Source organism: Hylobates moloch, unplaced genomic scaffold (assembly GCF_009828535.3).
Source record: "Hylobates moloch isolate HMO894 unplaced genomic scaffold, HMol_V3 SCAFFOLD_21, whole genome shotgun sequence".
Classification (NCBI taxonomy): domain Eukaryota; kingdom Metazoa; phylum Chordata; class Mammalia; order Primates; family Hylobatidae; genus Hylobates; species Hylobates moloch.
Genome location: NW_026652296.1, coordinates 39214486 through 39286574, shown reverse-complemented (window position 1 = coordinate 39286574; position 72089 = coordinate 39214486). Strand labels below are relative to the sequence as shown.

The window sequence follows — 72089 nt, the reverse complement described above, 5'->3', positions numbered from 1 at the left end:
CGCCCAGGCTGGAGTGCAGTGGTGCAATCTTGGCTCACTGCAAGCTCCAACTCCTGGGTTCACGCCATTCTCATGCCTCAGCCTCCCTAGTAGCTGGGAGTACAGGCACCCGCCACCACGCCCAGCTAATTCTTTGTATTTTTAGTAGCGACAGGGTTTCACCGTATTAGCCAGGATGGTCTCAATCTCCTGACCTCGTGATCCGCAGGTGGGCTGTTTCTAAGACTGATGTGGCTTAACAAGGAATTTTCCCAGACCATCTCTATTCTCTATGATTTTCAAACAGGATTATTACTTTGCCTTTCACCTCAGTGCCCATGTGTTCGTGGATACCTCTAGATACTTGCTTTGCTATTTCTTACATCTCTAATGTGAAGAATTAATGTCCCAGTCATAAGAACTTTCTGTCCTGTACATAGATGTTCTCTAGTCACACCCCTGACATGTGTGAGGCCTGGGAAGAAGCCCACATCCCATGGGCACAATATTTAAAAGTTGTAAATCAAGTTGCCAAGCTGTTAAATAAAACAGATTCTATTCTTCTACATTGACAGATACTCTATCTTCATCATGGTAAAATAGAAAAATATGTGCAAACAGGTTTTTATGTGATGGAAAATCAGCAAAATATCAAATATGACTGAATTTAATTATTATTGTGCACATATCAGTGATGTTTAGAATATCAAAACACATTTATTGATATGTTTTGATATTTGATATCATATGTTTCTTTGATTTTTTTTTTTTTTTTTTTGTGACAGTGTCTCAGTCTGTTGCCTGGCCTGGAGTGCAGTGGTATGATCTGGGCTCACTGCAAACTCCGCCTCCCTGATTCAAGTGATTCTCCTGCCTCAGCCTCCTGAGTAGCTGGGATTACAGGTGCCTGCCACCACACCTGGCTAATTTTTGTATTTTTACTAGAGACATGGTTTCACCATGTTAGCCAGGATGGTCTCAAACTCCTGACCTCAAGTGATCCGCTTGCCTTGTCCTCCCAAAGTGCTGAGATTCCAGGCGTGAGCCACTGTACTTGGCCTGATATCATATGTTTTGATATTTGATCTTTAGAATATCAAAACATATGAATAATAACACATGCACAATTCATAAATTATTATTTTTCCTAAAATTTTCTTGCCTTCATTTCAGCAACATCACAAATTCTATTTAAGAGTCAAGATTTTTAGATCATTTGTGTTTTATAGAAAATGATGCTAACTTGGTAAACTTGCTCCAGTCACTGTCCTTCAACAGGCTCCTAAAATTAATTTCAATTTTGAGAGATTTTCCTCTGCTAAGGCCAAGCAAATAAATTTTCAATACAATTCTTTAAGTGAAATTTAGAAGAGAAATGGTGAAATTTGCATGTCATGTTCAAATGTTGTAATTCTGTCGTACCTGATATGCTATTATCATGGAAATTATAAAAATATTTTAACTGCATTATATAGATCATTATGACACATACAAATTATCACTTTTTTTACAATAATATCAGGATCCATGCAGGGAAGATATATAGTTCTTGGATTCTTCTTTCAAATTTCTTTCAAATTTTTCTGTGCTAGGATATTATCAAGAAAACACAAAATATCATGTCTTGTTTAATTTATTTAAATCTCTCTTCAAGCAGCACTATAGTATCCATAAAATACTCTCTGTATTTATTTTGGAATTATTTGTATTTGAATTTTCCCCTTTGTAATAGAAATGATTTGTGTTATTCTAATTTTTTTTTTCCTGGAAGATTTCTTTGTTACATAGTTCACATGCACTTTTGATTTAAAAAAACCCCACATTTTATCTAAAGTTAAAAAATTAATCCTTTATAGAGAAAAATAGCCAAACTTGGATCTGTTTCTGAAAGCTATTGCTGACATTAATGGCAACCATGATTCCTACAAAATAATGTGAATAGTGCAAATTCAAAATTAATTTGATTTTCTTCCAAAGAGTGTGATTCACTATTTATTTGAGCATCTTAACACATCACTTAACTCTTCTGATACATTTTGTATCTTGTCTAAATTAAATCTGATTTCTTTATCAGCATTCAGCCAGCATTCTCTGTGGACCAAGAGAAGTCGTAAAGTCAAAATTGATAGTGTTTCATCAAGATGTTCCATTTTGGGGCAAGTCCAGAAAATGTCATATACAATTTTGAATCATTCCAAAGACTGTCATTGCTATTGGCCCAGCTGAGGCCATGGCTCATAGTAACAAATTCAAAACATGTGCCATGCAGGGCTCAAGGAATGCTTCTGGTTTTCAGCCAAATTTATGGCCTCACATCTTTTTCTTTACCAACCATGTCAGCACCATTATCATAGGTTTGCCCTGTACAATCTTGTAAACTCTTTAAATAAAGCTGACATTTAAAATTTAATTTTATAAAAATGTAGTCAGTTCCTTTGAAGATATTTTTATAAACAGTAAGTAGTCACAATTCTAGCATCTAATACAAGGCCCATCTAATAGCATTCTTTTGGATGTACAACTTTAAGGGTCATGTGATTTTTTTTAACACTTGCAAAATGTTCCTCAGCTGCCACACAACTGTTGTGAAGACTTAACTGTTGTGAAGAGTTAATTCGTGCACACCTCTGCAAGCAGTGCTTGGACCACAAAGAAAGCAAGGAAGTGGATGCTCACGCTATCTCATTCTATCCGAGGAAGGGTTCCACAGATTAATTGATTGATGTGTTTTCTCTAGTCAAGTGCTTCTGCTACTCGAATTCTCTTCACTTCTGAGCAGTGTATGTTTCTGACTTTGGCAGTCATAAGATCCAAAAGACTTCATGGCATTTTGGGGCAGCCTCTTTTTGTTTCAAGTACTTAGGGCAAGAGTTGCTAGGTCTTTGATTGTACTATCTGGGTCCAATCTGATCGCCAGAATTGTTCTGCCTGGGCCAGCTGGCTAAATGATGGCCCTTGAGTTTCCCTGCTGATTTACAAATTTAGTCCAAAATGTAACTTTCTCTGAAAGAGGTCCTCAGGTTATTCCTATAGACCATGTATTGGAATCTTGTGATAATATGTGTGTGTGTGTGTGTGTGTGTGTGTGTGTGTGTGTGTTTACTTTTCCTTGTATTTACTGGGAATTGTGCTTGATACATACTATTTACTTCATAAACACTTGTTTAATAGATAATAATAATTTGAGTAAGAATATCTACTTCCAGATATTTTTTGTAGGAGTGTTTGGCAGCTGACATCAGAATGTATTGGTTGAATGGCATAGAAAAAACGTTTTGATAAAACAAGTGATAATGGAAGATAAATATATTTTATTTAGAGAATGATGATTTAATGGTAAATTATAGACCTGTATCCTCTAAGCAGTGTCTTCTATTTGATTGCAAATAGCATAGGTGAAAATGCCTGCCACTGTAATGACTGTTGATTATGATGTGCACAGCCGTGGATTCATATTTAAGCTCTCTCACCTTTCCTCTTTCATACTGCCGCATTAGACTATGTCCATGAATTTTAACTGCCATTCACGGATGTAATGATGAAGGGCAGTGAGAGACTGTTATAAGCCCGAGGGAAATGAAACACAATGACTGGGAGGGGAGAAAAGAGAAAGTGCAGAATCCTGTAATAGATGCTGGAGCAAGACTGTTGACTTGGCTAAGATAAGGGTGTCCTATGGTGTCTGGGTTGGGTGATACAGAACACCTAGAAAACAAAAGGTTAAGAAAAAAAGCATTTGGATGAGAGTAACCTTTGTCACTGCTCATGAAAGCTGTGTATGTCAGACAGTCTTGCTTAAGATCTTGCCAAAAGGATGTACTAAAAGAAACTTGTGTTTCTGTTTCAAAGGTGCTTGAGTAGCAGCAGCTATAGCAAAAACAGCAGCAACAACAAAAAATTAGTAGAGCTTGGATAGAGCTTTGCCAAGGGTGTTGACTTTTTTCTTTTTATGTCTGCTGTCAATTTTTTTAAATTTTTTATTTGCACAATTTTTGGGGAACAGGTGGCATTTGGTTACATGAGTAAGCTCTTTAGCGGTGCTTTGTGAGATTTTGGTGCACCCAGAACCCGAGAAGTATACACTGAACACAATTTGTAGTCTTTTATCACTCAGCATCCCCTACCCTTTCCCAAAAGTCCATTGTATAATTCTTATGCCTTTGCCTCCTCATAGCTTAGCTCCCACTTATGAGTGAGAACATACGATGTTTGGTTTTCCATTCCCGAGTTACTTCACTTATGTTAAACCATCCCTGCATCCCTAGTATGAAACCCACTTGATTATGGTGGATTATCTTTCTGATAGGCTATTGGATTTGGTTAGCTAGTATTTTAAGGATATTTGCATCTATGTTCATCGGGATATTGGTTTGAAGTTTTCTTTTTTTGTTATGTCCTTCCCTGGTTTTGGTATTAGGGTGATACTGGCTTCATAGAATGATTTAAGGAGGATTCCCTCTTTCTCTATCTTGTGGAATAGCATCAATAGGATCGGTTCCAATTCTTCCTTGAATGCCTGATAGAATTCAGCTGTGAAGCAGTCTGGTTCTGGACATTTTTGTTGGTAATTTTTTTATTACTATTTCAATCTCGCTGCTAGTTATTGGTCTGTTCAGGGTTTCTAATTCTTTCTGAATTAAGCCAGGAGGGTTGTGTATTCTTAGGAATTTACCTATCTCCTCTAGGTTTTCTAGTTTATGCATGTAAAGTTGTTCATAGCAGTCTTGAATGATCTTTTGTATTTCTATGGTATCGGTTTTAATATTTCCCATTTCATTTCTGTTTGACCTTATTTGGATCTTCTCTATTCTTTTCTTGGTTAATCTCACTAATGGTCTATCAATTTTATTTACCTTTTCAAAGAACCAACTTTTTGTTTCATTTTTCTTCTGTATTTTTTTTGTTTCAATTTTAGTTCTGATCTGATCCTGGTTATTTATTTTCTTCTGCTGGGTTTGATTTGTCCTCGTTTCCCGAGTCCCTTGAGGTGTGACCTTAGATTGTCTATTTGTGCTCTTTCAGACTTTTTGATGTAGGTGTTTAAGGCTATGAACTATACCTTTAGCACCACCTTTGCTGTATCCCAGAGGTTTTGATAGGTTGTGTCATTATTATTGTTCAGTTCAAAGAATTTTTAAATGTCCATCCTGATTTCATTGTTGACCCAATGATCATTCAGGAGCAGGTTATTTAATTACCATGTATTTGTATGGTTTTGAGGGTTCCTTTGGGAGTTAATTTTCAATTTTATTCCACTGTGGTCTGAGAGAGTATTTGATATAATTTCAATATTCTTAAATTTATTGAGACTTGTTTTGTGGCCTATCATATGGTCTATCTTGAAGAAAGTTCCATATACTGATGAATAGAATGTATATTCTGCAGTTGTTGGATAGAATGTTCTGTATATATCTGTGAAGACCATTTGTTCTAGGGTATAGTTTAAATCCATTGTTTCTTTGTTTACTTTTTGTCTTGATAACCTGTCTAGTGCTGTCAGTGGAGTACGGAAGTCCCCCACTGTTGTTGTGTTTCTGTCTATCTCATTTCTTAGGCCTATTAGTAATTGTTTTATAAATTTGCAAGTTCCAGTGTTAGGTGCATATAAGTTTAGGATTGTGATATTTTCCTGTTGGACAAGGCTTTTTATGAATATATAATGTCCCTCTTTTTCTTTTTTAACTGCTGTTGCTTTAAAGTTTGTTTTGTCTGATGTACTCCTGCTCGCTTTTGGTGTCCATTTGCATGAATGTCTTTTTTCAACCCTTTACCTTAAGTTTATGTGAGTCCTTATGCGTTAGGTGAGTCTCTTGAAGGCAGTAGATACTTGGTTGGTAAATTCTTATTCATTCTGCCATTCTCTATCTTTTAAGTGAAGCATTTAGGCCATTTGCATTCAACATTAGTATTGAGATGTGAGGTACTATTCCATTCATTAAGCTATTTGTTTCCCAAATACCTTGGGTTATTTATTTATTGTATTTTTGTTTTATAGGTCTTGTGTGATTTACGCTTTAAAGAGGTTCTGTTTTGATGTGTTTCCAGGATTTGTTTAAAGATTTAGAGCTCCTTTTAGCAGTTCTTGTAGTGCTGGTTTGGTAGTGGTGAATTCTCTCTGCATTTGTTTGTCTGAAAAAGACTGTGTCTTTCCTTTATTTATAAAGCTTAGTTTCTCTGGATATGAAATTCTTGGCTAATAATTGTTTTGTTTAAGGAGGTTGAAGATAGGGCCCCAATCCTTTTCAGCTTGTAGGGTTTCTGCTGAGAAATCTGCTATTAACCTGATAGATTTTCTTTTATAGGTTACCTGGTGCTTTTGTCCCACAGCTCTTAAGATTCTTTTCTTTGCCTTGACTTTAGATAACTTGATGACTGTATGCCTAGGCAAAGATTATTTTGTGATGAATTTCCCAGTTGTTCATTGAGCTTCTTGTATTTGGATGTCTAGATCTCTAGCAAGATCAGGGAAGATTTCCTTGCTTATTTCCCCAAATATGTTTTCCAAACTTTTGGATTTCTCTCCTTTCTCAGGAATGCCAATTATTTTTGTTTGGTTATTTAACATAACCCCAAACTTCTTGGAGCCTTTGTTCATTTTTTTAAAATTATTTTTTGTTTGTCTTTGTTGGATAGGGTTATTTTGAAAACCTTTTCTTTGAGCTCTGAAGTTCTTTCTGCTGCTTGTTCATTTCTATTGCTGAGACTTTCCAGTACATTTTACATTTTTGTTCATTTCTATTGCTGAGACTTTCCAGTACATTTTACATTTCTCTAAATGTGTCCTTTATTTCGTTAAGTTGTGATTGTTTTTTATTTATGCTATCTATTTCACTGAATATTTTCCCCCTCATATCTTGTATTATTCTTAAAAAAGTTTCTTAAGTTGCATTTCACCTTTCTCTGGTGACTGCCTGATTAGCTTAATAATTGATTTTTTGAATTCATTTTCTGGCAATTCAGGAATTTCTTCTTGGTTTGGATCCATTGTTGGTGAGACAGTGTGATTTTTTGGGGATGTTAAAGAACCTTGTTTTGTCAAATTACTATCATTGTTTCCTGGTTCCTTCTTACTTGGGTAGACTACGTGGGAGGGAAGATCTGGGTCTCAAGGCTGCTGTTCAGATTCTTTTGTTCCACAGAGTGCTCCCTTGATGTAGCACTCTCCCCCTTTTACTAGGGATGTGGCTTCCTGAGAGCTGACTATAGTGATTGTTATTTCTCTTCTGGATCTACACATGGCTACCAGGCTTTGGGCTGGTACTGGAGGTGTCTGCACAGAGTCCTGTAATGTGGACTGTCTTCAGGTCTCAGCCATGAATTCCAGCACCTGCTCCAGTGGAGGAGGCAGGAGAATGAAACGGACTCTGTAAGGGTCCTTAGTTGTAGTTGTTTAATGCACTAGTTTTGTGCTGGTTGGTCTCCTGCTAGGAGATGACACTTTCAAGAGAGCATCAGCTGTGGCAGTATAGGGAAGATCAGGCAGTGGGCAGGGCCCTAGAATTCCCAAGAGAATATGACCTTTGTCTTCAGCTACCAGGGGCGCGTAGGGAAGGACCATCAGGTTGGTGTAGGGTTAGCTGAGTCTGAGCTCAGACTCTCCATGGGTGGGGCTGGCTGTGGCTGCTGTGGGGAATGGGGTTGTGGTTCCTAGGTCAATGGAGTTATGTTGCCAGGAGGATATGGCTGCCTCTTCTCTGTCATGCAGGTTGTCAGGGAAGTGAGGGAAAGCTAGCAGTTACAGGCCTCACCCAGCTCCCATGCAACCAAAAAGGCCAGTCTTACTCCCACTGTGCACCTGCCAACAGCACCGAGTTTATTTCCAGGCAGTGGGTAAGCAGTGCTGAGAACTTGCCCCAGGCTACCAGCCTCCCAGCTGAGAGAGCAGGCAAGGCTTTTGCGCCTCCCTGCCTGTTGAGTCTGCTCACAAGATTCATGCCATCCCCTGAGTTCTGGTCAGGAAACTTCATGTTCAGTTGGAATTATTACCGAGTTTGTCTAGAGGTTTCTTTCTCCCTGTGGTCTTTTCCAAGTTCCCCTGGTAGCCCTCCCCAAGGACCCCTCTGAGACAAGTCAGAAATGGCTTCCCTGGGGACCCAGAAAGCCCACAGGGCTTTTCCTGCTGCTTCCTCTACCCCTGTATTTTGCTCAGCTCTCTAAATTGTCTCAGCTCCAGGTGAGGTCAAATCCTTTGCCTGTGATCTGGCCTTTCAGGTTTCCCAGTGAGGGTGTGTGTTTGGGGATGGACAATCCCCCTTTCCCACTTGCACAGTTTGGGCACTCACAGTATTTGGGCTGTCTCTCAGGTCCCGCAGAAGTAATCTGCTTTCTTCAGAGGGTTTGTAGATTTTCTTGGCTTTCCTGGTATATTCCTGCAGTAGTTCTTGGAGCAAAACTTCATGATGGGAGTCTCCACACTCTGCTCTGCAATTTAGGGAGCTGCAATTTAGTCCTGCCTCCTATTCACCACTTTTTCCTCTGCTGTCCAAGAATGTGGATTTTACCACTTTCAATGCCTCATCAATTTTGTCTGACTAGTGTTTGACTGATAGCTGCATAAATTTCATCCTATCTCCACGACACCAACAGAAAAATGGTGGTGAAAACTACAGAGTAGACAAAAACAAAAATAAAACAAAACAAAAAACTATTGTAAAGCCATTAAATCATTTACAAAGCTTGCAGTAGTTTTACTCCTGTAGATTTTTCTAATACCAAAAAGACTACATGCTTATTTCTTTGTTGGGTTGTTGCTTTGACACTTCTGGTAGCTTATTAGGTGGGGATGGAAGATAGTCAAAGGTCAAGACCACAGTGTTGACACTCATGAAGGCTGGTGAGCAATGCTCTGTGGCTGGGTCGGTCAAATAGTGCAGCAAACGGAGAAAACCAGGTTAACCCTGGGGCCATGATACCAGAGGCCCATCAGTGAAATTTTTAAATAGAATTTTTAAAGGAAAAGTACACAAATCACTAGTTTACAGCTCAATGCATTTTCACAAGTTGAATACTCTTGCATAACCAGCACCTAAATTAAGAGACAGAATCTCGTCAATTCCCAGAAGCACCCTCACCTCTGCTGCCTTCCAGACAGAGCCCTCCAAATAGTAACCACTATCCTGACTTCTAATATGTGGAATAGCTTTGCTGTTTATACAGTATATATCCTTCGTATAAGGCTCTTACGCAACAGGATGTGAGTTTCATCCACTTTGTTGTAGGTAGTTGGAGTTCATTCATGCTCACGGCCATATAGTATTCAATTTTATTACTATAGCACAATATCTTTATTCATTTTACTGTTGATCAACTTTTGGGTATTTTCTAGTTTGCAGTCATTTGAAATAAGTCCTCTTACGTTTGTTTTTTTTTGTTGGAACATACCTATTTTGTTGTGCTGAGATATAGGGTACGTGTATGTTTTGCTTTAATCAATACTGACAAATAGTTTAGTTTTTCAAAATGTTTTGGATTCATTTTTACTCCCACTTTGGGCAAATAATTTATTCACGAACAATGCAAATGAAATTTTTTTCTCAGTTGAGCTGTTGTGAAATTATTACACAAAACATTTTGAAGGTTATCAATTGTAATGTGAGAGCCAAAACCACGTGTGTGCAGGCCCATCTTTCTGGTTAGGGATTATACTATTGGATATAAATCACCTCGAGAAATAGCTGCAGATGAGAGAAATAAACATTTTAACTGTTCTTATAATGAATGATAAGTGAAGGGAACTATAACCTCAATTGTAAATATTAACATTTACAAGATGACCTGTTTATAAACTTAGCTCTGCCTTATACATGTGCTCACATCCATTTTGAAGTATCCAACCAGAGCATGGATAGATTAGTAGTTTCATGAGCTCTAGCTGACAATCCCTGAGCGAATCTGGTGAATTTATCAGCAGCCTCGCAGGACACAAAGAAGGAAAAAAGATAATAGATGACTGTGCTAAACAGACGTAATCCATACCAAGGGTGGTAGTCTCTTGGGCAGACATCTTTGTGATTACTTACCATGTCCACTTCCATCACAAAGTTCTGTTATCCAGATGTAGTTGGAAACAACCTCCTCCATGGCTAAAGAGTAGCTGTCCTTCTCTTGTGTATAATGAAATGGTGGTTGATAACAGTAACATTACATTTATTAGGTGCTTACCAGGTACCTGGCTTGTGCTAAGTGCCTTACCTATGTGTGCTTAGGAACTAGCATTATCCTCATTGTGCAGGGAAGCAAGTAGTGGGCTAATAGTGAAGTTCAGCAAATTTTCTGAAGATCCTGCAGCCATTTGAAAGAAAGATGATACCAGAAACGAGGCCAGTGTAACTCCATAGTTCAAGTTTTACGGCCACAGACTGTATGTGGATGCAGGAGGGCTTAAGGGTAGACTGAGAGGTGGGAGGGAGGAGTGCAGCCTGGAAATTATTTCAGAAAGCAAGCTAACATTAAAAGGTTAAAAACGAAATTTTGATTGAGTACATTATGAAATGGAAAAACTTTCGGGATTCTTAAAGTTTGACAAAGCTTCATAAAAAAGATATTAACAAATAAAGAGCTTTGATACAATAATTTGATAAAAGAATTTATATCTTATAAGTAAGATATAAAAGTGAATTTGAGGCTGGGTGCAGTGGCCCATGCCTGTAACCCCACCACTTTGGGAGGCTGAGGCGGGCGGATCACTTGAGGTCAGGAGTTCGAGACCAGCCTGAACAGCACGGAGAAACACCATCTCTACTAAAAAATGCAAAATTAGCCGAGTGTGATGGCACATGCCTGTAATCCCAGCTGTTCGGGAGACTGAGGTAGGAGAATCACTTGAACCTGGGAGGCAGAGATTGTGGTGAGCCAAGATTGCACCACTGCACTCCAGCCTGGGAGACAGAGTGAGACTCTGTCTCAAGAAACAAAACAAAACAAAACAAAAACAAAACAAAACAAAACAAATTTGAGAGAAGCACATTCATAGAACTTGCCTTGACATTGTCCTGTCATAAATAACAAATAAGGCAAGCCCAAGGGAGGCAGCAAATAGAGATGACACTGCCAAGAAGGCCTCTTATTTTCAATGCTCATTTACAGCAATCACCTATTCAGTTTTGCAACATTATATTATTGAATATTATTGAACATTATATCTTTTTCTGCCTCAATAAAGTTAAATATTTCCAGCTTTCCTTAGCAAACTCCATACATATATATATATGTGGACATACTTTTTAGCAATTACTTTTAATTGCAAAAACTGCAATTACTTTTGCACCAACCTAATACACACATATGTATATATGTACATTTGTGTATATATGTGTGTTTATATACATATACATATATATACACATATGTATATGTATATCTGTGAATATATATACAAATTCTCTCTATAAAACAAATTCTATCGGAAAAAACATATATATGAATTAAAACATACATACATATATATGTGTGTTTTATATATATATATATATGTTTGTTTTTTATAAAGGTGGTGTTTTGCTATGTTGCCCAGGTGGAGTGCAATGGCTATTCACAGGCATGATCATAATGCACTACAGCCTCAATCAAGCTCCTGGGCTCAAGCAATCCTCTCACCTCAGCCTTCTGAGTAGCTGGAGCTGGAACTACAAGGAGGCACCATGTGATTGGCTTATATTATTTAAACTATTCACTTCCAAGTTTCTAAGAGCCACATATTTTATCATATTTTAGTCAAGGATGAGGAATGAAGAAGTCTGTGTCTGTACCAGCTCTATAGTTCTATTAGATCTTTGATACTCAAAGTGCACTCTGTGGATCAGCAGCATCAGCACCCCTGGGAGCTGGTTACAAACACAGAACTTTAAGACCCATCCCAGACCTACCAGTGGATTAATTTGCAAATTTCATTGTTAAGAAAACATATATTTTTTAGAGTTTTAGTTCACAGCAAAATTGAAAGGAAGATGCAGAGATTTCCCACACACACTGCTCCCGTGCATGCACAGCCTCCACCTTATCAACATCCCCAACCTGGGTAGTTTATTTGTTGTAGCTGATGAGCTTACATTGACACCTCATTGTCACCAATCATCCACATTTTACATTAGGATTCATTCTTGGTGTTGTACATTCTATGGGTCTGGACAAATGTATAGTGATATGTACCCATCACTATAGTATCATGCAGTGAATTGCATTTTGAAAAGCTCTGTATTAGCTATACCATTCCAGAGATTGGGGACCTCCCCTTTGTGCCTTTGAAGTTTTCCACACAATCATAATGGCATCAATAATTGATTAACCTGGAACAAGGTGAGGAAGCAGTCCGTAAAAGGCAGGTGGTACCCCTGCTTTCAGAAGTTTCCACTGAACTAGGTGTTGCCCGTCATTCAGGCTAATGGCTTGCCATAATAAAATTCCATTCAGTTACTGAGGAAAGATTTCTTCTGGGCACAAATTTCCCACCTGAAAGTATTACAAGAAAGCTGTGTGTGCTTATCCTGAAATGGGGAGCACAGCTACTCAGGCCCCAGTGGTATAATAATGGGTGACTGTGGCTGAATCCTCGAGGATAAGCCCTGCCCAAGCTTCTGGGGGATTAATTTGGTCCATCTGGGTTGAGCCATATCTGGTTTGTATTACCTGAATATAACTCAGATCTTTGAAAGCAAAGGAATTAATTTAGAAGGACCGTTGCGATACTGTAACTGAACTTTACTTATTAATTTATGTAATTATATCACTAGTTACAATATTTAGCTATGATTTTATTTGATCTCTTGTCTTCTCTTATCGAAGCAGTGATTCCCAAGCCTTAACAGGCACAAGATCTCCTGGGGGGCTTGTTAGCATGCAAATTCCTGTGCTTCATCCCCAGAGTTTCTGCTCAGTAGGTCTGGGCTGGAACCCGAGAATGTGCATTTTGAAGAAGCCCCCAGATGAGGCTGATGCTGCTGGATCAGGACCACTGCCCTAAAGAATTTGCAAACAAGGGACCAATCATGGTAGTGAGTAACTTCTTCATCTCTTGCTCCTTTTGTACAAAATATCTGATTTTTCTCCTGCACTTGTCTGTATCTGACTCACTGGTGGTCTTCTTCTTTAGTTTAAGGCCTCTGGAAGCCCAGAGATAGGAGGCAGGGACGAGTGGAGGGCAGTTTTCTCTCGACTCTTTCTGAAGTTATTTAACTTCTGTTTCTAATTTATAAGGCTTTCTTGGCATATGTAAGCCTATGCAGTCAAACTGAGGTGTGGTCCAGGAGAGGTCATGGACCGGTGTCAGTCATGTGCCACATCACAGAGTGATGTGAGACTCGGAGATGAGAAAAATGTAAAAAGGCCCTACTTTTTCTTCCTGGCTTATCCCAATAAAATACTTCTGCTCTTAAAGCCTGGTCTCATGAATATTTATTTGGTTTGGCCCCCTACTTTGTGTTTACTCCTAAAATGGTTTGGGTTTTCCAGTGAGCCTGCTGCCTAGACTGGGACTCTAGGCTAAGTCAAGACATGCCAACATGGTCAACTGAGCAGAATCCCATGCTGAAACTCTGGGAAGTGTTTGAAATTTATTCTCTCTCCAGGTGAGGGAGCTGAGGTGATGGGCCACATCTCTGAAGGTCAACCTGAAACCAGGACCACACTGTAACACTGCCACCTCTGCAACATACATATTAGTGCAAATTGGGGTAAAGGGTGGGGCTAATAGAATGTAGAGTGTAATTTAGGAACCAGCCTATGGTGAGATCTTGCAACTGCTGGCAAAGTCCGAGCCACTATCATTTGAGTAATCCATTCACAATGGAACCAGGAAAACAATGTCTATTTATTCAGAAAAAATTTGAATGGACAAGAGTGATGTCTCTTTACCAATACAAGAGAGATAAGATTACTAGGAATAGAAGAGTTACATGGTTTCTCTGACTGCCTTCACAAAGTTCAGGGTGGCTGGAGGTCTCTGAAGAAAAGCCTGGACATCAGTGATGAATCAATCTCTCAAAGCCTCCTGTAGCAAACACTGCCAAGGGCCTACTGGTAACCTGTCAGCATTGACCTTTTCAGTGCACTCAGTTGCAATCCGAAACTGCCAGCAGCTCCTTGCTTTGCCTGGAGCTTTCTCTCACTGCCAGATCCAGATGTGGCAAGCTGGAAGTGCTGGGATGTAGCAGCTCCACTCCCGTTCCCACTCACAGCAGCCTCAGTCATGACAGAAAGGTATACACACCTCAGCTCCCTCACCTGGAGAGAGAATAAATTTCAAACACTTCCCAGAGTTTCAGCATGGGATTCAGCTCAGTTGACCACTGGCTGTCCTATCTTTCCTCTTTCACTTCCTCACACCATTATCAGCATCTGAGACCCCTCTCTTCCTGATCTTTATTCCCAGCTATGCTGAGCTAAGATTGTTGTTGCTGCTGCCACATGATTATTACTGTTTTCTGTCTTGACAGGGGAGACAACAAGGTAGGAGCGGCCATGAACCTAAGGTCGGATGACCTTTCTGGAACTCAGAGTTGTTCCAGCGGTAAGCTCTTCATCAAAGCCAATGCTTACGAAATTTACATGGCTCAGGATTGTCTGCTGCTAGTGATCTAGAACACAGTTTTAAAGACAAAGAAGCGAGGGCATCGCAATTCTTCCTCCCAGTGACTTGCTGGATAGCTCACTTATGCTTGAAGTTTTCTATCAGGTACAAAAAACAAGTTAACATCTACCTAGTAATCATGATGCATTTTAAAGGTATTGAGTGAAAAAAGTGATGAGACATTTTCAAAAATTTCAAAATCCAATTACTTTTTCAATAAATATCTTCTAAAATGAAATCTTTATCATTTCTAATATCTTTCTTAAGAGAATGTGAATCTTTTTTTACCAAAGATCAAAACTCTCAAAACATTTTCAGAGGCTTCATAAAATCGTTATTTGTGTTGGAATTTTATATACCACCCAAAGCTGGATGAAATCAAAGAGCTGATGTTTAGGCTTGGAGGTCATTTTAAAAACTACAATTTTTCACCATTATAATATTTATTGCAATGGGCTAGGCCCTACGCATCAGATTGGTGATATTATTAAGGCATCAGAAGGCCAAGAAGATCGGAAAATAAAATGGTTTCCCAGGTAAAGCCATGGTAAGGGTAGGCAAAACTGGCATCAGGCCAACCGTTTCAAACCATGCATCAAACTTTCGAGGTCAGGCAAAATTGAAAACACATTTGGAGAAGTTAATTCCCCTTAATTTTGAAACCCATGTGTATTTCAAGGGAAATTTAATCTGTGTGTTTCTAATTCATTTACACTCAATTCATCAAAATGTTATTTTGAAAGACTTATTTCATTTTTTTATCCAGGAAATATTACGACTCTCTTTAACAAGATTCTTGAAGGCTTGAATAAAATGCCCTTAAGAAATTGTGTTTGGCTATCCCTAAACAGGACTAATTAACAGAGGTTAAGGGAAAGCAGTCCAGTTCTAAAACTTGGCCCCCCAAGATTCAAGGGGTTGTGCTCTTTGCTGTGTTAACACCATTGAAATGGTGGTGTCACTCTCTTCAGCGCTAGGTACCTAGTGATTCCATCCACCCATCCACCACTTTTAATTCCTCAGTGAATGGTTATACTCAATGTAGATTGAGCTGACCCTTCACTTTCTTCAGGGCATGGAGATCTATCTAATCTAATCTAATCTAATCTAATCTAATCTAATCTAATCTAATCTAATCTAATCTACTCCAATCCATCATCTATCTATCTAATCTATCATCTATCTATCTATGCATCTATCTAATCTATCATCTATATCTATATATTTCTCAAGTGTTTACATGAAGACAGATATTATGGGTTGGAATTAATGGGACAGCTGAGACTATGGTTTGATTCTTTGAATCAGAAGAGCTTGGATGCTAAATCTTGCTAGGTAAGAGAAACCCTGAGAAAGAAGGGTAAAAGGAAGTGGGCAAAGTTACATAATTTATTTAATTTGTACTGAAACAAACTGGATAGTATTAATTATAATTTTACATACAATTTCTGGGATAAGAAACAAAAGCAGTTTTATTAGATAAAATATTAGTCTGAAACATGGAAGGAAGAAAAACAGATTCGTTTTCAATGTTTGTATTTCTAATATGACAATAATAGGGCTCAAAATCAAAATACATATGCAACTCTTTTTTTTTTTTTTTTTTTTTTTTGAGACGGAGTCTTGCTCTTTCGCCCAGGCCAGAATGCAGTGGCTCGATCTCGGCTCACTGCAAGCTCTGCCTCCCAGGTTCACGCCATTCTCCTGCCTCAGCCTCCCGAGTAGCTGGGACTACAGTCGCCTGCCACCGCATCAGGCTAATTTTTTGTATTTTTAGTGGAGACGGGATTTCACTGTGTTAGCCAGGATGGTCTCGATCTCCTGACCTCATGATCCGCCCGCCTTGGCCTCCCAAAGTGCTGGGATTACAGGCGTGAGCCCATATGCAACTCTTGATGAGGTTAGTGTGTGGTGAGAAAAGTTTCTTCAGTTTCCGCAAGTGAAGGAATAAAGCCCAGCCTTGCTGGAGTTTTTGATTTATAACCAGCAGGGGAAAATAAACTTGCTGAGCTTCTCTTTTTGGGCAGCTTCCATGTGAGGGTGGGGACTGCCAAACAATAGCAGTCAATTCAATTATCATGAGGAATTACCTATTGTAGAGCTAGCCACTGCACCAGCCATCTTTTGCTAGTGATTTTATTTTAGTATTTTTATAGATTTAGGAGGTACAAGGGCAGTTTTGTTACATGGATATGTTGCATAGTGGTGAAGTCTGGGCTTTTATTGTAAACACCACCCAGATAGTGTATATCACACTCATTAGGTAGTTTCTCATCCCTCACCATGCTCCCACATTTCTCAGTCTCCAGTGTCTATTATTTAACTCTCTATGTGCATGTGTACACATTGTTTAGGTCCCAGTTCTAAGTGAGAACATGCGGCATTTAGTTTTCGGCTTCTGAGTTACTTAACTTAAGATAAGGCCCTTCAGTTCCATCCATGTTGCTGCAAAAAACACAATTTCATTTCTTTTTGTGGCTGAGTAGTATTCCATGGTGTATATATACCATATTTTCTTTATCCACTAATCTGTTGATGGACCTTAGATTGATTCAATATCTTTGCTGTTGTGAATAGTATTAGTAATTTTAAATAGTGGTGGGACAAAGCCCATTGGGAAGAGCTCCTTTGAGGGGTTTCCAGAGTCAACTAACAGGACAGAGAATAGCAGGCACTTCACTTGCAACAGGAGAAGGTGTCACTGGGTCTTACAAAGCTCGTAACAGAAACAATGACACGCCAGCTACTTTAGGGCAGGTGGTAGGAGATGACAGCCAGGTTCTTGCCATAGGCCACAAAATGACAGTTGCTGTCTCTAAAATGGCCAACTTGAGTGGACTCTTCTCCCTCATTCCTCATAGTAAGTGAAAACTTCATGTCTTTTTTTTTTTTTTCTGGTGGTAGTGGTGGTGGTAGGACCTCTGAGGGGCGATTCTTTCTTTTTTCATTTTCTTTTTTTTTTATGAGATGGAGTCTTGCTCTGTCGCCCAGGCTGGAGTGCAGTGGCGTGATCTTGGCTCAGGGCAACCTCTGCCTCCCAGGTTCAAATTATTCTCCTGCCTCAGCCTCCCAAGTAGCTGGGATTACAGGCATGCACAACCATGCCTGGCTAATTTTTGTATTTTTAGTAGAGACAGGGTTTCACCATGTTGGCCAGGCTGGTCATGAACTCCTGACCTCAAGGGATCCACCAGCCTCAGCCTCCCATGGTGCTGGGATTACAGGCCTGAACCACCACGCCTGGCCTCTTTTTCAGAGTTTAGTGAAAGTGCTTATCTGATACTTGCCTTATTAGCTATGTACGTTAAGTATTAGGCAAACTTGCCAAGTCCACGTGGATAGCCATATTAAGTCTAAAGACTTAACACAGATCTAGGTGCAGAGAAGTACATGTGGGGCAGAGAACTAGACCTGGAAGAACCCACACAGGCACATTCCTTTGCCTCAAGGCTGCTTGGAGAATTATCAGCCTAGTCTAGGAAACCTGAAAACCTAAAAAACACAACTGTAAGACTTTGTCTGTTTGTTTTTAATGTTTTTCTGATTAGAATGGAGAAGTTATCCAAATATCACATTCCAGTAAGTTCTAATGATCTCTAGTTTATCCTTGGAGATGGCATTAATTATTGGCATATTAAGACAATGTGTGAGTTTGAAAATCATTCAGTGAGTATCTATGGCAATTCCCATAGAAATAAATATGAGGAAAATCTGACCTTAAAATTTTAAAAACCTTAAAATTTTAGAGTTAGTTTATCCACAGAAACTTTTTTTTTTTTTGAGATGGGGTCTTGTTCTGTCACCCAAGCTAGAGTGCAGTGGCACGATCTTGGCTCACTGCAACCTCTGCCTCCTGGGTTCAAGCAATTCTCTGCCTCAGCCTCCCAGGTAGCTGGGATTACAGGTGGCCACAACCATGCCTGGCTAATTTTTTTGTATTTTTAGTAGAGATGGGGTTTCACCATCTTGGCCAGCTGGTCTTGAGCTTCTGACCTCGTGATCCACCTGCCTGGGCCTCCCAAAGTGCTGGGATTATAGGCGTGAGTCACCATGCCTGGCCAACATTTTTCTTTTGGTCTTATTTTCTTTAAACTATAGAAGATGCGTGTTGATCTGGGCTTGAATTTCAAATGGCCCTCTCTATGTAAACCCAATTTTCTTACAAAAAAAAAAAAACCTCTAATTTCCCATGGTCAAACCAATACTTACCTTCAGATATGATGAAATATGAAAGTTAACCATGGTAGTATCTATAAAGACCAATGCAAGGCCTGGAGCCCAGTAGGTACTTAGGTCCATCTCAACTCTATGAATATACATTTTTGGGGGCTCTGTGGTTAGGATAGTCTTATGTTTCATGTTATTATATGATGCTTTTGAGAGGTAATTTTGTGTTAATGATTTGCTACTCAATTCAGTCTCCAAAATACCTTAATTCCAAATTCAAATTTAATCATAAACATATGGTTTGCTTTTTACTTAACATTATACAGGAATGAGTGTATGATCATAGGTTTATATTTTTGGAACATGCCCTGGTGACCATTACAATCAGAATAATTTCTGAGTCTTTGTTCAGCGCATCCACTTCTGCAGAATTGATTGGAAGTAAAAAAATGCTCTTGTAGATCTTTATTTTATATATATTTGATTACCTTATTAAAATTTAGAATGTGATTTTCATTCTCTCCATGATCAGCTATACAAGTGTGCTTCATAAAATGCAGAGTTAGCCCTAAATCAGGTCTTGCAGCCCTGTGGCTTCTGCAAGCACCAGTTCCCACTAAGCTCATGATGCTCTAGGTAAATGGATATTGAATGTAGGAACAGTGGTTCCATTTTGCTGTAGTGCCCAGTCTGAAAATCTGCAGCTGAATGAATGTGTCAATATGACATGTGTTAAACTCACCGACCAATTAATACTTGATGAAGGGAAGGGAGCTAACCTGGTTGGGGCCTTAGATCTGCTGTCAGAATACTGCTCTGGGTATCATTCACCTTCTCCCCATTCTCCCTGGGCTTCCTCCCTCTGCCATTCTCCTTCTTCATATCAGGACCCACCCACTCACAGGCTCTCTTCTCTCTCTCTCTCTCAGAATATTGTGCTGGGAACTCTCCATTGGATAGAAACTTCCGACCACAGCCTCTCTCCTCAATCCCAGACCCGCATTTCCAGTGCCCATTTCCTCTTACTGCTAAGCGTGTGTTGGTTTATATGATTGCCACGGTGGGTACCAGTTATGGTCATAGCCCCTTACCAGCACACATGAGAATGGTCCATGATCCACACCAGTGAGGATGCTTACATCTTTGCCAAGTCTTATGCCTGAGTCTTACCTTCAGGGATTACAATCTAACAGATCCAAGAGTGTGGTCTGGGCATCTGGCCATGTGCTCCTCAGTTGAGTAGCTGGGACTGTATGGCCCACAAAGCCTAAAATATGTACTGTTTGTCCCTTTATAAAAAACATTTGCTGACCCACGTTGTATAGCCCAAAAGCCAACCTCCCATTGCCTGTGTATACTCTGCTGTCATTCTCACACTACGTTCACTATGTTCTCCACACGTTTGCTGTTCTTTCCAGCTCTTCTTATTCATTCTTGAGCTTTGGACCATAATATTCTAAACACAGAACCTCTGTCTTTCCCCAGATGATTACTAATACTGCTCCAGCCTTCACATTCAACTTCTTGATGACTCTTCAGTGAAGGAAGTAGTATGAGAAGCCTGCAGTTCCAACCCTACCCCCACCACACTGGCTGTATTCTCTAGTTCAGAATATAGAAATATATTTTTGAGCATATATGTGTCTTGGAATGTCTTTTCTAGATTAATGCACCCTTTACTTGTTATCTCATAAATCGATTTTCCCATCTTACTGTGTGCTGGATGCACTGTTTTACGCTCTAAACATAGTTTACCATCAATGTCTCAATAGCACTCATAAGTTGGTATTATTAAGCCCACTCTGTAGATTCATAACAGGGGTACAGAGAGGTTATTTGCTCAAGTTTACAAAGCTAGTAAATGTTAGGAACAGAATTTAAAGTCAGGTCAACCTTACTCCCAATTGCCTACTAAAGAACTTCATTTACATTGCATCACCAGGGAATAATAAATAATAACTGATTCTAATTATTCTAGTGGAAATTCTATTGAAACATTATACACACTTCTCTGCCATCTCAATTAGGTCATATTGAACATCAGTTAACCTCTTCAAGACTACTCAGTATCACAAATATTAACATGCTTTATGGTAGTATAGAAAAACATGAATTTACAATACGACAATAAATTATTCCTAACACGAAATCTCGGGTTTGAAATATTGGGTCAATCCTACTCTGATGGGATAAAAAGAAATTAGTTGTACTTTTTTGCTGCTATTCTATTCTTTACCTCCATTCCTTCACTCAGGTGGACGAGCTTGTGTGTAAGGTAGAAGTGAACAAACTGAGTACTGTATTGCCCCATGGTTAAGAAGACAGATTTTTTTTTTAATTTTACAATTAATATTAACATTAATATAATGTATTTATAATAGGAATTACAATAATAGTAAATAATTTAAAGTCATTCATTAATCAAAGTATAACGACTCTCTAAGTGAATTTATTTTATTTTTTTGTTTGTTTTTGTTATTATACTTTAGGTTTTAGGGTACATATGCACAATGTGCAGGTTTGTTAACAGATTTTGGGGGCAACCTAAAACTAGGTTTTGGTCCTGGTCCTGCTACTAATTACTGTGTAAAGTTAGGCAACTGACTTAGCCTCTCTGAGCCTCAGCTACCCTATCTGCACCGTGGAGTTAGTAACACATTCACATAGGATAATGTATCAGGCACATTGGAAGCTTCCATTACATGGCCATTATTATTAAATTATTGAGGATGCTTTTTAACTTTCTAACCTGGAGACTTTACTTCTCCCCTAGGAGGTTGTGACTTTCAAGAGGGCAGAGACACTGTCTTTTTACAGCAATATTGTCAGAACTTTCTTGCAGTTGCTAGCTCAGTAAACGTTTGTCGATGAATGAATGAATGAATGAATGAATGCCACATGAACACAGCCACAAAGATGCTGAGTTCACCATCAAGCTACTCTATTGTTCTATGTCCTGTTTTACAGATTTTGAAGATGTGCTCCTCTTTTATAATAACTCATTGAGTGGAGTGTGTGTGTGTGTGTGTGTGTGTGTGTGTAGCTCATGGAACAGGCTTGTGAACCTGCCCTACTTCACCCTGAGGAAGTTCACCAAATAGATTCTCATCAGCAGTGCCTGGCCAGCCTTCCGCATGTGCCTGGAGCCATTGGGGTCAGTTGGAGGGTTGAATGCTGGTTGGGTGCTGTGTGCTGGTGACCTGGGACAGGGTCAGGTGAGGAATGTCAATACTTTTAGGATGGGGCCTTTCCTCCTAGATGTTTCTAGGTGGGGGTTACCTTATGAAATGACGACACCCCAGAGTCATGACCAAAGGCTCATCACAGTCAGCTTGAAGGATGCCCTGTGTCAGCTCCTACTCCCGCCTCACTGTTGGGCTAGCACTTATTTCTTCTGAAAGACATGCCTCGGGTGTCCCCTCTGCTGTGGCACAAAGTGGCTTTCAGTGAACCTTACAATAATAAATTATAAATTAATAAGTAATTGATAGATTGAATAAATGAATGTTTGGAGAGTTCGTCTTAGGTTAGATACATTTTCAATATGGGTTTATCTGTTGATCATTCAGAAATAAAAGCAATATTTAACTCTGTGTGTCTCTTACATAGACCCTTAAAAACTCACTCCAGAGGAAGATCAACAGAATCCATGTACAAGGTTTTGAGGTCCCCTAGAGTCTCCATGTTGAAGACTGCACTGCCCGACTAACACTGTGGTTAGTGTGACTGAGGAACTGAATTTGTAAGTTATTTAAAGTTTTTTTTAATTGGAATTTAAGAACCAATACTCAACTTAGTCATTGGCAAACTTCTAAGTATGTTCAGAACAAGTTCAGCACATAAATCTACTTTTTCAAATGTAAATTTTATGAAACCTAAATACCAATCAATATTTCTGATGAAACTTCATCTTAATTGAGATGTGCTTTAAGTGTAAAAGACTTACTGTATTTCTAAGACTTAGTATAAAAAAGATTATAAAAATGTGAAATACCTCATCAATATTTCGGGGGTTGATTACATGTTGAAAAGGTAATAATTTGGGTATATTAGGTTACATTTATTATAAATTCATTTCATCTTTTTTCTTTATTTAACGTGGCTTCTGGAAAATCTGACATGCCTGTGTGGCTCATGCTATATTTCTAGGTGGTAGTGCTCCTGCATGATTTGCATGAGGCTGCCATGTTGGGATGCTGTGGTAGATATTGATGAATGGCCTTGTCCCAACACCAGGGAATCTTTAGTTAAAATTTCACTCTGGAAGCAGGAAGTTTCCTTGGTGGACTGTATTTCTTTGCTTTTTGTCGGTGTTTGAATGAGAATCAGAAGAGTCTTAACTTGTGTTGTAAAGCAAGATGACATTCATGATCTCAGGAGGGTTGCCACAGATTAAGCATTTACAAAGGGCTGGGCACTGTGCAAGGTATTTTAAATCTTAAATAGCATTGTATCTTCTCAGCAACTAACCCTACAAGATAGATTCCATTATTATTCCATTTTGCAGAAAGGGAAAGTGAGGCTCAGGGCAGTTAAGTGATTTGCCCAGGACTCAACACATAATTTGAATGTATGTTTGTCTAACTCAAACCCTTCCTTCTCTGCTGCTCCCACTGGAAGAAGGATCCCTTTGAAAGAGGGAGATTAATCAAGTAACATTATTTGGTGCGTTTTTCTATTGTGATTCTAACGGTAGAAGCCCAGCTGTTTCTTTTATGTCACTTATACCTTAGCCTTAGATCAGAGGTTTGGGGTGAGACTGAGTTGGGTTCAAATTACAGAAAGTTGTTTAGCCTTTTAATTTTCAGCTGTGTCATGTTGTAAAAGGGCTCATCATAGCTACAGCTCCGAGGCAAGAGGGAGTGCATTCATGTGGTATCTCCATCTCGGTCCTGGCTCATTGCTTTATAGACGAAGTTCTGCTGATTTACCTCTCATGAGGTCAAAAGATAATTCCCAGAATATAAGTGTATTTCTGTAATAGTCCTATTGTTAAATTTCCATCTCGTAGACTTTCAAGTTAATGGCCATGAATGAATTTAAAAGAATATCTAGTTGCTTCAATGCTTAGGTTTTGGAACTTCAGAAGCCTTAGCTTTACTTCTGCCTTTAGCATTGAAACAACAAGGAAAACAGCTCAGCTACTCAAAACCACACCCAGCAGCACTTCACCAACCCTCCCCCACAGCAGATGGAAGGAAGAGAAGACAGAGCTGGAGCTGAAAGGCGGCCTTGTGGTGAGGTCAGGCACCTACAGCTTTCCTGAACTCTGTTATCAGAACAACGTGAGAGACTCGTTTCAAGAGAAAACCTAAACTCAACTCTCCTCTCCTCTCCTCTCCTCTCCTCTCTCCTCTCCTCTCCTCCCCTTCCCTCTTTTCTCCTTCCTTCCTTCCTTCCTTCCTTCCTTCCTTCCTTCCTTCCTTCCTCCCTTCCTTCCTTCCTTCCTCTTTCTCTCTTCTTTCTCTTCTTTCTTTCTTTCTTCTTTCTTCTTTCTTTCTTTCTCTTTCTTTTTCTTTCCTTTATCTTTCTCTCTCTTTTTCTTTCCTTTCTCTTTCTCTCTCTTTTTCTTTCTCTCTCTCTTTCTCCCTTTCTCTTTCTTTCTTTCTTTCTTTCTTTCTTTTCTTTCTTTCTCCCTTTCTCTCTCCTTCCTTCTTTTCTTTCTTTCTTTCTTTCTTTCTTTCTTTCTTTCTTTCTTTCTTTCCTTCTTTCTCTTTCCTTCTTCCTTCCTTCTTTCTTTTTTTTCTTTCTTTCTTCTCTCTTTCTCTCTCTCCCCCCACCTCTTTCTTTTTACCACATAAAGCCTCAGTACTCATGAGAGCTCCATGGAGACAGAAATCCATCCTTCTTCTATACACACATCTGGCATGTTTGAGACAGTTGTAGAGGTCACTTCTCCAATCCCACCTTCTACAAGAGGAAAACGAGGCACCACAAGGTTGATGACTGGCCCTGGTGCAGGCTCATAGGGGAAGTGGGACCAGAACTTGGGTCTCCTGATCCTGCTGTTGGTGCTCCTTCCTCTGCACCCTTCGGCCTGCATGCATGTGCAGGAATGTGCCTGTGTGTGTGCATGTGCATATGTGTGTGTGTGTGTGTGTGTGTGTGTGTTTATGTGAATTTTGAACCATTTGAAAGTGAGCTAAGGATATCATGCCCTCTGCCCCATAAATTCTTTGGTATATATTTTCAAAGAACAAAGATATCCCTTTCCATACCCATAATAGTTACCAAATCAGCACATTTAACATGGATAAAACACTATTATTCAATCCACAGACTATATTTAAATTATGCCATGTTGTTATCCTTTAGTGTTATGTTCTGTCTTTTCAGTCTGCTATAACTTTGGCCATTTCCTCAGTATTTTTTGTCTAACTTAACCTTGGCATTTTTGAGGTGTGCAGACCACTTCATTTTGCAGCATATTTGTCCATTGGGCTCTGGTAATTGGAGTACCTAAATAAATAATGAGAAGTCCTGGTCCCAGGTATAATGGAGTGAGCACATTTCACTCATCTCTCTCACTGGATGTGGCTATAAAACCTGAACATAAGGCACAGGGTGGCTGTGAGGACTCTGAAAAGCAACTCAAAAAACAACGAGAATTTAAAGTGCCAAAATTAGTGGTGAATTTACCACTTTTTCCTCTGTTCATTCCACCTCTTGGCCTTGGATGCATAGTTACAGAAGTGCATGTTAGAACAGTGTGCAGTTCTGGCTTTGTTGCTGGAAGACCTAAAACAGTACTTGAGGGAACTGGAAAATCATGGGAGATTATGGAGAGAGAGGCGCCCAGGAGAGTGGTCCGCACAGTTGACATGGGTCTGATGTAATAAGCGTGGGGGATGCTGAGAGCAGAGCAGGAGACAGATCACTGCCCAGGCCTGGACCAGCTGCTAGGGACACACGCCTGTGATAGATGTAAAGAACACTGCCAAGGCTTTTTGTTTCTTTGGGTTAAAAAAAATTAATTAGTAGACTTTATTTGTTAGAGCAGTTTTAAATTTGCAGAAAACTGAGTAGATAAACCGAGTTTCCATATGACCCTGCTTACCCCACTCATGGTTTCCATTATTTTTTTTTTATTATTTTTTATTTTTTTGAGATGGAGTCTCGCTCTTTCGCCCAGGCCAGACTGCAGTGGCGCTATCTTGACTCACTGCAAGCTCCACCTCCTGGGTTCACGCCATTCTCCTGCCTCAGCCTCCCAAGTAGCTGGGACTATAGGCGCCTGCCACCGCGCCAGGCTAATTTTTTTTTTGTATTTTTAGTAGAGACGGGGTTTCACCGTGTTAGCCAGGATGGTCTCAATCTCCTGACCTTGTGATCCGCCCACCGTGGCCTCCCAAAGGTTTCCATTGTTACTATCATCTTGTATTGGTGTGGGACATTTGTTACAATTGATGAGCAACTGCTGATACATTATTACTAGCTAAGGGCCATGGTTTACATACATTAGGATTCATTTTTTGTGTTGTACATTCTACAGGTTTTGATAAATGCATGCTACATATCAAACATTACAGTTCCATACAGAATACTTACACTGCTCTAAAAATCCCTCTTGCTGCACTACTTATCCCTCCTTGAACCACAAAGTCCTGACAATCACCGATCTTTTTACTGTCTCTATAGTTTTATCTTTTCCAGAATGTTTCATAGTTGGAATCCTATAATATATTTTTGGCTTATTTTACAGAACAACATTCATTTAAGGTTCTTTCTGTCTTTTTGTGGCTTTATAGCTCACTGATTTTAATTCCTGAATAACGTTCCATTATATGGATCTACCACTGTTTGTTTATTCATTCATCAGTTGAGAGACATCTTGCTTGATTCCAGCTTTTGGCAATAATGAATAAAGCTGATATAAACATGATTATGCAGATTTTTATGAATGTAAGTTTTCAACTCACTTTACAAAACAGGAAAGAAATTCCTGGATAGTATGGTAAGAATAAGTCTAATTTTATAAGAAATTGCCAAACTGTCTTCTGAAGTAGCTGTGCAATTTTGCATTCCCACCAAGAATGAAGGAGAAAGTTCTTGTTGTTCCACATCATCACCATCCTTTGGTATTGTTGTTTTTTGTATTTTTTGGTCATTCTAATTAGTGCATAGTGACATTTCATTGTTGTTCTCATTGTTAATTCCTTAATGTCATGATGTTAAGCTTCTTTTCATTTATTTACTTGCCATATGTATCTTCCTTCGTGAGCTGCCTATTCAAATCTTTTACCCATTTTTCAATTGGTTGTTCATTTCCTTTCTTTTTTTTTGAGTTTTAAGATTTCCTTATATATTTTGAATACAATTCCTTTATTGGATAAGTGTTTTGCAAGTATTTTCTATAAGTCTGTGGCCTGTTTTTAAATTTTTAAATAGCAGAGCAGAAGTTTTAAATTTTAATGAAATTTAACATCAGTTTTTCATGGATTATGCTTTTGGTGTTGTAGCTAAAAGCTCATCAACAAACCCAAGGTCAGCTATATTTTCTCCTATGTTACCTTCTAAAAGTTTTATAGTTTGGATTTCATATTTAGGTCTATGGTCCATTTTGAATCAATTTTGTGAAAGTTGTAAACTTTGTGTCTAGATTTTGTTGTATGTGAAATTACAGTTGTTACAGCTCCATTTGTTGAAAAACTATCATTTCTCCATTGAATTTCACTGCAAAAGCTTTGAAAAGTGAATTGACATTAGAACCACAGCTCTCAAGAGGTGAATTGGAAGATGTTGCCTAATTTAATCAGGTCAATTTGCCACTAAAACAAAAATATTAACATTCTGTACAGAATTAAAGCAAGATCCTGAGTTTTGTAACACAAGAAATAAAATGTCTAAGATTCACTTCAAAATTACTCATCATATGAAGAATGAGGAAAATTTGTGCTTGCAAGGGAGACAGTCAACAGATGACGACACACAGATGCTGGAATTGCCTGACAAAGGTTTTAAAGCAGCTACTATAAAAATGCCCCAAGAAGCAATTGTGAACACTGTTGAAATAAGGGAAAAAGTAGAAAGTCGCAGCAAACAAATAGAAGCTATAAGAAGACCTAAACTCAATAAAAGGGCTTAATAGCAGTAAGGAGAAGAAAGACAAAAGTCAGTAAAATTGAAGATAGACAAAAAAAAGTTATCTAATCTGAACAACACAGAAAATTTGAGAGAAGAAAAAAAAAGGAGAGAGCCTCATGGGCTGTGGGACAATAATGAAAAGTCTAATATTCATGTCATCAGAGTCAAAAAAGACAGAAGAAAGAGTCTGGTATAGAAAAGTATTTGAAGAAACAATGAGTGAAAACTTTTCGCATTGGTAAAGAGAAAAATGTAAGGATTGAAGAAGCTAAGCAAACCCAACACATAATAAACGAAAATAAATCAATGCCCAGATACATTGTAATTAAAGTTCTAAATATAAAAGACAAAGAAAAACCTGGAAAACATCCAGGGGAAAATGATTAAGTACTGGGATATTTGAGAAACCATGAGGACCAGAAGGAAGTGACACAAGTTTTCAAATGCTGAAAGAAAAGTATTATCAAACCAGGATTTTATATTCAACAAAAAATTCGTTCAGGAATGAAGGATTAACAAAGATATAGTCAAATGAGGGAAAACTAAGAAAGTTTATTGCCGTCACATCTGTGCTAAAAGAATTGCTTAAAAAAATTCTTCAGACAGTAGGGAAATGATAAGAAATGGAACTTGGAACTTCAAAAATACAAGATGAACAGAAATAGCTACGTAAATAGAGTAGACTACTTTTCTCCTTTGAATTCTTTTTTCCTTTTTTCTATTTGTGTAAATTTAGGGGGTACAAGCACAGTTTTGCTACATGGATATTTTGCATAGTGGTAAAGCCTGAGCTTTTAATGTAACCACCACCCAAACAATGTCATTTGTACCCCTTAAGTAATTTCTCATCTCTCACCCTCTTCCTACTCTTCCTCCCTTCCAAGTATTCAGTGTTTATTATTCCACACTGTATGTCCATGTGTACACCTTTTTAAGGCCCCATTTATAAGTGAGAACATGTGGTAGTATATAAATATATTCCATGGAATGCTACTCAGCCATAAAAAAGAGTGAAATCATGTCTTTTGCAGCAACATGGGTGGAACTAGAGACCATTATCTTAAATCAAAAACAGAAAGCCAAATACTACTTACTCAGAAACAGAAAGCCAAATACTACCACATGTTCTCACTTATAAGGAGAGTAGAGGAAGACAGATTACCCCAATAATCTAGGATATGGGTGCAAAAGGAAGGATGGAGTCTTCAACTCCAAAATGCAACATCACCCTGTTTTATCTAAGTTATCTAGTTTACCAGCCTGGAGTTATTTGTAGTATGCGATAGTATAGTATAGTACACATTTTCCCCCTTTTAGTATGTACATGGTTTGTAATGATTTCCCCTCTTTCATTCTTGGGGTAATCTGTCTTCCTCTACTCTCCTGACACATACTTTGGGCAGATCCCACCTCTAGGTGCAGAATGTGGATGGCAATTCCTATAGGCCAATCTGAGCATTTCTTTCACTTGGCTGTCCTGATTGCTTTGAATGGAGAGAGTAAGGAGCATCAGGCAGACACAAAGCATTTTGCTGAGATTGCTGGCACTACATAAACTCTGCACTCCCAGGGAGCAGTAGAAATCTTGAGAATGGCTCTATTAGAGTGTAAGGCAGACGTGAAAGATGGAGAAACCAACTTCTAATGACAGTTTGGAGCATCTGGATCTAGTCCCAGACTTTTTAGTTATGTGAGTCAATACTGTCATTATTTTTTCTCTTACACACTTGATCTTAGCCAAAAGGCCGAGAAGCGATATTTTTTCTCTTTACTTTTTAATTAAATCACTGAATTAGATTTTCAGTTAATAGCAACCACCAGCCTTAAATGATATGATAGCCTGTGCTTTGTTAGGTTTTGTTGAATGTATAAGTCTCTCAGTGTTGGTATTAGAATCCATTATTTTCCACCTGTAGTGGTTAGATTGTACTAATGATGTGTATTCCATAGTCTTACTTCTGCAACTATTTTTATAGATAAAAGGCTTTAAACCTTTTAAAAGAGTAGTATCCATTTTCCATTTTGTTTAAAAACAGAACAAAGATATAAAAACAGATAATGGTATGAGTGCTGCAGTTGAAATGCAATTAGGGATTCTTTAGCCTACTTGGTCTTTACACCTCTTCCCCTGTTCCCCATCCCTAGGTGGCATCACAGGAAATCTTACAGCCTGTATAATAATAATAAAAAAAATGAAAAATAAAAAAAGAAATCTTACAGCCTGAAAAATATGGAACATAAAACATTGTTCTGTTATTTATCGTACAAACAGGATCACTTTCGAGAATAAAAGAAGACATTCTTAATAAATTTATTCTGGGAAAAAGGCTTAAACTGGTGATACCAGGAAAATTGGGACACATGGTCATCCTGGTTCTATACCACAAGAGTTGAAATGAGAGGAAAGTATGGTTAAGTCAGAAGAAATAGACTCCAGCCCCATTTCTATCATCCACCAGCTGTGTATTCTTAAAAAGTTATTCAACCTCTCTGAGCTTCAGTTTTCTTCATTAGTGTGTCAGAGAGAATAGTAATTACTGCCTCACTGGAGGTTGTTGTAGGGTCATAGTTGTGAAAGATCATAGTTATGAAAGTGCTTTGTCAACCATAAGACACAATGTTACTAGCGGCTTTTATTGTATGAACTAACCGATCTAATTATGATGACTCTAACAATGTGGTTGTACTTAACTTTACACAATAGATGAATTCTCAGAAAAAAGGTTGAATATGGATGGTTTTGTAAATTGCCTCTTACTTAAAAAGCTCACATTAAACAAAATTGTCGAGAAATTCTTCTATAAAGTTCAGAATTATTTTGTAGAATAAAAAGTTACCCCATGCTTATATCTTATGTGTCAGAATTTGCTTTTAAGCAAAGCATATCCCTAATGTCTGCAAGGATTTGTCTCTCCAGCTAAATGTGGAGAATGAGGCATTTCATAAATGTTAGGTTACCTGGCCAGGATGCAAGCCGGGGCTAGGGTTGGAGCAGGAGGCCCTTTTCGGGGCCCAATATGGCCATGAAAAAAAATAAAAGACAACATAAATTCTTGCAAAGCAGGACCCTGTCGGTTTAATTTATTTCACATTTGCCCTGGAAGCTTGAGGCTCCAGTGGGCTAATGAGTACGAGATGCTGTTACAGACGAGAGGCAACCTATGCATTGCTGCTTGTATGACTGGCACCCAAATAGGCTTGCTCAGTTGGTGCACTGTCAGGTTTCCAATTCTTTCGATGTGTCTGTAGCCTTGGTCTGGCCAGGCCTGCCTTGTCCTCCTGGATGGACATTTAGGAAACGCATCCTCTCCCCATCAGCACAGTCATGCACTGGTCTTCTTTTCCCGTATGTGTGTGCCGCCATCTGGGACAACTTAGCAATTGTTTGTTAGGGCCTTTGATGCTTGATTATAGGGAAAGAGGAAAACATCGGCTACAATAGAGCAATCCGTTTTTTTTGGGACATCAGTACAATCTTTTTTTCCTTTTTTTCTTTTTTTCAATGCACATATTTTTGATCATCTTCATATAAGGATGTACATTGGTAAGGGAATGTATTCTAGAATTCTTTCTCTTGAAAGGAACGAAGCTCTCCATTTACCCTATGCTCATAAAATAGTTTTGCAAATATGATCTTGCTGATAAAACACTTATTCCAGTTCTCTTGTCCTCTTTTTGCTTACAGACTGCCAAAAGAATCTAAGATTTCAAAGCATAAATGCTGATAACATAGTTTTTTCATTGCTTTTGCTCTGTATTTCTGCAGAGCTTATTGTTTATTGTTTTCAGTGGTAAAACTTTCATCTTCAACAATAGTTAGATTAATTTAAAAACATCTTTACAATGGTATATTGTAATAGATATTAGCAAATTTCTTGCAGAAATGTTGTATTCAAATAGAACCAAATCTATACTGTACTGTTAAGTGTATGTGTTAAGTAGGGGGTGACTAAGTTCCAAGGTCATATATACTTTGTAATTTTATTTTGGTAGAAAAATAATAAATAAAGTGATGTACACCAAATAATTACAAGTCATGGTCTCTGTGGGATAGAACCACAAAATGTTTTTCTTTCTTTCCCTTCTTTTTTTGCTCTCTCTCTCTCCTCTCCTTCTGTTTGCTTATTTGCATTTTTGAATCATTTTATAATAAAATTGCATGACATTTGTAATAAATCCCACTCTATAAAATAAGTTTGAAAACATAAAGGAAAGTTTGACAGTCTATGAACTTAATCTCCACCCAGAAATAGAGTGCTGTGGTAAGGCCCAGTCAAGATAACGATGGCAACGGGAAGCTGGAGTGACAGACGGCACACGATGGCAAACAGCCCAGACACATTAGTGCTTTCTGTGGAAAATAATTTTGTATATATATAAATATCTTTTATAATTTAGGAATTTCCACATTATTAAATCAGGATAGCCAGTATAGCAGAGATACAGGTGTCCAATGTCCCTTTCATCCTTCTTCCTTTAGTAATAGTTTATCTGAGTGTATACTGAGTGTGGTCCCTTGTCCAAAGGAACCTTTAAAGTGGTGGTGGCCACATGCTAAACTTATAGTCAGAGGTATGTGAATGGCGATGGTGGATAACACCTCTCAGTCATGCTCATATCTTTCCTTCTGTCCCTTGTGCTCTGCACATGGCAGTGGGTGCTGAAGCAACCACATGAGACCAGGAGGTGCAATCTAATCATTGAGGACAGCAAAGCGAGAATTAAGGAAGTTGAGTCCTTGATGCTGTTGAGCTACCACATCGGTTCAGAATTGCCTAAGCCTGTGTATTTAAGCAAGAGAGAAAGAAATCTTATCTTGTTTAAGTCACCATTGGTAGGGTTTTTTTTTTGTTATAACCATTGAATCTGCATCCTAATAATAGTGTATTATATTACTATAATTTTATAATATATAATATATAATTTTATAACATAATATGTAGATAGACATAGATAAATATATGGATGGATGGATCTATAGACAGATTGATGAATGAAGGGAAAGGTGGATGGATAGATGAATGAATGGATGAATGGGTAAGTGGATGGATGGGTAGATGGATGACGGACGAATGAATGGTGGATGAATGGATGGATGGATGAATGGATGGATGGATGGATAGATGAATGGATGATTAGATAGATGGATGAATGGACAGATGGATGGTGACATGGTTTGGCTGTGTCCCCACACAAATCTTAACTTGATTTGTTTCTCCCGGAATTCCCACATGTTGTGGGAGGGACCCAGGGGGAGGTAATTCAATCATGGGGCCAGTCTTTTCCTAGCTGTTCTTGTGATAGTGAGTATGTCTCATGAGATCTTATGGATTTATCAGGGGTTTCCGCTTTTGTTTCTTCCTCATTTTTCTCTTGCTGCTGCCACATAAGAGGTGCCTTTTGCCTCCTGCTATGATTCTGAGGCCTCCCCAGCCCTGTGGAACTGTAAGTCCAATTAAAGCTCTTTTTGTTCCCAGTTTCGGGTATGTCTTTATCAGCAGTGTGAAAATGAACTAATACAGATGGATAGAAGGGTGGAAGGATAGATGGATAGAATGGGTGGACTCAATCTTGTTGCCCTTCCTTTTCTTCACCCCATTTCTCTACCCTCTGCAGGAAGAGCCCACCTTACTTCTCAGTCTAAGAAAGTGGCAAGCACTGCTGGGCTCTTTCCACACCTGTAGTTCCTCAGTTTTCTGAAACATAGGTTGTGTGTTTCTAATCTGGCAAATACTTGAAAGAAAAAAAATCCTTTTTAAAGTCATTGTAAACAGATATTACTTTTATTTCAGCAATTTGCCTTGGGAAAATTTGGGAATTGAAATGTAAATAACTGGTTATATACAAATTAACTGGTTTTGGGGCCAAACCTGTATATCTGGTAGCCTGCATGGATTCCATGAGGGTTACTTCCTGTGCCAGTCCAAGTGCACAGCACAGGGCAGAGCATTATGAACACAAAAACAAGGGAAAAGTCAGAGAGAGGGAAACTGAACAGTGAAGATGCAGAGGAGTAAGAGAGTCCTGGGAGCAAGTAACCAGAGAGGGAATTGAGGCAGCAGTCAGCCTAGAGGGCATGATAGGCCAAGGCATAGAGATAGGAAGTGTTGAACACTGGACGCTGTGACAGTGAGGGCAGCTGGCCTGGCTAAAGGAAGAGTTTATGTGGGAAGTGGAAGGAAAAGTCCCTAGAAGGCTGAAGGCAGGTATTGAGCCACCATGGATAGACAGAGGATGCCACCTGAATATTATTTCTTCTATATATCAGAACTGTAGCTCTGTTAAATAGATTCCAAAACTCTTGTTTTCATGTAGATATCTTTTTGGAATTGTGATAGAACATGAGGCTATAAAATTCCAAGCGCAGTGTTCTAAAATCCTCAAGACCATATACAGACTAAGCTTTGTGTACATGGTGTCAAAACAGGCAGGTCAAATCACTTTATTGCTTGCATAGCAGACCCCTTCCCAGACAGGAAGCAAAAATCATAAGCTGTTTTTCTATTCCTTTTACTGCATAGCATGGTGGCTGGAGTTCTAGCTCTCATTTAAGTTCCTCCTACTTGAGTGGTGGAATCCAAGTAATTGATCCAGTATCATCTGTCACCACCATTCTTGTCCTTGTGGTCTGCCAGGTTGCTGAGGGAGTGTCACATCATCCCAAAGACTGTGGTCCCAGACCTGCTGTGCAGAGGCTCCAAAACCATGCTGTAACTGGGCTTGCACCCACCCGATTGCCAAAGGGGCTTTCTCTCCCTCATTGCAGAATGTGCTTCCTTTTTCCTCCTTCCTTCTGACCGACAAAGGAATCCCCTTTCTGATCATTAAATAGCTCTGTTAAATTATACCCTTTAGGGCATTTTGGTTTTGCTGGGTGAGGGAGCAGGGGTAGTCTTTTTCTCTCTTTCCAGATAATGAGAAGGGCAGTTCCTCAATGTCCTGGACGAAGCTTCTACTGACAGTTGGACCCTAGGTCTCTTCTCTCTAGACTGAGCAACAAATATGACCTATGTTTTGTAGGGTTTTACCATGCAGAAAATGTACTAACCTTACTTACACAAAACCACATTTTTATTTGTGTAATTTTTGATTGGTTGGCTCAGTAGGCATCAGATCACTTGTTGTGGGGTGTTGGGGTGGGGCTTGTTGATGCGCAGATAGTGGGGTTCCATTGCCAGGGTTTCTGGTCTGGGGTGGAGACTGAAAATTTGCATTTCTAACAAGTTCCTGGGTGAACTGCAGAATTACACTTTAAGAACAACTATTCTGGAGCACCCTTGCCTTAATAATGCTGCAGAGACTTTCTGGGCCGGTCCCGGTATCTTGTGGCTCCGCTTCCGCTGTGTCGATTTTTGAATAGCATGTGGAGGAAAGATGCCCTCTCCAGGGTGTGGTGAGAAGTGAGGACAATGTGGGCATGTCTGAGCTGTAGTGGGCATGGGTGATTCAGCAAGGACTGACTGGACAACAGTGTCCCTTCCTGAGAGCATCCCAGCAGGCTAGGCAGCAGAGCTATTAAATAAAAATCCGTAGGAAACATTGACATTGGATCCCTCCTGAATGTTTGTTCTACAAATATGGAATGTTTGTCTCATCCAGAAACCTCAAAATTACTTTGCCATTAACACCTGTGCGAGTGGCAGGGCTTGCATCATTAAGATTGCCGGAGGAAAACGCTGCCTCGCCTTGGCCGAAGGAAGCATTAAAAATTAATGAGGTATCAGTACTCATAGTTTGATAAACTACAAAACACCTCTTTATGCCTCCACTTTTTCAGTTGCCTAAGCCTCTGATACATCTATATAAGACACTTTAGAAGACAAAATGTCAACTGTAGAGCTATGAATGTCAACAGAAAAATGAAAAAGAAAAAAAATTGCATTTTTTTTTCAGAGAATTGTGAAAATACTATGACATTTTTTATATTTTTATTTGAAGGGTCATGTGGTTCAGACCACACATGGGTATTTGCACCTGCTGCTTGTACCAAGTGAATCAGATGGGATGGTAAGAGTAATTTCTTGGAATGTTTTAGCAACAGTGAGGGTTATAGGCAGATGACCTGGGAGCTAGTCCCTGCTGTTCACTCCTCTGGCTCTGAGATGCCTTCAGGAAAGTTCTGTGTTGTGACATTGACAGCTTTCCTCTAGAATGCTGTGACATGCCACCTGGAAGTTTTGTAGGTCTGGAAATATTCACAACGTGTGCAAGTTCAGCATTAGACTGTATGTGGTCGTTCTCTCTGTCATAAGGGAGTATATGCAAAAAACTCTCAGATATCTTTGTTCTGCTCTGTGGTCTGGGCTGGGACAATTTTGATGAGCTGGCAGCCTAATGTTTTCTTGATTCTTATTTATAGCTGAAATCTCTTTATAGGTGCTCTTCAGGGGTATCTTTTCAGTGTTCTTGGTCAGTTGGTAAGTGTTACAATACTATCTCTTTTGAATATGTAACTATTATGCATTATATATATGGCTGCTATGAAGATGGATACTAATTATTGTTCTCAGGTCTTTTCAAATATGAGCTCATTTACTCCTCAAGGCAATCCAATGAAGTCAGTGCCATTTTTGTCACCATTTTACAGATGAGGAAACTGAGGCACTGTCTGTAACTTGCCCAAGGTCACACAGCTGGTAAGTGGCATACTCAAGGCTAAAACCCATGCTCTTAACTACTACATGAAACTACTGATTGCTTTTCTGATGAGCTTCAACTGGTAGAAGCCACTCATGTCTACTCACAAGCTTGTTACTGAACCCACTGGGGTCAAAAGCACATGTGTGTTTTTGAACAGAGAGGTGAAGTGAGTTGGCTCATCTTAAAAGCTTGTTTTCATTGCTTTAGAATCAAGTACAAATGCTTTAGTAAAGCCTTCTAGGACTTTTCTCAACATTTCTGAGGTTCTCTCCCAAGCCTCCCTCCTTAACCACATAAGCCTGCCCAAAGCATGCTGTGGGTATGATGCTCTACACCATTGCTCATAGGTCTCTTCATCTAGAGCTGGTTCCTGTATCGCATTCTATTTGCACACCTTTGCTGGGGTGAATTATGTTCTAGAGTGTCCCAATTTGGATGTCAGATTTGGTCACAGATACTTTGAGATAATGGTCCCTGACCCTGGGCAACTGGGCATGTTCTGGGGCTGCTGGAGCCCTTGTTCTGGTCACTTTCAGCCGTATAAACATACATTTTTCTTTGCTGAGGAGCTGATCTACTTGAATGCCACATATGGGCTCTGTTGAAGAAGGCTGGCAAACAGAAGAGAGAGATGGGGCATTTCTTCCTCCACCCCCTCCCTGCCTTGGGGTCACAATTCCAGCAGCAGTTGTACCCTTCCCTTCTGGTGGGCACTTCCCCTGCAGCACTCTTCCTTAGCTCCTAGTATCTCCTAGGGCAGTAATAGCTCCAAACTGCTGTTAGTCTTTGGGGGCCTCCCAACCCTTTTTGGTTTACTCTGCCTACATTCTATCTGCCGCCCCTTGGACAGCGTTTCTACATTTGAACCATATGGGTGAATTCCATATCCTTCTGGGACCCTGACCCATGAAACTCCTTCCTCCCAAACTATGTCTGAGCTTTGTCCTCCAACTCACAAATGGCCACTAGAGATTTTCCTACTCAGCTCACACAGCCCAGGTCCCCACTTATTGGATGGAGCACAAAATACCCTGTAAATCATTTGAATCACAATGCAGACTTAAGAGCCCATCAAATTCTTGGGAAGGGGCAATGTTGGATTCTTTCTCCTCCACTTGCCCACCATACTCCCTTTGTGGCACGTCACAGGCATGTGTACAGTATAGTGCAGATTCTCCCTTTATCCAGAACACAACCCAGGGGCCTTGGTCTTGTTTTACTTCCCTTAATGTCCATGTGGTTATTGATGCCGTTGTCTTCCCTGGTAATCTATCAGCTCCACTACAGGAGAATGGGTATCTCTAGGACTAGTTCAAAATCAGTACTTCTTAAGTGAATGAATGAAGGAAGGTAGGAAGGAAGGAACAAATGAATGAAATGCAGCTGGCACAAGTTGGGGTCCATCATTTAGTCACAGAACAAACAAGCATAAGTGGTTCCCACCCTGATGCTTAAAAACTTTAAAATGGGGCAATCCTCCTTTTATGGGCCCTGAAGCAATTCAGAGGCCTGGTTCTCTTTTTGATATACTTCCCTCATTGCCAGGTGACAGTCCGGAGGACAACGAGGCATTGAGTGCCTTGCCCCAGCTGGGCAAGCTGCTGAGCAGAGAAGTCAGCATTCCCGACATCCCGCCCGGCTCTCTCTTGACTAAACCGCATGGGCTGTTTTTCTTTGCTCTTGCTTGGACCACTGGGCTCTTCTTGACTCAGACACCACTGATCCCTTTCCCGGGATACACACCCACCTGCTCCCTGGAGCCAAGTTTTGTGAGGCGTGTGGCTTTTTTCTGGAATGCTCGGTCACCTTGGAGCTCCTGCCTCATCCCAGGACAGGAGGATTTGTGTAGATAAATTATCACCATGGGAGACCAGTGTGTGACCCCAAGACTTCAGTGCAGTTCAAACACAATGGATTTTCTGCAACTCACTTTTGTTATGGCGACTTCTGTTATGCACAGTGAATGGAAAGTAGAAATTTGCAGAATATAAACCTTCTTCACAGGAAACGTATTTTGGAGCTCACCACACCATACAGGCTGCTGATTTAATACAACCAGGAAATGTGCAAATCTCCGAGGAATGGCAAATGCCATCCACCTTCACTTTTTTCACCTTCCTTCTCCTCCTCCTCCTCACCTTCATTTTTCAATAACCCAGTTATTTGCTGGTGCATATAAAAGTAAACAGAAAATGAATAAGCTATGGACTTTGAAGGGTAGTTTTTGAGTTAGAAATCTGAAGGGGGAGAAAAGGCCACAGAAACAGGGTAAACAGTTAAGGCAAACATTTTAGACCAAAATAGCCAGTAGACAGCAGCTGAGAATGGACCTCACTGCTGGTAAATAGGCCTAAGTGGATTAAATTGATCCAAACAGTGCTTGAGAGATAGCAAGGAATTTTATTTTTCATTATTTCTCTTCAAAAAGGCATGATGGAAGATTAGACTTCTGTAAGAACAAACATTTGAAACTTTTCTATCTATTGCTACTGTTTCTATGCTTTGCATTTGATGTTGGTTATGAAATGTATTTTTCTCAGTATAGATATATATGTATATTTTTATACATATATGTGTATATATATATATTTTCCTTTTCTTGTTGAACCATGATAGTAAAAATGATTAGTGGAGTTGAAATCTGCAGCAATGCACAGAACACTTTTTCCAGTGTTTAGGATAGCTGAAATATGCAATAATTGATTTTAACATGTACTGTAATTGGTTCCATATGCATTGCTGTCAACTATGATGCATCATAATTAAACTGACATGTTCAAAACCTGGCCACTGAAATGAGCATTCCCTGAATTTTCCAACTGTGCACAGCTTGCTGCTTCTCCACTCCCTAGCTTCTCAATCAGGAACTGCATTGCCAGGTTTTATTTTGCTGCTGGTCTCCTCTATGTTTTATCTATTTTTCCCCCTCAGATTTTAAATGACCTCATGGAGTGGATTCAGGGTCTTTCCCCACCTTCACTTTCAGATGGTCACATTATTTCAGCAGTGATGGATCTATATGCAATTTCCTAAGTCATCATAAATCAGATCTAAACTCATGAGAATGGTCAAGAATTTGATATAAAATAAGACACAGGAGCAGATCCATAAAAGTTCCATATTTTAGTCCCTCCACCCCCAATTGAACCACGCTTGAACTCTAATTAGAAAATTCACTTGGAGGAAGAAAGCATAGTATATGACACATGTTCACCTCTGGTTCCCTCTCATATAAATGACAATATTCACGTATTTGACTACCTTTCTGCTTATTTCTGTGGTCATCAGAATGTTTATGAGTGTCCAGGATGGTCTTACCTTGATAGCTTGATTATCTTTCTTTTTTCTTTTGTAAAAGCAATCTGATATCATTGTAAGGGCATTGAACTAGGATCTGGGGCAGCTCTGTTACTATTAATAGTGTTAGTAAAGTTCTCTGGGTGTTAGCTTTCTCCTTGGCAAGATGGAAGGGATAATACTCTTTCTACTGTCATCTCAAGGTTTAGCCCAATAGAACGAGATACAAGCAAGATTGGATAATGCGGCCTTTGGTTCCTGAATCTCTGTTCTGAATTAGCATGAGTCATGTCTGTGTTTGGACTTTGAGTTACCATAATCTGCTGTTTTAATTTCACAAATAACTGCATCCCCCTCAAATCCTGCAGTGTCACACCTTCTTTAATCTGTTAACCACATAAATGGATCCTGTGATGGCAAAATATTTAATAACAAAAGTTAGCTTATCATCATCCATAGTTGATCAGATGAATCACTACTGTGAGGCTCCATAAGGCCAATGCTGGGAGAAGGGACATAGCAGCCATCTCTCCACTATTTCCACTGGGAACACCAATCTTCTACTCATTTTTGTCATGGGTCACTGGTGGAGATCCCTAATTTCAGTGACCTTTTCCTTGCTTAGAGCATAGTCCTGTGATGCAGACCTGGTTAATTATGGTGTCTCTTCTGTCTGTCTGTGGAACATAGTCCATGCTGTAGCAGAATGACCAAGCTGGACCCACAAGGGTTTCCTCATGCACTTTGAAAGCCAAAAGCTATGAGGCAAGGTTCCCCCATCTCCTTGGAAATGAGCCATGAAGACATAAGCCTGGCGACACTGGACCACAGGAAGAAAGCCATGCTCTCCACTGTGTAAAGGAAGGAGAGATTGAGCCCCACACATGGGAGGAGTGGAATTGAAAACGCTGATTAATGACTTTGGAAACTGTCAGGTGATTTGTAGAAGAAAGAACTTACTCCACTTCCTACTGGGATCTTATTTCCTGATTAAATTCCTTAAGAGGCAAACTTTCTGGAGCTAAGAAAGTGATTGGGAAGGGAAAGTGGTGCTTTATCTTCCTCCTTCCTCTCATGTTTTATTTTCTGAAAGGGAAGAGTCACTATTTCATAGCCAAGGATAAGCAGGGATCTTGCTGCTACTTTAATAGGCATTCCAACTGGAGTCCTGAGCCTATTTTTCCTTCTTATTTTGCATCTTTATTCTTATTGGATCACCTCTCCTTTGGCTATCAGAATATTTCTCTCCACCCCACTCCCTGGTCAACATGATCTTCGAGTCAGAAGACTTGCCCATTACTTTTGAGCAACCTTTAGATGGTATGTAGTGCATCTGCAGTGGTTCTCAAACCGAGGGTGCATCTGAACCCCCTAGAGAGCCAGTGAAAACACAGATTGCTGGGCCTGACCACCAGATGCCCTGATCCAACAGGTCTGGATGGGGTGGAAAGTCTGCATTTCTGAGTCCTGAGGTTATACTGAGGCTACTGGTCTGTGGAGCGCACTTTGAGAACTACTGCTGAGATGAATGCCAGATTAGATTAAATGTTGTGAGACTCGAGTCTTGGCCTTTGAACAATCCCCAAAGCCTCTATGGGCTTCACTTTACCTATTTATAAAATGGATGATTTGATCTAGGTGATCTTAAAATTTTCTTTAAGATGCCTCCAAGTCAATGAACTGATCATGAAGTTCTATTTGGAAGGACTGCACTGTCATGACAGCTTTTCTTTTTCCCTTTGAGACAATTATAGCTTAAAAAGACAATGTCTAATTTCTGCAGAAATTGTGGAAGTGGTCAGAGATCAGCAATAGAATAGTGTAAATATTATATGCTATTAATTCTTTTTTTTTTTTTTTTTTTTTTTGAGACGGAGTCTCGCTCTGTCACCCAAGCTGGAGTGCAGTGGCGCGATCTCGGCTCACTGCAAGCTCCGCCTCCCGGGTTCACGCCATTCTCCTGCCTCAGCCTCTCCGAGTAGCTGGGACTACAGGCACCCGCCACCACGCCCGGCTAATTTTTTTGTATTTTTAGTAGAGACGAGGTTTCACCGTGGTCTCGATCTCCTGACCTCGTGATCCGCCCGCCTCGGCCTCCCAAAGTGCTGGGATTACAAGAGTGAGCCATCGCGCCGGCCTTATATGCTATTAATTCTAAGGTCCTGATGTAATACTCTGCAATGAAGCTTTTCATCTGGAGGTTGTGTATTGTTTTGTAATTATTTGCTAATTAATCAGGCACTAGTTCTAGAATTTAGGAAACACCAGCTCAGTAGATTCTCAACTGTGATGAAGAGTAGACAGTATTAGAAAAACAGAGTAGTGGGAGAGTAGAAGTTTGGGGGAAGGAAAAGAGACTCTCTAAGCACAAAGTGTGCTTCTCCACCCCTCCTGCTGCTCCATTCTGTGCTTCCCCGGCAGATCTTCTGGGCGAGGAGCCAAGAGAAGGTTTGAAGGTTTGTCTGCAGCTAGATAAACATCGTTAGTGGAGAGATGGATTTTGGCGACACCTAGGAGGTCCCACCTAATTTTGAAAAGAGAGGGAGAAAAAGGAATATCTGAAGACATCTTCTGGAGTGGAAAGGACCAAAAAATCATTGAGTCTGGCTTTCCTCTATCACCCCAAGTTCCTGCACAAACCACCTACATCCCAACAGCAACATAAAATGACCATTTTATGAGTGAGAACAGGAAACTGTGGCTATAACAAGGCTTCTTTCCCCTTTTCTTTTGAGGAGGAATAAGTGATGGATGTAAAGACAAATATGAAACAGTAATTTAGAAAATAATTTGTTTTCATGTAAGAGCCACTTTTTGAGAACCTGGTGGTATTTAAGAATACTGATCAATGAGTATCATAGACTACTGATGAGTTGATTAGATACATAAGTATTGGGTATCTAACATATCCTAGCAGTATGTGAGGCACAAATTAACCAAACAAAATTATTTCTATGTTTTAGGAGATAACAGTTGAGATAGGAAGAGGACAAGTAAAGAGATAATTTTATCAGTTCCAACAGGAGTGAACACAGGCTACCACAAGAGAGCCTTGCAGGTGTGAATATCAGCAAAAACTCCGTGTGGAAAGTAGTGGCCTCGAGCATGAGTGGAGGTTGTCTCAGACAGGAAAAATGTGCTCTTTTCAGACTTAGCATCAGACACAAAGGCTCAAAGAGGTGAGCTCATGAAACTTTGATTGTTGAGTATGACTGGTGGCTAGAATTGAAGCTGCAAAGGAAAGCATGGGTACCTATTGACTTTATTTTGATCCACTAGTTCAGTACTAGTCCCAGTTCCCAAAGAGTTTGGTTTTTATTGGTGAGATGGGGGTAGTTGATCATGGAATTAACTGATGTCTATAGTAAGTAACCGGGTGGGTTCAGAGCCCTTCCTCTCATGGACTGCTTAACTTCCCTCCTCTACACTGTTGCTGTCCTTTTATGATGCTTTTCCTCGCTTCCCAGGCATGGTTTCTCCATTACATCCATCCTCAACCCCTTCTCTTCCTGGCTTTACTTTGAAGCTTGCTCTAGGTATAAATTCATTTTCCAAATAGATACATTACATATGACTAATGTCTATAGGGAAATATGACATTTTAAAGGAGAAGGAGAGGGCAGGATGTGCTGCAGTTTGGAGAACTGTTTTTCCAAGTGTCTGCCTTTCTAATGTGCTCCCAGGTGGTGCTGATGCTGCTGATGCCTGGCTACATTTCGGAGAACCTGGAGCCTTGTTTCAAATGATGGTTGATGAAATTATATTAAACCCAAAATTTAGGTTCTCCAATGCTCTCCTTTCTTTTTCTTTTTTTGAGACAGAGTCTTGCTCTGTCACCCAGGCTGGAGTGCAGAGGCATGATCTCAGCTCACTGCAACCTCCGCCTCCCAGGTTCAAGTGATTCCCTTGGCTCAGCCTCCCAAGTAGCAGGGATTACAGGTACACACCAACATGCCTGGCTAATTTTTGTATTTTTAGTGGAGACAGGGTTTCACCATGTTGGCCAGGCTGGTCTCGAACTCCCAATCTCAAGTGATCCTCTCGCCTCGGCCTCCCAAAGTGCTGGGATTACAGATGTGAGCCACTGTGCCTGGCCCCATGCTCTCCTTTCTAAAGGGGAAGAACATTTTTGTAGCAGAGGAATCATTCTTGAAGGACCCAAGAGCCTTTCTGCTAGACTTCCTATTATTATAGTTGTTTCTAAACTTAATTCTTTCTGGAAAATAGAATAACTGCAAGAAAAAATCTACATCCTGAAGGGATTGAACCCATCTTGAAAATGGCAAAATCTCCATCCTGGTGATCACTGGCACCATCACTCCCAGCATAGCCATCACTCTATGGGATCCTGGGCACTGCTTGGCACTAGGAAGGTGAATGGCTTTAAATTATGATTCCTGTCCTCAAGAGACAAGTCACATTGTTGAAAACCTGGCATCAATGTACAAAGATTCATAATCATAAAAGGTAACTCTTGGTAAGTCATTATAATCTTATTAATTGCTTCTAATGGTAAGTCACATCAGTGCTGTATTTTTTCAGGTTTCAGAATTTAGTAGGCATTGAATATGTCACTGTTTGGGTATTACTAATGGGAGAAGTGAAGTTTCCTTTTTAACTGTGTTTAGTATTTTGCTTTTGGCTCCAGAAATGTCATAGAAACAACCTGACTTGGGCATATTTCTAGAGACTATCAAGTTACATATACAATTTAGTATGTTATTTAGACTAATATTTTATAAATCATGTTCTGGAATTAAACTGAGTAAGGCCAGGAAGAAAGAGGGTTGAGGATGGATGTAATGCAGGAACCATGCCTAGGAAGCAAGGAAAAGCATCATAAAAGGACAGCAACAATGTAGAGGAGATAAGTTAAGCAGTCAGTGAGAGGAAGGCCTCTGAACCCACCCAGTTACTTAGCTGCAGATGGACATCAGTTAATTCGATGATCCACCACCCCATCTCACCAATAAAAACCAAACTCTTTGGGAACTGGGACCAGTACTGAACTAGTGGGTCAAAATAAAGTCAAAAAGAAGCCCACTTCAAGAAATACTCCTCTAAATAACTTCAGAGAAAAGGAAATTTTGAGAAACAAGCAATCACACAGACACACCATGTGCTGTTATCTTTTCAGCACCAGCTCTGTGTTATGGCACAGTTAGGGAGAGGATGAGGAGGGCTCTTCCCTGAGCACATTTCCAACAGTCTTTTCATAGTATGCAGCAGTTGTTTACAACAATGTTTCTCACTTTAATGTGCACACAAATCATGCAGACTCAGTGGGACCAGGTGGGGCATGAGCCTTGCAGAGGTGATGGGCTCCCAGGCATGCCAATGGCCTGTGGTCCTTGGATTGCACTCTTAAGTAGCAATGGTTTAGAATATGGTGAAAATATGTTAGAAGGGGCATTGTGAAAGCATGGGGGTTCATCTGTTCAAGAAACAACAATGACCAAAAAACGGTGATTAAATGCAACCACACCTAAATGAGGTAGCCAGGAGGTAGAACCAGCTTCTCCATGAACAGGCCACATACCATCTCCCAGGGCTGCCTCCAATGTTCAGCCTGGCTGTGCTCAGGCCCTCGGGGCTTGCTGGACTCTCCTGGCAGTGTGGGGTCAGGACTCGAGTAGGTTGGATGCTGATAGCAGAGTGTGATTCTCCAGCGTGATGACCCAGAATCACTCCCAGGAGCACCTATGCATGAAGCACAGACTGGAATCCCAGCTCTCCCAGGAGGAGGGAGTTGTCCCTGGTCTCCGCATCCCCCAAATGCTGATTCTGTGTCTGCATGTGGATGGGTAACAAACAAACAACAAAGGAACATCTCAATTAACCTGCCACACAGAGCAGAATCCCATAAAAAATTCCAACTCTCTTTTTGGATGAAGCTTCTTTTTTATTTGAGACAGAGTCTTGCTCTGTCACCCAGGCTGGAGTGCAGGGGTGAGATCTGGGCTCACTGCAACCTCCGCCTCCTGGGTTCAAGCGATTCTCCTGCCTCAGCCTCCCAAGTAGCTGGGACTACAGGCGCCCACCACCACACCTGGCTAATTTTTGTATTTTTAGTAGAGACGGGGTTTCATCATGTTGGCCAGGCTGAATTGCGGACCTCAGGTGATCGGCCCGTCTTGGCCTCCCAAAGTGCTGGGATTACAGGTGTGAGCCACCATGCCCAGCCTGGATGCCACTTCTTATGATGCTTAGAATCTGGTCCCCTTTCAGAAAACTGAAGGCTTGAATATCTAAAGTTGCTACATCATTCTGTCTCCCAAAGAGGAAAACAAAGGGAAGGTCTAGGCCAGCACTTTCCAAAATTCAATGTGCATAGGAACCACCTGCGGAGTTGTTAATATGCAGATTGAGATTTGGTAGTTCTGGGTGGGGTGGGGCCCAAGAGTCTGCCAGGTGCTCCTAGCTGGTGCTGATGCTGCTGGTGCCTGGCTACATTGTGAGTAGCAAGGGCAAGCAAACTAAGTGACCCTCTGCAGTGATCTGCAGAGTCGAGGATGAGGCATCTTTCAGGCCTGAGTCAGACTATCTGAGCTGTAGGCGCCCAGGAGCTGCACAGCTGTGTAAGATTAGAAATCTCAGCGCTGAGCAGGATGGGGCCGGGGCCAGTTAATGGCATCATTTCATTGTAGTAACTACAGCAGGACAGAGCCAATTGCTGTTTAGTCAGCTTTCCTGTGTTTGTTGATTTTGGTATTACTGATTTATTAAAGGAAGAGGAACTGTGTTGGCTATCAGAAAAGTGTTAGAAAGAGGGAAGTAGAGTAAATCCAAACCTCTCTACACTCTCCAAACCGGTCCCCCATGCCCCCCACCCCACTTGTTGCCAAGTTATGAGATCTTGGGCTGACTTCCAAGTTCCCAAAGTTCAAGTGTGGAAAAAGCCAACTAATCTCCTGGAAAATCTCCTGGTGTGTATTTTTCTTTAACAATCTGGGCTGATTTTAAACTTAGCCCACAGTAAACTGTGCTCGACAGGCGTTAGCATTATGGACACTCGCTGCTGTATTTTCCAAGGATCTCCCCTCCCCCGCTGGTATTGCTACCAGATACAGAATGGAATTTGTCAGGACAAGCCATGTATTACTACTAAACCATTAATTCAGTTAGTGCATTAGGAGTAGGAAGACTGACTCTTTGCATTATATTTTGGCTGTCAGGCCTGATTTGAGCTTATTTCTCATTGAGTATTCCATATCAAAGGCTGCGATAATAGAATTACAGGACATTAGGACTTTCAATCTGGAAGAGACCCTGGAGATCATTTAGTGCTGCCTGCTTGCTTTACAGATGAGGAAACTATATTTTTCAGTCTTAAGAACTTGAGCAAATACTCGGCTTTTGATACGCGCATGCAGTTGCTGTTCCCATGTATGCTAGTTATGTGTGTGCTTGAAGGGAGTCAATAATGGATCTTTCCTATTTAGTTTTCCTTGATCTTGGCTTTAGCTTCATCGAAGTCTGTCATACACACCCTCTGGACAGCATACATTTTGCAATAATATGCAAATGTCTTGGTTCCTGATAATAGTGGAAAAGAAATATGATGTTTTTACTTAAAAAATACTTTATACAATTTAATAGCAACTGCATCTCTGGCATCTATAACAGATGTTATCCAGTGCAGGAAACTTTTTCTAAGTAATCTAGCTGAATTTTAGCTGCTGAAATTTTCTGTATCATTTGGTGATCATATTTCATTTCAGACTTTTGAACACGACAGATTGTCCACCTGGATCTCATTTTGCCACATTTTATTGATGGCCTGACTCAGATCTTTCAAGTTCTCACTAACTGACCTTGAAGGAGTAGCTTGTTATTTAAATTTTATGACACAGAGATGTAAACTGCCTGAAAATTATGCAACTCAGTGGTGACGAACAAAGAGAACTTTTTATTACTATTTATTACCTACAATTAAGGAATTAGCAAGAGCTGTTACTCTGCACCCATTCCTGGGACAAAATCCCGAATTAACTTTATATCAAGCACATGTGTAACAAGTGAGAACTACATTTTTTGTTTGCAAATCTAAGCTCAGTGTAGTGCTATTGCACTTATGTCTTCCTGTGGCTGCCCTGATTCCATAAATAATGACAGGTTTCTCCCTCCTGGCCTTGTTATTCTGAGTCGGATGGCCCATCACCTGAGGATCTGAATGACACTGGATGGAAACTACAGAGAGAAGAGAAATAAAAAATACTACCCATCACCCTAGTCTGGCCATGAGAGAAACATCTAACAAATTCAAACTGAAGGATGTTTATTCTATGAAATTCCTGGCTAGTGCTCCTCAAGGCTGTCCAGATTATGAAAAACAAGAGGAGTGTCAAATGGCCAGGGTCTCCCAGAGGCTCAGGATATAAGATGACTAAATGTGATTTGGGACCCTGCATGGGATCCTAGGACAGAGCGAAGACACTTGAGGCAGTCTTAATGAAGTGTGGACTTTAGTTAATAATGATGTGTCCATATTAGTTCATTGATTGAGTCACTTGTGCCACACTAGCGTAAGCTGTGAACAATAGATGAAACTGGGTGCAGGGTATAGGTGAATTCTGTGCTATCTTTGCGACTTTTCTATAAATCTAAAATTATTCTAAATTTAAACGTTTACTAAAAATAATGCTTATGCCCACTCAGCCTCTGCTGACACCAAGCAAGCATTTGTGATGGGTCAAGTTTCAGCTCCATTATTTCATTAAATCTTCAGAACAACTTTATGAGGTATTTATTGTTATTCCCATTTTATCACTTTGAAAACAGAGAAACTGAAGTTCAGAGAGAATAATCCTTTCTACGTTGATTGAGTTCCCTTGGCTTAAAAATGGCAGAGTTATGATTTTAACCCTCATTTAAAAGTGTGTGCTTTATCTGACTCTAAAGCACACACTTATTTCAGTTCCCCATTTGGTTCTCAGAATCCTGTTCTCAAGAGATGGGGCAGAGGTTGGGGAAATGGGATGGGAATGGCGGGAACGGCCTGCGTGTAGCTCAGCAGGACTGTGTCTGGTTTCCTGAGCCATTGAAGTTTCCCAGGGAGGATCACGCAGCCTCTATTTTCCCTAAAGGCTAAGGTCCAGGCTAGCTTTAGGTGAGTTTTCCCATTTCCTTGGATTTCATTGAACAAATATTAAAAAAGAAATTCCGCCTACAGTGGTCATGGGTCCAGTGTCTGCCATGCAGAGGAGAAGCCGCTGGTTGTAGCAGCAACACTCCAGCTTACCTGGAGCAAAGTAAGTATGGTCATGCTGCATCCTTTTCCAGAATCCCTACCACTGTCTGCGCACCTGGGTCATTGGTGAGCCTAAGGATGTCTAGAGTCCTGGTTTCTTAAGATTCTGACTCAGTAGATGAGAGGAGAGCCCAGAAATCTGCATTCAAAATCGTTTATTGATGATTTGGCCATGAATCTCTGTTCTAATTCTGATTCTCAGAGAATCAACTCTTGTTCTCACCTGAAGAAAATGTAAAACCAACTTCAACATGGTTGTCTCTTGAGTAGGTAGCATTAATAGACTGTCTAGGCCAGGAGTCCACAAACTGTACCTCTGGTTAAATGGCCCACAGCCCCACCTGCCTGTTTTGTAAATAAAATTTGATTGAACAGAGACATGCTATTTGTTTATTTGTTGTCTATGGTTGCTTTTTGCTACTATGGCACAGTTGAGACTCTATGGCCCTGAAAGTCTAAAATAATAATCTGACCCTTTACAGAAAAAAGTTTTCCAACCCATAGTGTAAAAGACAGAAAGGATCTGAAATAACAGTTAGTCACAGTTAAGGGGAAAGGGAGTCTAGTTGCTCTCAAGCTTCAGTGTACCCAAGAATCTCCTGTGATACTTATTTAAAAAGGCCACCCCTTGAGATTCTGATTTAGTAGCCTGGGCTGAGGCTAAGAAATATGCATTTTTAGCAAGGTTTTGAGACACATGGTCCTAGTCATCAAGAATACGGACCCTGACAATAGCTTGACCTGGGTCCGTAATCCTCTCTAGAGGTCTGTGTATGTTTAGTTACTACTGCGTATTATATTTGGACAAAGATTTAAAAAATAAAACTAAATATCACTTTTATGAACTAAATCATGCCCCCCCTCCCCCACAAATTCATATATTGGAGCGCTAACCCCCATATGACTGCATTCACAGAGAGAGTCTTTAAAGAGGTAATTAAAGTTAAAATGAAGTCATAAGTGTAGGGCCCTAATCTGATTGGACTGGTGTTCTTGTAAGTAGAGAAAGAGACACTAGAGATCTCTCTTTCTTCTCTGCAGGTGCACAAAGGAAAGGCCATGTGAGGACACAGCAAGAAGGCGGCCATCTGCAACCTGACCAGCAAGATCTCACCAGAAACCAACCCTGCTTGTACCGTGATCTTGGACTTCTAGCCTCTAGAACTGTGAAACAATAAACTGTTGTTTAAGCCCCTTGGCCTGTGGTATTTTGTTACAGCAGCCTGAACGGACTAATACAATCACTAAATTATCAAAAGGTGGAATTAAAAGTGTTATATCTGTTTCACTCAAGATATGAGTAGGAAACAGAGAAGAGTTGGACAAAAAACAGATAAACAGAAATTTAGTAAATGTTTGCTGAGTAATGAATTTAGACATTTTGCTTTTTGATATGCTTTCAAGAACTTCAATGAGGTATAATTGACATTCAATAAACCACAATTATTAAAATGTACAATTTGATGTGCTTTGCCATATGAAACCATCATCAAAACTCAAGATCATAAACAAAACTATCACCTTACAAATCTCCTTGGATACCTATAATCCCTCTGTCTGCCCCTTCCTAATCTGCCCCCTGCCATCCTACAACAGGAAACCTCTGATCTGTTTTCTGGCACTATAGATCTGTAGGTTAATGATAATTTTCTAGAATTTTATATAAATAGAATCATATGGGATGTTATCTTTTTTTGATTTTTTTCCACTCACCATCATTATTCTGAGATTTACCCAAGTTGTTGCTTATATCGGTGTTTCATTCCTTTTGATTGTTGAGTGATATTCTGTTGTGTATACTGTCATTTGTTTATTCATTTATATGTTGATGGACTTTTGGCTTGTTTCCAGTTTTAGGCTATTACCAAATAAAGTGTAAATCTTTGTATGGGTAGTTTCATTTTTATTGGATCAACTAGGAGGTGTATATTTAACTGTTAAAGAAACTGCCAATTTTTTTCCAGAGTGGTTGTACCATTTCACATCCTGCCAGCAGTGCATGAAAGTCCTAGTTCCTTCAAATCCTAGCCAACACCTGATGGTCATTTTAATCTGAGCCATTGAAATAGGAGTGTAGTGGTATATCATTGTGGTTTTAATCTGCATTTCCCTAGTGACTAACAATGTTGACAATCTTTTCATGTGCTTATTTATCATTCATATATCTTCTCTGGTGAAGTGTCTGTTTTGCCTATTAAAATATTTTTTAAAGTTATTGAGTTTTGGGGGCTCTGTATTCAGAATATAAGTCCTTTATTAGACTTATGCCTTGCAAATATACCTTTCCAGGCTGTAACTTGTCTTTTCATTCTTTTATGAATGAAACAATGTTGGTCCAAAAACAAAGGTTTTTAATTTGAGGAAATACAATTTACCAATTTGTTCTTAATGGACCATGACTTTGCTGTCATAGCAAAGAAGTTTTTGCCTAACTCAAGGCCACAAAGGTTTTGTCCTGTTTCCTTCTACGAGTTTTATAGTCTTAGATTTTACACTTCATTCTACAATCCATTTGAGTTAATTTTTGTATATGGTGCAAGGTGTGGATTGAAGTTCATTTTTTGTATATGAATATCTAATTGTTCCAGCATCAGTTGTTGAAAAGACTACCCTTCCCCCATTGAATTACTTATGCACCTTTGTAGAAAATCAGTTATTTACATACATGTAGGTCTATTTCTATATTCTCTATTTTTTCCCATTGATTTATTTGTCTGTGTTTTGTACCAATCACACCTGTCTTGGTTACAGTAGCTTTATAATAAGTCTTAAAAAATTAGTGACTTTTGGTCTTCCAACTATTTTCTTCCTTCCAAAAAAAGTTATTTTGGCTATTCTAGGTCCCTTGCATTTCCATATTAATTTTAGAATCAGTTTGTCAATTTCCAAAATAAAAATGCTGAGATTTTGATGTCTTACTGACAATAATGACACTTCTTCTAAGGGTAAGTGACTCAATCCAGTTACCATTTCATGACAAAGGAAGGTATGCAAACATATACACAAACAAAATCAGCAGAACATGATCACACTAATTTTGCTATCATTATCAGGAAAAAATGAAACAAAATTAATTTCCCATCTTAATACTCTAGCTTTATTTCAGCTGTCTGCAGACATGTGTGCATTAGCTTCCCTTTGGACACTCTTTTTTAAAATAAATGAGATGAAATGGACATAATTTAAAAGTAATCATTAGTGTGAACAATTCAGTGGCATTTTATACATTCATAATGTTGTGCAACAACTACCCTTACTAATTTTAAAACATTTTCCTCACCCTAAAAGGAACACTTGTACCCATTAAGCAATTGCTCCCTATTTCTCCCACCTCTGGCACCACCAATTTTATGTTCTGTATCCTGGATTTACCTATTCTGGCCACTTCACATAAATATAATTATACAATACATAACCTTTTGTGTCTGGCTTTTTTTACTTAGCATAATATTTTCAAGACTCATCCACGTTGTATTAGGCATCGGTACTTCAACTGAATAATATTCCATTGTATGCATATACCACAAGTGGTTTATCCATTCATATATTGATGAATATTTGGGCTGTTTCCACTTTTTGGCTATTGTTAACAGTGCTGTTATAAATGTACATGTGCATGTATTTGTTTGAGTACTTGTTTTCATTTCTAGAAGTAGAATTGATTAATCATATGGTAATTCTACATTTAACTCTTTGAGAAACTGCCCAAGTCACTGTCAGAATGGCTGAACCATTTTACATGCTCACCAGCAATGCACAAGGCTTCCATTTTCTCTCCATCAATGCTAAAATTCATGATTTTCTTTTCTTTTCTTGAATTATAGCCATTCTAGTGAGTGTGAAGCAGTAACTCATTGTGGTTTTAATTTCTCTTGTGACTTATGCTGTTGACCATCTTCTCATGTGCTTATTGCCCATTTGTGTATCTACTTTGTCTTGTCAATCCTTTGTCCATTTTAAAATTGGATCGTTTGTATTTTGGTTATCAAAATGTAAGTTTTTATACAGTCTAAATACTAGACCATTACCAGATATATAATTTGAAGGTATTTCTCCCATTCTGTAGGCTATCTTTTCACTTTCTTATTAATTTCCTTTGACCCAAAAAAGTTTTAAATTTTGATATAGTTTAATTAATTAATTTATTTTACTTTTGTTGCTTTGGCTTTCAGCATTTTATCTAAGAATCTATTCCCAAATCAAAGTCATGGAAATTTACCCCTATGTTTTTCTCTATCTATTTAGATTTTTGATCTATTTTTGAGTGAATTTTTGCCTATGGTGTGAGGTAGGGATCCAACTTTATTTTTTTGTAGGTAGTTGTCCAGTTGTTTCATCATTATTTGTTGAAGAGACTATTATTTCCCCACTTATAGAGTCATGGCACTCTTGTCAAAAATCAATTGGCCATAGATATATGGGTTACTTTGGACTCTCTATTTTATTCTATTGGTCTATATGTCTATCCTCATACTAGTGTCACTGTTCTGATTTCTGTTATTTTGCAATAACTTTAGACATTAGGAAGTGTGAGTCTTAGAACTTTGTTCTCCTTTTCTAAGATTGTTTTCACTATTTAGGACACTTTACAATTCCATACATATTTAAAGGTAAGCTTTTTAATTTCTCTAGTAAAGACCATTTAAATTTTGATATCAATTTTTGTGTTGGATATATAGATCGATTTATGAAGTTTAAAAATATCTATTCAAAAAATAACAAGTTTCTAATTCATGAACATGGGGTTCTTTCCATTTCTTTTTATTATTATTATTATTGTTATACTTTAAGTCCTAGGGTACATGTGCACAATGTGCATGTCTGTTACATATGTATACATGTGTCATGAGGCTGTGCTGCCCCCATTAACACGTCATTTACATTAGGTATTCCTGCTAATGCTATCCCTCCCCCATACCCCCCACCCCATGACAGGCCCTGGTGTGTGATGTTCCCCACCCTGTGTCCAAGTGTTCTCATTGTTCAATTCCCACCTATGAGTGAGAACATGCGGTGTTTGGTTTTCTATCCTTGCGATAGTTTGCTCAGAATGATGGTTTGCAGCTTTATCCATGTCCCTACAAAGGACATGAACTCGTCCTTTTTTATGGCTGCATGGTATTCCATGGCATATATGTGCCACATTTGCTTAAACCAGTCTATCATTGATAGATATTTGGGTTGGTTCCAAGTCTTTGCTATTGTGAATAGTGCTGCAATAAACATATGTGTGCATGTGTATTTATAGCAGCATGATTTATAATCCTTTGGGATCTCTGGGTCAAATGGTATTTCTAGTTCTAGATCCTTGAGGAATTGCCACTCTGTTTTCCACAATGGTTAAACTAGTTTACACTCCCACCAACAGTGTAAAAGTGTTCCTATTTCTCCACATCCTCTCCAGCACCTGTTGTTTCCTGACTTTTTAATGATTGCCATTCTAACTGGTGTGAGATGTTATCTCATTGTGGTTTTTATTTGTGTTTCTCTGACGACCAGTGATGATGAGGATTTTTTCATGTGTCTATTGGCTGCATAAACGTCTTCTTTTAAGAAGTGTCTGTTCATATCCTTTGCCCACTTTTTGATGGGGTTGTTTGACTTTTTCTTGCAAATTTGTTTGAGTTCTTTGTAGATTCTGGATAAACTGAAACTGGATCCCTTCCTTACACCTTACACAAAAATTAATTCAAGATGGATTAAAGACTTAAATGTTAGATCTAAAACCATAAAATCCCTAGAAGAAAACCTAGGCAATACCATTCAGGACATAGGCATGTGCAAGGACTTCATGACTAAAACACCAAAAGCAATGGCAACAAAAGCCAAAATAGACAAATGGCATCTAATTTAACTAAAGAGCTTCTGCACAGCAAAAGAAACTACCATCAGAGTGAACAGGCAACCTACAGAATGGGAGAAAATTTTTGCAATCCATTTCTTTAGATCTCTAATTTCTAGTTTTGGGGACAGTTTTTTAAATGTTCAGTAAAATTCATCTGTAAAGGCATCTGATCCTTGGCTTTTCATTGTTGGAAGTTTTTGTTGTTGTTATTTGTTTATTTTAAATTACTGATTCAATCTCTTTACTTATCAGTCTGTTCAGGTTTTTTTTTTTAATCAGTTTTGGTAATTTGTGTTTATAAGAATTTGTCCATTTCAGACTGGTTATCTAATTTGTTGATGTATAACTGTTCTCAGTATTATTTTACAGTTTATTTCTGTTAGATTAGTGGCAATGTCCCCCTTTTCACTTCTGATTTTATTTATTTGCTCTTCTTTTCTTTTTTTGCCAGTCTAGCTAAGTTTTGTCAATGTCGTCGATTTTTTTTTTTTATTATTGTACTTTAAGTTTTAGGGTACATGTGCACAATGTGCAGGTTTGTTACATATGTCATGTGCCATGTTGGTGTGCTGCACCCATTAACTCTTCATTTAGCATTAGGTGTATCTCCTAATGCTATCCCTCCTCCCTCCCCCTCCCCCACAACAGTCCCGGAAGTGTGATGTTCCCCGTCCTGTGTCCATGTGTTCTCATGGTTCAATTCCCACCTATGAGTGAGAACATGCGGTGTTTGGCTTTTTGTCCTTGCGATAGTTTACTGAGAATGATGTTTTCCAGTTTCATCCATGTCCCTACAAAGGATACGAACTCATCATTTTTTATGGCTGCATAGTATTCCATGGTGTATATATGCCACATTTTCTTAATCCAGTCTATCCTTGTTGGACATTTGGCTTGGTTCCAAGTCTTTGCTATTGTGAATAGTGCCGCAATAAACATACATGTGCATGTGTCTTTATAGCAGCATGATTTATAGTCCTTTGAGTACATACCCAGTAATGGGATGGCTGGGTCAAATGGTATTTCTAGTTCTAGATCCCTGAGGAATCGCCACACTGACTTCCACAATGGTTGAACTAGTTTACAGTCCCACCAACAGTGTAAAAGTGTTTCTATTTCTCCACATCCTCTCCAGCACCTGTTGTTTCCTGACTGTTTAATGATTGCCATTCTAACTGGTGTGAGATGGTATCTCATTGTGGTTTTGATTTGCATTTATCTGATGGCCAGTGATGATGAGCATTTTTTCATGTGTTTTTTGGCTGCATAAATGTCTTCTTTTGAGAAGTGTCTGTTCATGTCCTTTGCCCACTTTTTGATGGGGTTGTTTGTTTTTTTCTTGTAAATTTGTTTGAGTTCATTGTAGATTCTGGATACTAGCCCTTTGTCAGATGAGTAGGTTGCAGAAATTTTCTCCCATTCTGTAGGTTGCCTGTTCACTCTGATGGTAGTTTCTTTTGCTGTGCAGAAGCTCTTTAGTTTAATGAGATCCCATTTGTCAATTTTGGCTTTTGTTGCCATTGCTTTTGGTGTTTTAGACCTGAAGTCCTTGCACATGCCTATGTCCTGAATGGTAATGCCTAGGTTTTTATGGTTTTAGGTCTAACATTTAAGTCTTTAATCCATCTTGAATTAATTTTTGTATAAGGTATAAGGAAGGGATCCAGTTTCAGCTTTCTACATATGGCTAGCCAGTTTTCCTAGCACCATTTATTAAATAGGGAATCCTTTCCCCATTGCTTGTTTTTGTCAGGTTTGTCAAAGATCAGATAGTTGTAGATATGCGGCGTTATTTCCGAGGGCTCTGTCCTGTTCCATTGATCTATATCTCTGTTGTGGTACCAGTACCATGCGGTTTTGGTTACTGTAGACTTGTAGTATAGTTTGAAGTCAGGTAGCATGATGCCTCCAGCTTTGTTCTTTTGGCTTAGGATTGACTTGGCGATGTGGGATCTTTTTTGGTTCCATATGAACTTTAAAGTAGTTTTTTCCAATTCTGTGAAGAAAGTCATTGGTAGCTTGATGGGGATGGCATTGAATCTATAAATTACCTTGGGCAGTATGGCCATTTTCATGATATTGATTCTTCCAACCCGTAAGCATGGAATGTTCTTCCATTTGTTTGTATCCTCTTTTATTTCATTGAGCAGTGGTTTGTAGTTCTCCTTGAAGAGGTCCTTCACGTCCCTTGTAAGTTGGATTCCTAGGTGTTTTATTCTCTTTGAAGCAATTGTGAATAGGAGCTCGCTCATGATTTGGCTCTCTTTGTCTGTTATTGGTGTATAAGAATGCTTGTGATTTTTGTACATTGATTTTGTATCCTGAGACTTTGCTGAAGTTGCTTATCAGCTTAAGGAGATTTTGGGCTGTGACAATGGGGTTTTCTAGATATACAATCTTGTCATCTGCAAACAGGGACAATTTGACTTCCTCTTTTCCTAATTGAATACCCTTTATTTCCTTCTCCTGCCTAATTGCCCTGGCCAGAACTTCCAACACTATGTTGAATAGGAGTGGTGACAGAGGGCATCCCTGTCTTGTGCCAGTTTTCTAAGGGAATGCTTCCAGTTTTTGCCCATTCAGTATGATACTTTTAATTCTTTCTATTGATTTCCTATTCCCTATTTCATTTGCTGCAACTCTACTCTGATTATTTCCTTCTTTCTAGTATCTTTCAGTTTAATTTTCTCTTCCTGTTCTAGTTTCTTAAGGTGTAAGTTTAGGTACTGATTTAGATCTTTCTTCTTTTTTTAATGTGGGCATTTACTGCAATAAATTTCCCTCTTAAATACTGTGTGGGATATATTCTATTAGTTTTGTTATATTTTGTTTTGATTCATCTTCAAGTATTTTTATGGCCCTTGTTATTTCTTCTTTGACTCACTGGTTGTTTAAGAGTGTATTTTTTAGTGTCCACATGTTTGCGAATTTTCCAGTTTTCTTTCTGCTGTTGATTTTAACTTCATTCCATTATGGTCAAAAAAGATATTTTGTAGGCCAGGTGTGGTGGCTTATGGCTGTAATCCCAGCACTTTGGGAGGCAGAGGCAGGCAGATCACGAGGTCAGGGTTTCGAGACCAACCTGTCCAACATGGTGAAAACCCGTCTCTACTAAAGATATAAAAAAAAAAAAAAAAAAATAGTCTGGTGTGGTGGCTTGAACCTGTAATCTCAGCTACTCAGGAGGCTGAGGCAGGAGAATTGCTTGAACCTGGAAGGTGGAGGTTGCCATGAGCCAAGATCATGCCATTGCACTCCAGCCTGGGTGACAGGGTGAGACTTTGTCTCAAAAGAAAAAAAAAGATATTTTGTATAATGTCAACTCTTTTAAAATTATTGAGACTTGTTTTGTGACCTAACCTATAATTTGTCCTAAAGAATACCATGTACAAATATGAATAATACATATTTTGTTGTTAGAATATGTATTGGGCGGAGTATTCTGTATGTGTTAGGTCTAGTTGTTCAAGTCTTCTATTTTCTTATTGGTTTTCTGTTTATATTTTATCCATGATTTAAAGTGGGGTATTGAAGTCTCTATTACTGCAGAATTATCTATTTCTCCTTCAATTTTGTTAGTGTTTGCTTCATATACTTGAGATTTTCTGTGAAAGGACTGTATATACAACATGATCTCCAAATGCAGAATGAGCCAAGAAATCAAAAAATGAGTCAGACAAATCCAGTTTATCAGTAAATGGTGATTTATTAGAGGACTTACAGACAGAAATGTGGTCTCGGGTGGCTGCAAGCCAGGAAAAACTCTGCAGTGCAACCCTCTAGGCCCAGGGCTTATATATCTTGGGTCGGGGGTAAGTACATATCTCTGGAAGAAATGTGTAGGTGACTCAAAGAATACTATTAGCATCACAACCTATAATGCATCCAACATCAAGGGTTGTTTTGGAGGAAAGGTGAAACTTATAATAAATAGGTGTTTCTACATAGGGAGTCATATATCAATGAGACATCTTGGAGGAATTCCCAGACTCAAAGTTAGTCAGGAGTCACATGGCAGATTAGAATCTAAAATAGAATCACTCTTGTCCCCACATAGAGGCTCTGTTGCTTTGTGCATACATGTTTATAATTGTAACTTCTTGATGAATTGACTCTTTTGTTGCTATATAATGTCCTTTTATCTTCTAACAATTTTTCACTTAGTGTCAAATTTGTTCGTTATTAGTATAGCCACTCTAGCTCTCTTTTTTCTGCTTTTTTTAAAAAAAATTATTTCAATAGTTTTTGGGAAACAGGTGGTTTTTTGTTACATGGTTAAGTTCTTTAGTGGTTATTTCTGAGATTTTGGTGCACCTATCACACAAGCAGTGTGCACTGTACCGAATATGTAGTCTTTTTTCCCTTACACCCATCTGAACCCTTCCCCCCAAGTCCTTAAAGTCCATTATATCATTCTTACGCCTTTGCATCTTCATAGCTTAACTCCCACATATAAGTGAGAACATAAGATACTTGGTTTACCATCCATGAGTTACTTCACATGGAATAATGCTCTCCAACTCTATCCAGGTTTCTTCAAATGCCATTAATTTGTTCCTTTTTATGGCTGAGTAGTATTTCATGATATATATATATCATATTTTCTTTATCCACTCATTGGTTGTGGGCATTTAGGATGGTTCCATATTTTTGCAATTGTGAATTTTGCTGCTATAAACATGTGTGTGCAGGTGTCTTTTTCATATAACAACTTCTTTTCCTTTGGGTAGATTTACAAAAACTATCTTTTTCCCGTTCTTTTACTTTCAACCTGTATGTGTCTTTGAATCTAGATAGAGTGTCTTGAAGATAACATATTGTTCCTTTTTTTCCAATTTTTCCAATCTCTGCCTTTTGCTTGGACGGTTTAATACAGGTATAAATAAAGTAATTACTAATCAAAAGAACTCCTATCATTTTGCTATTTGTTTTCTGTATGTCTTATACCTTTTTTGTTCCTCAATTCCTCCATTGCTGCCCTCTTTTTGCATTTGGCTGAGTTTTTATAGTGTGTCATTTAGATTTTCTTCTTGTTTTCTTTCTGTGTGGTTACCATGGGTTTATAAATTCACATTCTGGAGTTATAAGTTATGTCTAGTTTAAACTGATCAACAGCTTCAATAGCATACCAAAACTTGCTCCTGTACAACTCTATCCCCCTTATGTTGTTACATCTTTTTGCATTGTGTGCCTATTAACACGTTTATAATAATTATTTTTATGCATTTTGCAAAATCATGTAGGAAATAAAAAAAGTTATAAAGCAGAAAACTATAATATTGGCTTCTATATTTATTTGTGTAGTTACCTTTACTAAAGTTTTTTATTTTTTATAGCTTCGAGTTACTGACAACTCTCTTTTGATTTTATCCTCAAAGATTCCTCTTAGTAAAGAAAAGTTCTCTCAGCCTCTGTTTACGTGGAAATGTCTTAGTTTTTCCTTAACTTTTGAGAGATAGTTTTGCTAGATATATAATTTTGGGGTGACAGTTTCCTCCCCCCCTCCCTCCATCCCTCCCTCCCTCCATCTCTTTATGCTTTCCTTTTGTTGCTTTAAAAATATGATTACACTTCCTGCTGGCTCCTATGGTTTTTGATGAGAAATGTGCTGTTAATTTGATTGACAGCTCCTTTTATGTGACGAGTTGATTCTTTCTGCTTTCAAGATTAGCCTTTGTCCTTGGCTTTTGATAATTTGATTATAATGTGTCAGCATGAATATCTTTGTGTTTAATATTCTAGGGAATTGTTGAGTTTCTAATGTTTAGATAAATGTTTTCTGTCAAATTTGGGAAGTTTACAGTACTATAACCACAGATATTTTTGTTGTCTCAGGTCAATTATGTTGAATTACCAATTCCTGATGAGATCTCTCTCTTTCTCTCTCTATCTGTCTCTGTAGCAAGTAAGTGTGTTCTTATATTCCCACTCTGAACTTCATTTAAATTATCTGCTCAGCTTTCCTACTGGTGACAGGCAAATCCCTTTCAAACTGAGGAATATAAAGACCAGCTGCTTTCTTCTGTGGTTTTGTTGTACTTTTTATCCTTTTAGTGGGCTATGTTTGCCACTCAATCTCTTCTTATACCAATAATGCCTTAAATGCTAAGGTCTTCTGTGCATTCATTCCTGCTTCCTATTACATATATGTAATATAGATACACATATATTATATATATAAAATATATAATATACATATATGTATATATTATACATAATATATAATATACATATATGTATGTATTATATATAATACATAATATCCATACATGTATATATTATATACAATATATTCATATATATGTATCTATAATATATAAAATATATACACATATACACATATAATACATGTATGTATTTATAATATAACATGTATATATTATATTATTATATATACATATATTATATTATATATGTATAATATATGCATATATAATATGTATATATTATACATGTATACATATTATATGTATATATTATACATGTATAATATTATATGTATATATTATACATGTATAATATTATATGTATATATTACATATTATATGTATATATTATACATGTATAATATACGTATATATTATACATGTATAACATTATATGTATATATTATACATGTATATATATTATATGTATATATTATACATGTATATATTACACATGTATATATAATATATGTATACGTTATACATGTATATATTATTTATTACACATGAATATATTAGATAGGTATATAAAATATATGCATATAATATATAGATATATATTATATAGGCATATATCATATAGGTATATATAATATATGTATATATATTATATAGGTATATATTATATATGCATTTATATTATATAGGTATATATTATATAGGTATATATAATATGTGTGTATATATTATATAGGTATATATATTATATAGGCATATATAATATGTATATATTATATAGGCATATATATGTGTATATATTATATAGGTGTATATAATATAAGTGTATATGTTATATATGTAATAGGAAGCAGGAATGAATGCACAGAAGACTTTAGAGTTTAAGGCATTATTTGTATAATGAGAAATGTTATATATATGTTATTAATATATGTATACATATATTATATATAGTATGATATATGTATAATATATAATATATGTATATACATGTATGTATACATACATGTATTTATAGTATATATTATACATGCATATTATGTATGTATATGTGTGTATATATACATTATAGATATATAATGTACACATACAATATATACATATATAATATATGTATATATTATATGTGTATTATATGTATATATACATATGTTATATATGTATTATATATGTATATATACCTATGTTATGTATGTATTATATATGTATATATTACCTATATATACATATATTTATATATTATATATATAGATCTTTGGCAAACTTTCATTGCTCAGTTTTGTTAAATCCTGAAAACTTTCACTTTACTCCATTTCTAAGTTTCGTATTCTGGTAGAATTAAAGGAAGAGTTTTCTTTCTTTCATCTCCTTTTAATCTCTCTCATATTCATTTTCTTTTAATGGAAAATTTTTTTGTTTATTATTTTATCCTTCTGATAGACTTTGCTGAGCATCTCTCCTCACATCTGTATCCAGACTATTTCAATTGTCTTGAGTTGGCTGTGCTATATCATTAGTTTATGTCTTTTTATCTTCCCACTTAAATACTTTACTAATTCTGGAATCAGAATAGATATCTTTGTATGTGTTTTAGTTAGCTATTGCTGTATAATTCCAGTATCCATTTATGTTTCAATTATGTACTGCTGAGTAAGAAACTATCCAAAAATACTGTGGCTTAATGCAGTATCTCAGTATCTGAGCATTAACAGTATCTCATGATACTGAAATCTGAGCTAGGCTCAGTGGGCTGGCTTTGCTGCTTAACATGGCAGTGGCTGAGGCTAGAACATCTGAGATAGCTTATTCACTTACTGTCACCTGCTTTCTGCGGGGTGGCTCGAACATCTGGGAGCTAGCCAAGCATTTTTCTTTCTCTGCATGGCTTCTCTTGGGCTTCCTTACAGTATGGTGGTCCTAGGACAATGGCTGGTTTCCAAGGGGGAAAAAAAGTAGAAGCTGCCAGTTTTCTATAAAGAAGCTCAAACTGGCATGGTGTCACACTTGCCATATTCTATTTATTAAAACAAGTCACAAGAATATTCAATGAGGAAAGGAAATAGGTTCTACTTTCTGATGGGTGAAGTGTTGTGTTTGGACTGTGAAAGGAAGATAGTAGGCATCTTTGTAGACTATCTGCCACAGGGGCCTATCTACCTTTTTGTAAAAGCGTGAGTAAGGATTCTTTGCCTATGGCTTTACATGCTCTCTTAGCACCTTATATACTATAAAAGTATATCGGAATTGTTAGATAAATACCAGTGAGTCAGCTTGGAGTCATATTGTGAGATTTCCCAGAGCACTTATGATTTTTCAATTACAAAATAATTTATTTAAATAAACTGTTTTAATTGAAAAACAACGTGTACGCAATTTTATGTGAAACAGCACTAACATTTTCTAGGGAAACAGTCTCCCTGTCCCACCCCTGCACCCTCCACCATTCCTCCACCCAGGTTCCTACTATATATTCCCCAAAGTAGTTGCCTCTTAGAGGCATGGTCTGAGATCTCAGCCCTCATATACACTTTTGTTGAGCTGTTCTCTCTGTCTGATCCTTTGCTTTCATTTTAGCCACCTGAACTGTCTACCTGTCTGTATTGCAGGTGTTTGACCTAGGTACCTAACACGCTTCCTCACTGCATCTTTACCATGGAGACAGTTGGGCTCAAAATTGTTGGACATACAGTTTTTATTGTGTCTGCTTTGGCCTCTTTCTGCTACCAAAAGGTTGTGACACTGAACTTTTTGGTTTCTAAATGTTCTGCTTGTTGGCCTACAGATATTGCTCTGCCATAGAAAGTGATACAGTAATAAATCACAGACCCTCAGGAGTACCCAACACTCTTTGAAACTACGACATGTATAATTCTAAATTCCCATTCTCAGTTGTTACTACTACTTTTCAGAGTAATTAATACAATATTTTTGTCTTTTCTATAGCTTGTCATAGAAAAGAGATATATTATCCATTTGCTGAAGTTCTGATATACGTGCATTGTTTTCCTCCCATGTATCACTCTATTCAGTATCTGATTACTTTTGTAATATTTTAATGTCTATTTCCCTATAATTTTATATCAACTTTAGTGGCCATTTCATGACTTAGTTCAACTTTTTCATGAGCAATTGTTAAGTGCATGGTGCATATTATATGTACTCAGAAACCACCAGGGATTGTCCCTTGCTTTGGAAGCTTGAGGTCAAATTGCAGGAGAATATGCATATTTTTATAAAGATAGAAAACAAAGATCACAGAGAGGATGAAGATGTGTAAGTTATCTCACCTTCAGTGAAGAGTCAGCCTTTACAAAGGGTAGCATAGTTGAGAGGGGGTTTTCGGAGGGAAAGAGATTTGAACTCGAGTTTGAAGACGAAGTAGAACGGACATAAAAGCTGGGAGGGAGGTGGAGATGAAGCACACAGAGAAAATCAGAAGAATCGAAGAAAACATTTGTTGAGTATCTATTAGAAGTCAAGTATTTTCCTAATCATTATATAGACATTACCTTAGTGGATCCTTAAAATATCCATGTGTGGTAGGTGCAATTATTATCCCACCTTTACATATGAAAAAACTGAGGCACCTAGTTTGTGAACTAGGATTTGAAACATGACCTAGCTGACTCTATATCCTTTGAATCCATCAGGTTCTTCTTCAGGAGGAAGAAAATATTCCTTTTCTATACAGATTGTACAGGACAAGTCATGGTCTTTGTGTTAAAAAAAAATCCAGATAATGCAGAGTGTTTTCACGACTATCTACTTGAATAATAATGAGATTGGCATAGTCTTAAACAACATGTTGTCCTCAAGTGAAAACATTTTTTATTGCCTCTTATAGAAACTGATGCTGCTGTACTTTGTCAGCTTACAAACAGTACCAGGATAATAAACACTCAGTCCTCACAGGGGGAGAGATGTCACTTCTGTAAGCTAACATACATAGAGAAATGGACCAGAAAGGTGGACGTACATGAATGAAGTTGTGCCAAAATAGAGAAATAGTTTTTCTGTTCAGCCTGTTTATGTTTCAACCATGGAAATCAGCAAACACTACAAGTTAGGGCTTTCCCCCAGTGACCTCCCCACCCCCAGAGAGCCAGTTGTTAAACATTTGCCAGTACATGACTAGACTAGGTGCAGGAAAAAAAAAAAAAAAAAAATATATATATATATATACACACAGATACATGTATATATATACACACACACATACATGAACGAAGCTTTAGGATTGAGAATATATATACACATATATATGTATGTGTGTATATATATACACATACATATATATGTACGTATGTGTATATATACACACATATATGTATGTGTATATATACACATATATGTATGTGTATATATACACATATATACACATATATATGTGTGTATACATACACATATAGATACATATATATGTATGTGTATATATATGTATGTATGTGTATATATATACACATACATATATATGTATATATGTGTGTATATATATACACATACATATATATGTATATATGTGTATATATACACATACATATATGTATATATGTGTATATATATACACATACATATATGTATATATGTGTATATATATACACATACATATATATGTATATATGTATATATACACACATACATATATATGTATATATACACACATATATATGTGTATATATGTATATATGTGTATATATCCATACATATATATGTGTATATATGTATATATCCACACATATATATGGGTATATATGTATATATATACCCATATATACATATATATGTATGTGTATATATATACACATACATATATATGTATATATATATTCTCAATCCTAAAGCTTCGTTCATGTATTTTCATTCCCGATTGGTTTCTTAAATTATGCCCAGGCATTGAGATGTCAAAGTTTCCAGAGCATAATCCCCTTTCAGGCATTTCCTGACGTGCTATTGGCCCTTCACTGCCAAAGATCTGCTCTTAGACTCTATAACCAGTTGCTTTCTTCTCAGAAGTCTTCTTCCTTGTTTCCTCTTCACTTTCATGGGAAACAGTAGACTCCTACTAGGACAGCATTTGATGTTTCTCTTTCAGTGAGCTGGAGATCCTCCTATCTTCAAAAGCCTTTTCTGGCTATTTTCTCTTCTTAATTCTTAAACCAATTCTGTATTTGATGCTCATTGGCTCTTGTGGGGGCAAATAGACTGCTCATTCTGTTTACTCTCACCTGGGGTTTCTATTTATTTATTTCCAGAAACATTCTAGAAAACATTTAACTGGCTCTGCAGAGGGTGGGGGAAGATCTGATCTGCAGTGTTTGCCAGTTTTCCTGGCATGAATACTCCCGCTGTTGCTGATTTAGAGCTGCCAAGGTGATGTAACAGAAGGTAGAATTGGGAAGAAATACACACTGGCATGGCATTATATTGTTTTTCCACCATACAATACAATAGACATAAATAAGTACAAAAGCATACATAATAACAAAATTTAATAAAATATTTAGGAATGATGAAGTTCGAATATTTATTTCCCTGATTTTGAATATGTCACTTAATCATAAGTTTACATAACATATATTTTGTTTTTTGAGACGGAATCTCACTCTGTTGCCCAGGCTGGAGTGCAGTGGCGTGACCTCAGCTCACCTGCAACCTCTGCCCCCAGGTTCAAGTGATTCTCCTGCCTCAGCCTCCCAAGTAGCTGGAACTACAGGCACGCGTCACCATGCCCGGCTAATTTTTGTATTTTTAGTAGAGACAGGGTTTCGCCATGTTGGCCAGGCTTGTCTTGGACTCCTCACCTCATGTGATCTGCCTGCCTTGGCCTCCCAAAGTGGCATGCATCACCACCCCTAGCCAATGTAACTTTTAATAAGAACTATATTTACCAGCTTGTGAAACTACTAGAAATTTAACCATCATCTTCTAGGAATGGGTAGAAACTGGCCTAGCACACCACACACAGCACCACAGCCCTCTTCTGTGCCCACAACTAGTTTTGCTACATTTTCAGTCTCTTTTGCCCAAGTCCACTTTCTCAAGTTTTTTTAAAAAGCAATTATTTTTGCATTAATTACAATAATCTTATTTTTAAATAATCAGTTTCTTATAAGGGGTTCAATTAGAGACACAATTTCTCATCTTGTGGATTATGAAAATTATTCAAAAAATTTTAATTACCTGTTCAACATCATATCCGAAAGGAGAACTCAGCTCTTTGGATATAGGCTGTTTTGACTGGCCAAAAGAATTCCAAAGTGAGAATACTGTATTAATGATCTATTGTTCCATAATCACCCCAAAACTTAGCAGCTCAAAATAACATTTATCATCTCACACAGTTTCTGAGGGTCAGAAACCCAGGAATGTGTTAGCTGGGTGGTTTTGCGCCCAAGCCTCTCAAGAGATTGCATTTGAGCTGCCGACCATTTCTGCAATCCCCTCAAGGCTTGACGGGGGCTTCAGAATCCACTCCTAAGTTCACGCACATTTGTCCACAGGCCTCCTTGCTTTCTTGGCTGTTAGCCAGAGGCTTCAGCATCTTGTCTACTAGGTATTTCCACAGGGCTGCTCACAAAAGGGCAGCTTGCTTCTCAGATCAAGATCTGAGAGAGACAGAGAGAGGAGCACAATCCTCTACAACATTATTTGTGTCAGAAATGACATCCTGTGACTTCTGCCATATTCATTAGTCACATAGACCAAGCCCGAAACAATGGGGAAGGGGATGGAACAAGGCTGTGAATTCTAAGAGGCAGGGACCATTGGGCACCATCTCAGAGGCTGCTACCACAAAAATGCCCTGATATGACTGAGCGGGCAAGGACTGTGAAGGTCAACTACAAAAATGTGAGCTCATAAAGAAAGGGAATGTGTGCTATTCACCTCTTCATTCCCAGCATCTCATGATTGTCACACTGTGGCAGCAGCTGAATAAATTTGGGGTGATGACAGATCTTGTGTTCTACCTCAACATTTCACTGGGAAACCATAGGCGCACTTCATTAAAGAGTGGCTCATCCGTCTATGGTCACATGAAAGGAAGGACAATTCAGGGTTCTTCTAACCATCCCTGTCCCACAGATCCTCCAAGGAGACAATGTGGTCTCATCATGTCTTCACAATCATTAGTGTAATGATTTCCATATTTCACAGAAAACCCAAAGCAAGGCAAAAGAGCTTGGTTGAGTCACCCCAAGTGACAAAGTCAGCCTTGGGCTTCTGGTTTCAGTCAGTCATTTTTGCTGAGAGGTTGGAGAGCACATACTAGTTAAGACAAATAAATAGCAATTTAAACTTTGAACATGCTTTCTTCTCTTAGCTATGGGAGGGACACGTCTTTGGAGAAAAATCAAAGCATGTCAGGAGGTATGTAAAAACATTTTTATTTCTAATAAACAAGTTTATAATGCTTTAAATGCTTTTGGTTCGTAACAAGTTAAAAATGAATGTCTATTTTTTTTAAATCTGTCTTCTTTGCAGTATGATTTCCTTGGTGTTAGAAGAAAAAAAACTGTGCCTTATGAAAATATAGATTAAAAATGTCTAAAGATGTAGTTATTAGACATTTTTCTTCAAATGCAACAATATGTAGTTAATCAAAAGATAATTATGTTTCCTGAAAAATTACTTTTCCTATTAATTCTCTGTTTTTAAAAAGACTTTGTATAGTATGGCCTAATTAAAACAATATACACAGTCTTGCTAGATGCTTTGCCAGAGACATTTCATTGAAGTGGTGACATTTCTATTCAGCTATCATTAGCAGGACTGAGGGGCATCTAGAGTCATTTCACTTTTCCGATTCTAGTGAAGTCTGAAACTAATTTAGGGTTAAACGAAAAAGGCTTCAAAAAAGGCCAAGAACAAGTATAAGCAGCTATGGGCATAGTGGAGCCAGGTTAGAAGGGAGTCCTAAATTTCAGGACAATAATTAGGAACAACCATTTGTCTTCTAGAGATGTTTTGGGAAACCGAGGTCCTATAGCAGAGAAATTTCTTAGGATTCAGATAAAATCCTGAGTCATCTAGGAACAGAATATTCACACCAGCTTTTCTTATAAAAATGAACACTCCTTCCCTATTGCACTCCCACATCCTCACACCCACATCAACAGTTGTCCCAAGTATGCCTGTGTCAGCTCAGTTCTTGGGTTCTGGTTGTAGGGCTCCCTGAGTCAAATTATAACTCAGTGGGCTTTACTGATTATTGACTCTCCACAATTTGTGGCCTCAGGTGAGGCCTAACTTGAACTAGAGTCACCACCAGCATATTTTTTTAAACAGTCCAAGAAGAGGCTAAAAGCTACAGTATGGGGTGACAAGTGGAGGTCTTCTTTAATGACCTTCTAGAGTTTCATTTAACCATGGGATTTCTCAGTCAGTGGCATGAGATCAGGGAGATTTTTGAAGACAAAGTGTAATTAATAGAGTGGGCCATGGACATAAGAGAGAAAGCAACTTCCCAATTTCATATTCTGTGCACTATTTCTGCATATTTATGATGCTTAAGTTAGAGTGATGAGTGCCAAATTAATATGTAAAAATTTAAACCACATGACCTTCGAATTGGCAAGCTTTTGCAAGAATTCTATTTCATGTATTTGAATCTCATATATACTTCAGTTTGAAACTCCTGTTGAGTGCTTATTAGTTCTGTTCAGTAAAGTGTTACATGAAGATAAATATTAATTTTCCCTGCAAAAAAATAGCAAAATATAAACTACAGATCAAATATTGGCCAATTTGTCAAAAACATTTTTGTGTAAAAGAACATTAAAGCTTAATAGATGAATTGAACAATATAATTGGTTGAATAGTTTCCTTCAAAATAACATAAACATATATGTTGGTAGGAATCACATGAATAACCAAATATCACATAAAAGCCTTTATAAGATGGGCAAGATTATGCTATAAATAGTTTAAGATGAGTTTTCCTTTGATGACTCTGTTTTGTTATCTGGTATTAAATAGTTTTTATTCTGTAACTTTGGGTCTGCTCCCTATTACCAAATATTTATTGTGTTTTCACTTGAAGTAAACTTGACTTTAAAAAGAAATAGTAAGAAGAAAATTTTGCTTTTGTTGGTTTCTTTTTGTAAATGAATATTTACCCAAAGCATAAATTCTCTCTTTGAACTACAGAGGCTTCAAATGGGAGAAATCCTCCAAGCCATGGCATATTTTTATGGTGTAACTACTCACGCAAATGTCTTTCCAAAGCATATGTATTATAATAATCATTCACAAATAAATAAATAAATAAATAAATAAACACAAATGCATGCTCATATAACATGTGTGTATATATTTTGTCCAAGTGTGGGACATCTGTTTTTTTTTTACAAGTTAACTCTTGACTTTATTAGAAATTTAAATGGATTAAGGAAACCAAATTTTTGTAATTCAGAGAAATAGACTGACCTTTCTATGGCTTTGAATTGATTAATGTCTAAAATGTTTCTCATTTGGAAATACTTAATTTAGTCACCATTACTAGAAAGAAACTCATCAAAATTGAAGTTTTTTAATAACCGAAAAAATTGTATTTAGGGTGAGAGCAGAGTACACTAATCAATTTCACAATTATGAGCCATTTCATAATGATGGTAAAGTGCTCTTTATTGTGGAAGTCATAAAAATATGATAAATTTGGAAATATTGCCATCCATAATAAAAATTAAAGCTTGGGGACATCCTTTTAAAAAGATTCATGGTTGACTAAGAATGCCCACTTTTAGAGCAACTAAAGTTGTAGGCATTTTCCGAGATATAATTTGATTGTCTGACATTCATGTTTGCTTCTTTGATGTATTAAATTTGATGATTTATCTGAAAAATTTAAAAAGACAGTAGAATGCTATTCATGAGATGCTCTAATTATGACACATTTAATCAAATGTTTATTAAGCTTATTAAACTAAAATAATTACTGATTACTGTAATACAGCCCATGCTAAAATTTTGTGTTTCCTTTAACTCAGCAAATAATTTCTAGAATATTATCCCATGGATACTTACAGAGCTTTGATGGTAACACTGTTTATCTCAACCCTAATTATGAAGCAAAAAGTGAAAATATAAAGGTCCAAAAATAGAGAATTAGTTAGATATTATGTGTTAAAAGATAATATTCACAATGCCATATTAAGTAAAAAGTTGGTCATACATGCATCAAATAACCAAAAGTGGGTTATTTGCAATTCTTGGAATTGATGTATTCAATGTTCATCTAAATCTCAAATGTAAAGAATTGTACCTGCATGTCTATGTGTATATATATGTATACATATGTATGGGTAAGTATGTGCATTATATACATACATATTTAAAAGTAGTATTTATTGTTAATATTGTAAATATTCCTCAACAAAAATGCAAATATTGCTAATAATGTGAAAATCCATGAATACTTCTGGTAGCACACAGAAGACAAGAAAATGAATGGTTGGCACCACTGGAAAATGATGTTTTATTACCCAAGAACTTGCTGTCATTATGTTTTCTGAGAGAAAATTAATTTTTGTCTGGTACTTACTTATTTTGCCTAAATGCTTCCACTGCTTAAAACTCTTTGTGTTCTGAAGCCATGTCTGTCTCTAACGTTGACAAAGGCGCAGCATGCAGATCTTCATTGCCTTTCCATGCAGTCACCCTTCGCTTTGAAGACATAAGGCAAAAAATGGAGAGAAGCATTTACCTGGGGCCTCAACTACATTAGTCCTAAGGTGGCTGCTTAGGGTCATGTTCTGATTAAGGTGCCCTATATTTGTTAACTTGGGGTTTTTTTGGTGTGATATTTGGGACCTTTAAAGTGTACGCCTATGGCAGAAGTCTCTGTTGCCCAGGCAGAAGGGTATGCTGTTTATATGTAATATTTAAGCCCATTGGCTAGAGACACTGTTCTTTAATATTTTTCCATATCTTTTTATGTCTTCTTTCATCCTTTCATTTTCAATGGATTTTATCTCTGAATATAAAGTGTGTCTCTTATAGACAGCATATAGATGGATCATTTTTTAAAATACTGTGTAACAAAATCTAACGTTCGATTGTTTACTCCATTCACATTTAGTTCTATTATTGACATAGTAGGAT

General features: G+C 38.2%; 1 long non-coding RNA gene across 1 annotated transcript; it reads left to right on the top strand.

Annotated features, from left to right (window-relative positions):
• The first annotated feature begins 29288 nt into the window (after positions 1 to 29288).
• Positions 29289 to 50173, top strand: LOC116460865 (uncharacterized). Its single transcript, XR_004245939.1, has 4 exons — positions 29289 to 29483; positions 43958 to 44207; positions 48903 to 48981; positions 50022 to 50173. It is a non-coding gene; the product is annotated as an uncharacterized LOC116460865 (long non-coding RNA).
• Positions 50174 to 72089: the final 21916 nt, after the last annotated feature.